We start from the raw sequence: 54,620 nt of genomic DNA, 5'->3' as shown, positions 1-54,620 counted from the left end.
CAATTTCTTAAAAGAGAGTTAAATCTAAGTTACAATCATGGCAGAATGTAACAAGCTCAAACTGCCTGTTAACATTATTAAGCGCACTCGGGAGGCAGAGGCAGGCGGATCTCTGTGAGTTCGAGACCAGCCTGGTCTACGAAGCTAGTTCCAGGACAGGCTCCAAAGCCATAGAGAAACCCTGTCTCAAAAAAACCAAAAAAAAAAAAAAAATTATTAAGCTGTAAAGTTTGATCTGTGGTAGATCTCAGGCGTCCTGGACTGTTCTAGGACCAGTTAAAGGGTCTTTTACACGTCTTCTTGTTAGTCCTCTAAGAGTCTAAGAATTACATAGCCTTATAGTTCTACCAGATCTGGGCACGAAACCAAATGACCCTGATAATAAGCAGTCTATTATGAACGAAGGCAGAGGAAACAGTTGAGAGTCTTTATATGTTAACCTTGTAATTTCAGTTTGGGATACAAAAGGCATGTGCCTTCCTAAAGAGTTAGGGAAGATACTAAAAGGAATCTTGGGTGCTGGAGTGATTAAGAGCACTGACTGTTCTTCCAGAGGACCTAGATTCACTGGATCTGATACCCTCTTCCGGCCCTTTCTAGCAGTAGACACATTTGACGTACACATGGAGATTCATACACATAAAAAATTTTAAAGATGTTTGTTTTTGCCGGGCGTTGGTGGCGCACGCCTTTAATCCCAACACTCGGGAGGCAGAGGCAGGCGAATCTCTGTGAGTTCAAGTCCAGCCTGGTCTACAAGAGCTAGTTCCAGGACAGGCTCCAAAACCACAGAGGAACCCTGTCTCGAAAAACCAAAAAAAAAAAAAAAAAAAAAAAAAGATGTTTGTTTTTATTGAGACAGGGTTTCTGCTATGGATTATTCCTTTACACTGTGAGAATATATGTCACTGTGATTGTTTAACAAAGAAACTGACTGGTAGGGGCTAGAGAGATGGCTCAGAGGTTAAGAGCATTGCCTACTTTTCCAAAGGTCCTGAGTTCAATTCCCAGCAACCACATGATGGCTCACAACCATCTGTAATGGGGTCTGGTGTCCTCTTCTGGCCTGCAGGCATACACACAGACAGAATATTCTATGCATTATATATATATATATATATATATATATATATATATATATATATATATATGTGAGAGAGAGAGGTGGGCTGCTCTTCCAAAGGTCTAACGATCTCTCTGGACTGTTTAGGCACTAGCACTCACATATCCACATACACACATACACAATTTTAAAATATAAATAATCTTTAAAAATGTTTTTAGCAGCCAGGCACAGTGGTGCACACCTTTAATCCCAATCTCAGGAGATAGAGGTAGGCAGATCTCTGTGAGTCCAAGGCCTACCTTATCTACAAAGTGAGTTCCAGGACAACCAGGGCTACACAGAGAAATACTGTCTCAAAAATAAACAAACAGACAAATAAATAAATAAAATAATAAAAGCATTCTCTTAAAAAATTGTTAGTGTGCCGGGCGATGGTGGCGCACGCCTTTAATCCCAGCACTCGGGAGGCAGAGGCAGGCGGATCTCTGTGAGTTCGAGACCAGCCTGGTCTACAGAGTGAGTTCCAGGACAGGCTCCAAAACCACAGAGAAACCCTGTCTCGAAAAACCAAAAAAAAAAAAAAAAAAAAAAAAATTGTTAGTGTAGAGTATATGCACATGAATGTAGGTGCCTTGGGTGGCCAGGTGTGTCCGATCCCCTGGAGCTGGAGTTACAGGCAGTTGTGAGCCACCTGATGTGAGTGCTGGGATTCCAGCTTGGGTCCCCTGCAACAGCAGAATCTCCTCTTAACCACCACATAACCCGCATCAGTCTCTCATCTCCCATCACCCCAAATTGAAGCCTAGCACCCTGCTCCTCCCTTCCCTGTTGCTGCTGCTGGCAATCGCCTTTTCTGCCTCTGTGAATTCTACTCCTGTAGACGACTCATACCAGACTTGTTTGCTTTTTCCCCCTTTTTGACAAAGGACTCACGTTTTCGTCCTGCTTTTCTAGGAGTACGCCTGTCTCAGTCCCTCTCTTCATGCTGTGAGTGTGCAACTTGTGTTTTGGAAATATGTGTTGCTTGTATTTTATTTCATTTAACGTATCTATTTATCTTTGCGGGGTTTTAAAAACATTTTTTTGTCGGCCGGGCGGTGGTGGCGCACACCTTTAATCCCAGCACTCGGGAGGCAGAGACAGGCGGATCTTTGTGAGTTCGAGGCCAGCCTGGTCTACAAGAGCTAGTTCCAGGACAGGCTCCGTAGCTACAGAGAAACCCTGTCTCGAAAACCAAAAAAACAAAAAACAAAAAAAACAAAAAAACAAACAAAAACAAAACATTTTTTGTCATATTCATTGTGTGTGCGCGCGCGCGTGTGTCCCTGTGTATTTATGTGGAAGCTGATCCTCTTCTTCTACCCTTTCCGTCCCCAGGATGGAACTCCGATGATCATGTTTGGCGGCAAACGCCTTTACACATCGAGCCATCTCCACAGACTTTCTTAGAGAAATTGTACAGGTGGCCTCTAGTTGGTCCCCTCTACTCTGAACTCACTTAATAAAAACTAACAAAAGCTTTTTGTTTGTTCGTTTTGTTTTTCAAGACAGGGTTTCTCTGTGCAGTTCTAACTGTCCTGGAACTCACTCTGTAGACCAGGCTGGCCTTGACTCACAGAGATCCGCCTGCCTCTGCCTCCCACGTGCTGGGATTAAAGGCATGCGCCACCACCGCCTGGCTACAAAAGCATTTTTTAACTCTTTTCTGCATTCAAGTGAAGAGAACAAAGGCAGACGTTAAGATCTGTCTTGAAAGTCATCTCAGCCGGGCGGTGGTGGCGCACGCCTTTAATCCCAGCACTCAAAAAAAAAAAAAAGTCATCTCAGAGCTGAGGTATAACTCAGTGGCACAGGGCTTGTTCACCACCTTCTAGGCCCTAAATCAGTGCTTTTTGCAGCCTGTGGGTTGTGATCCCTTTGACAAACTTCTGTCTCCAGAAACATTCTGCAGGGGCATTTCAATTGTATTCTAATAAATAAAGGTTGCCTGAAGATCAGAGAGTAAAACAGCCCCACTGATCAGCCTTACAGACCAGGCAGTGGTAGCACACACCCTTAATCCCAGAAGCCACACTAGTTTGCCCTAGAAACTGGGTGGTGCACGCCTTTAATTCCGGTGGTGCACGCCTTTGGTCCCAGCCCTAGAGAGGTTATAAAACAGGAGGAAACAGCTCTCAGCACACAGTCTCATTCTGAGATTCCTGGAGGCAAGACTGCCATTTTGGACCAACTTCAAGGTAAGAGCCAGTGGCTGGCTGCTTTGTGTTTCAGATCTTCAGGTTGAACCTCAATTTCTCTCTCTGAGTTTTTATTAATTATGCTTCAATATTTACATTATAATTCACAACAGAGGCAAATCTACAGTTATGGAGCCGCAACAAAAATAATTTTATGGTTGGGGTCATCACAACATGAGAAAGTGGATTAAATAAATGGTCACAGAATTAGGAAGGTTGAGAACCAACGCCCTAGTTTCTTTTTCTTTCTTTCTTTCTTTCTTTCTTTTTTTTTTTTTTTTTTTTGGTTTTTCAAGACAGGTTTCTCTGTAGCTTTGAGCCTGTCCTGGAACTAGCTCTTGTAGACCAGGCTGGCCTCGAACTCGCAGAGATCCACCTGCCTCTGCTCCCAAGTGCTGGCATTAAAGGCGTGCGCCTCCACCACCAGGCTCCACCACCCTAGTTTCAATCCTCACTTTTGTCCCGGATGGTCTCACCTTTTGTAGGGTTCTCTGATAATCCCAGAACTTGTGTGCACCCAGAACTCTGCTCCAAAGCTCAAGGTGCTAAAGAAGTAAACAGCTCCACTCTGAGTTGCAGACTCAGCCCCAGATCTGCCCCAGAAACGCTGCAGTTTCTTTTCTTTTTTTAAATAATTTATTTATTGGGGCTGGAGAGATAGCTCAACAGTTAAGAGCACTGACTGCTCTTCCAGAGGTCCTGAGTTCAATTCCCAGCAATCACATGGTGGCTCACAACCATCTGTAATGAGATCTGGTGCCTTCTTCTGGCCTACAGACATACATGCAGGCAGAACACTGTACATAATAATAAATCTTTTCTTTTCTTTTTTTTTTCTTTTTTTTTTTTTTTTTGGTTTTTTGAGACAGGGTTTCTCTGTGGTTTTGGAGCCTGTCCTGGAACTAGCTCTTGTAGACCAGGCTGGTCTCGAACTCACAAATATCTGCCTGCCTCTGCCTCCCAAGTGCTGGGATTAAAGGCGTGCGCCACCACCGCCCGGCAATAAATCTTTTCTTTAAAAAAAAAGGGGCGGGGGAGCCTTGTGGTGGTGGCACACACCTTTAATCCCAGCACTCAGGAGGCAGAGACAGGTGAATCTCTGAGTTCCAGGACAGACTCCAAAGCTACAGAGAAACCCTGTTTCAAGGAAAAACAAAACAAAACAACAAAAAAAAAAACCAAAAAACTTTTATTTTTTTATTTTTATATGCCTTGGTGTTTTGCCTGTGTGTGAGTGTCAGATTGAAGTTACAAACAGTTGTGAGCTACCACGTGGATGCTGGGAATTGAACCCTTGTCCTCTGAAGAGCAGCCAGTGCTCTTAACTGCTGAGCCATCTCAGCAGTTTCTAAGGGAAAATGAACAAGTTAAAATCTTGGTGTCCTGGAGGTATATGTGCCTATCTTATCTTTTAAAACAGGAAACCGTTGCTTCACACCAGTAACTTTTGTGCCCTAGGACCCTTAGAGGACAGAGGTAACAGCTCACCTGGTAAAACTGCTCAGACGGGTTTCCTGCTCAGAGGGGTTTCCTGCTCAGACGGGTTTCCTGCTCAGACGGGTTTCCTGCTCAGACGGGTTTCCTGCTCAGACGGGTTTCCCTCTTCCTCCAGGCTTTTCTAACTGCCACAAACTGCTTCTCTGTTGCTATTTTTAACCAGAAAGCAGCAGCTACCAAAAAAAAAAAAAAAAAAAAAAAAAAAAAAAAAAAAGAAGAAGAAAGGCTAGGCTGGTGCTGCCCCAGCCATCAGTGCTGGGAGCTGCAGGAGGCACTGGGAGCTGCAGGGTGCGCTGTGTTTTTTTTTTTTGTTTTTTTTTTTTTTTTTTTTGGTTTTTCGAGACAGGGTTTCTCTGTGGTTTTGGAGCCTGTCCTGGAACTAGCTCTGTAGACCAGGCTGGTCTCGAACTCACAGAGATCCGCCTGCCTCTGCCTCCCAAGTGCTGGGATTAAAGGCGTGCGCCACCACCGCCCGGCTGCGCTGTGTTTTTCAGAAGGCACTGGGAGCTGCAGGAGACACTGGGAGCTGCAGGAGGAGGTACAGGATGCCTTGTGAGTTGCAGGACGCCGTGTGAGCTGCAGGACACACTGAGATGCAGGAGGCACTGTGAGGAGCAGGCAGCCCTCTACAGCCCCACCAGTGCTGGGAAGTGGTTTTTTTTTTTTTTTCTTTTTTGGCTTTGGCATGATAGGAATAGAGTCCATCTAACCTTTCTAAGAGCTAAAGAAACCTCCCTGTGCTCCCTGAAGGTTCAGACACTGAGTCTGGAGACTGGAGAGACTGTTAAGCAATTACGATCACTGGCTTCTCTTCCAGAGGTTTTGAGTTCGGTTCCCAGTGGCTCATAGCTACCTGTAACTCCAGCTCCACGGGATCTGAGGTCTCTCCCTCAGACTTCTGCACTTTTGTGCACATGAAGACACAGACATGTATACACAATTTTTTAAAATATATATTTATTATGTATACAGTGTTCTGCCTTCATGTATGCCTGCAGGCCAGAAGAGGGCACCAGATCTCATGACAGATGGTTGTGAGCCACCATGTGGTTGCTGGGAATTGAACTCAAAACTTCTGGAAGAGCAGTCAGTGCTCTTACCCTCTGAGCCATCTCTCCAGCCCCATGTATACACAATTTAAAATAATAATAAATCTTTTTTTGGAAAAATTTAGTCTGAGGAAATAAAAGGATATATGGGTATGATGACTAATTCCTGTAACCCCAGCACTCAGGAAACTGAGGCAGGAAGGGCTACAAGGGCTATGCTTTTTTGTTTGTTGTTTTTAAAAGAGATGAGATCTTTAGCATAAAATTGGACATCCCAGTATATAGAACTATGAGATTTTTTTTTTTTTTTTTTTTTTTGAGACAGGGTTTCTCTGTGGTTTTGGAGCCTGTCCTGGAACTAGCTCTTATACACCAGGCTGGTCTCGAACTCACAGAGATCCGCCTGCGTCTGCCTCCCAAGTGCTGGGATTAAAGGCGTGAGCCACCACCATCCAGCCAGAAGTATGAGATTGTTTTTAAACAGTGTCTCACTATGTAGTCCTGTCTGACCTGAAACTAATTATGCTGTGGCTCAATGGTTTTCTTTCTTCCTTTCTTCCTTTCTTTCTTTCTCTCTCTCTCTCTCTCTCTCTCTCTCTCTCTCTCTCTCTCTCTCTCTTTCTTTCTTTTTTCTTTCTTTCAAGGGGAGGGTTCGTGAAAGGGTTTCTCTGTGCAATCCTGGCTGTCCTGAAACCTACTCAGTAGACCAGGTTGGTCTCAAAATCAGAGATCTGCCAGCTTATGCTACCTTTTGAGACACACACACACACACACACATATTTGTTGTTGTTGTTTTGTTTTTGTTTGTTTTTTTTTAAATATTTATTTATTTATTTTTATTATGTATACAATATTCTGTCTGTGTGTATGCCTACAGGCCAGAAGAGGGCACCAGACCCCATTACAGATGGTTGTCAGCCACCATGTGGTTGCTGGGAATTGAACTCAGGACCTTTGGAAGAGCAGGCAATGCTCTTAACCTCTGAGCCATCTCTCCAGCCCCTTGTTTTGTTTTTGTTTTGTGATACAAGGTTTCTCTGTATAACAGCCTCGATTGTCCTGGAACTCACAAAGATCTGCCTGCTTCTGCCTCCTGAGTGCTGGGATTAAAGGCATGTGCCACCATTGTCCAGCATATGTGTGTGTGTGTGTATGTATGTATGTATGTATGTATGTATGTATGTATGTATGTATGTGTGTGTATACATATATATTAAACAGCCTAATGTAGCTAAGGCTGGCCTTGATCCTCCTGTCTTGCCTTCAAGAACCTAGATTACAGGTATATGTTGCAATACCTTACTCTACAAATGGCCTAGTCTGTGTTACTGTGTTATTCTCTTACAGAGACAGAAAAGGAACTGAACAACAAGTCAGGAGTCAATAGTTCTTCCTGGTGTCTGTTTGTTGTGTTTTTGCATGTGTTCCTAGTTATATGTCCTCACGATATACCCTCACTCATGGAAGCATCATGTCAAGGATATTGGTGGCAGTTTGGAACGAGCTTAAAAGACAATTCTGCACAGAAGCGGAGGGATTCATGCTGCCTGATGCTCCTGCAGGCCTGTGTGGGATGGTCTTGTGGTGTAGGAGTTCTTCTGTTCATGTGAATAAAGAAACTGCTTTATAGGGCAGAACTTAGGCAGAGAAGACAGAACTGAATGCTGGGAAGAAGGGCAGAGTGGGAGATGCCATGGATCTCCTGCCTGAGACAGACACTGATTAGAATCTTGCCAGCAAGCCACAGTCACGTGGCCTTACACAGATGAATAGAAATGGGTTAAATTAAGATGTAAGAGTTAGTCAATAAGAAGCTAGAGCTAATGGCCAAGCATTAATGAATACAGTTTCTGTGTGCTTACTTTGGGGGCTAAGCTAGCAGGATGGCTGAGAAGAACCTTCCTCGTGCCTCAGTCCTGGCTTGTAGTGTGAATTCTTTTTTTTTTTTAATAATTTTTTAAGATTTGGCCAGGCAGTGGTGGCACACACTTTTTAATCCCAGCACTCGGGAGGCAGAGGCAGGCGGATCTCTGTGAGTTCGAGGCCAGCCTGGTCTACAAGAGCGAGTTCCAGGACAGGCTCCAAAGCCACAGAGAAACCCTGTCTCAAAAAACCAAAACCAAATAAGATAATTTTTTAAAATTTACTTATTTATTTATTATGTATACAATGTTGGCATCAGATCTCATTATAGATGGCCATGAGCCACCATGTGGTTACTGGGAATTGAACTCAGGTCCTCTACAGAGAAACCCATCTTGGAAAACCAACAACAAAATTTTTCAATAAAAAATATTTTTAATACTAAATTTATTTCTACTTATTTTCTGTGTGGCTGGGGACTGCATGCCACAGCACGCACATGGAGGTGAGAGGACAGCCTTTCCTTAGCTGCCCCTTGAATGTTCTCTGCCCTAGCAGCTCCTCCAAAGCACTTCCTATAGCGTGTGGGTTGAGTCCCTGTTCTGGCCTCTCTTAGGACAGTGTGCAGTTGGTAGGCTGGTGTTTATTTATTTATTTATTTATTTATTTGGTTTTTCGAGACAGGGTTTCTCTGTGGTTTTGGAGCCTGTCCTGGAACTAGCTCTTGTAGACCAGGCTGGTCTTGAACTCACAGAGATCCACCTGCCTCTGCCTTCCGAGTGCTGGGATTAAAGGCGTGCGCCACCACCGCCCGGCTAGGCTGGTGTTTAAACACAACAGAAGGGGACTTGCTTTCTGCACCTGGAAAGCGACATTTTTCCTCTGTGTGTACATCTATGCTCCCAGTTTGATTGATCACGTCACACAGCTGGGCGTCCTTCAGCTAGGTCCTGGTGAGTTTGTTTTGATCCTATCTGAGGTGAAGCAAGGCCTTTACAGAACTTTAAAACTGACTCTCCACTGAGTCATCAGCACCCAAACACTGTTCAGTTGCTGACTAAAAACCGGCACAGGAGGCCGGGAGGCTGCCTTCTCTCCCCTCCCCCTCCCCACATCTCTGAGTCACCGAAGAAGTCACCACATCTTTTGTTCCACCCTGATTCCAACAAAATCTGCTCAACTCATTACAGTGTGACCAGCCAACAAGGAGTTGTCCTTGTTGAGCCTGGTGGTCACCCGGATCATTTCCTGTATGTGTCGCAAACCCCGGGGACTAGCAATCACTCAATCACCTGCTTTCCCAGTGGTTTAACCTCCTGTTCCGGACTGGGATTCTTTTTTTTTTTTTTTTTTTTTTTTTTTTGGTTTTTCGAGACAGGGTTTCTCTGTGGTTTTGGAGCCTGTCCTGGAACTAGCTCTTGTAGACCAGGCTGGTCTCGAACTCACAGAGATCCGCCTGCCTCTGCCTCCCAAGTGCTGGGATTAAAGGCGTGCGCCACCACCGCCCGGCCGGACTGGGATTCTTTGTTTCGGAAGTGAAGTGACTTTTTACTTAAAAACCAAAAAGCAGCTCGTTAGGCCTCTGTAAAGAGTGAAGTTCCAGGACTGAACCCTGAGCTTTGATGTCAGCCACACGCTCTCCTGCATTATGTCGTCAGTCCGAGAAGGGGGTTACAAAATTCCAACTAACAGGCTGGAAGCACAGACACAGAGACAGTGTACTTGCCTAGCAAGGCTCTGAGTCTCATCCCCAGGACTGCAATAAAAAATGAAAATTAACACAGTTGATGATAGTGCACGCCTCTAATCCCAGCACTCAGTAGGCAGAAGCAGAAGGATCTCCGTGAGTTGGAGGCCAGCCTGGTCTACAGAGCGAGTTCCTGGACAGCCAATACTACACAGAGGAACTCTGTCTTAAAATGTACCTCCCACCCCCAAAAAGAGAAAAACTAAAAGCAGAAAGCAAGTAGGAGACACTACGCATTGCGTTGGTCGGATGCTTCAGAGTTGCAAGTCTGAAATGTGCTACTTGAGACTACTCGTGTCTCAGTGATGTGACCTGGGGGTGGGGGCTGGGGCATCTGCATTTTCCCTTGAGAAAGGACTTCCTTACTGATGGCAGGAGGTTGTCAAGTCTTCCTAGGCTGGGGCCTGTACACAGCTGAGAACTGCAGGGATAACTGGGAACAGATTGGAGGACTCCTTCCCCTATTAGACCAGGGTACTGTCAATGTCCATGTTGGGTGGGGTCTCATTTCCCTCCCACCCACCTGCCCCTTCTCCTCCGCCTCCCCATTACAACACCTTCATTTCAGTTTTTTTTTTTTCTGCTTTTTTTGTTTGTTTGTTTGTTTTTCGAGACAGGGTTTCTCTGTAGCTTTGGAGCCTGTCCTGGAACTCTTTTTTTTTTTTTTTTTTTTTGGTTTTTTTTTTTTTTGGTTTTTTGAGACAGGGTTTCTTTGTGGTTTTGGAGCCTGTCCTGGAACTAGCTCTTGTAGACCAGGCTGGTCTCAAACTCACAGAGATCCGCCTGTCTCTGCCTCCCGAGTGCTGGGATTAAAGGCGTGTGCCACCACCATCGCCCAGTGATTTTGGCTTCTTTTTACTTTTATGAGTGTTTTGTCTGCATGTATTTCTGCACACGGTGTATGTGTTTTGTGCTAATGGAAGCCAGGAGAGGGCATCAGATCCTCTGGAACTGGAGTTACAGACACTGGGAGTCAGCACAGCACATAGGTGCCAGGAACTGAACCCAAGTCCTCTGGAAGAGCAGCCAGTGCTCTTAAGTGCTGAACCCAGTCCCATGCTTTTTCTTATTTTTCCAAGATCCTAAGATGTGTCCTTATTTGCTGGAGACCATTCTGATATTTTGTTTTTAACTTATTATTATTGTGTGCTTGCATGATATTTATGAGAGAAAAGAGAGACCAAGAGAGAAGACCCTCACTGTAATAATTTCAAGAACCAATGAGAGCGAAGCAGCTTGGAGCATGTTTGTGCCGTGGTGAGTGTGAAGGTCCGGCAGCTGTGCAGAGTCATTTCTGTCTTTCCACTCTTAGCTGGGTGTCTGGGCTCAAACTCAGGCCTCTAGGGTTGTGGGCCAAGCATCTGATCCATCGAGCCATCTCACTGGCACTACTGCCAAGGTTTGTGCGTGTACAGACAACACTTGTTGTGACTACCCTAGCGTGGTCGCTCTCCTACCTTCGGACCCTAAGAAAATATGAAGAATATTAGATCTTCAAAGCTTCTGTATAGCATCCATAAAAGTTCATATCTAAAGGATATACTGGCATCTGTCCTTGACCAATCTTATTCAAACATTAGAAAGGTAAGTAGACATCAGTGTCTACTAGCCCCTAGAGACTGACTAGACAGGATAAAAACTAATCCGTATTAAACTACAAGCTCTCCCCTTGCTCATTAGACTCTTCCCGTTGATATTGTATGCATACTTTGTTCTCATTATCTCACCTGGTTGTGCACAGCTCAACTGCTTGTAAGTATTAAATATCCTTTGGTGGGGGGGCATCAGAAATCACATGTTGTATTTAAGTGACTTTAAGACAGACATTGTTCTCAGCCGGGTGGTGGTAGGACGTGCCTTTAATCCCAGCACTTGGGAGGCAGAGGTGGGCAGATCTCTGAGTTCGAGGTCAGCCTGGTTTACAAGAGCTAGTTCCAGGACAGGCTCCAAAGCTTTAGAGAAACCTTGTCTCGAAAAAAAACCAAAAAAAAAAAAAAAAAAAGACATTGTTCTCAAATAACATAGCTATAGTCAAGGCGCACATAGTGTTTCTGGAATGTTCCTTGCAATGGATAACTGCCACATTTAATATGCTGAGGGGCTGGAGAGATGGCCCAGTGGTTAAGAGCACTGACTGCTCTCCCAGAGGTCCTGAGTTCAATTTCCAGCAACCACATGGTGGCTCACAACCATCTGTAATGAGACCTGGTGCTCCCTTCTTGCTTACGGGCATACATGGAAGGAATGTTGTACACATAATAAATAAATAAATATTTTAAAAAATTAATATGCTGAATAACTTCAGAAGAATTAATCTGATTACATCTGAGCTGCTCCCACATTCAGTAGAGGGTATTGAGGGGGTGAGAAGTGAAGAAATCTCATTTTACCTGGGGAGTCGACCCAGAACAGCTCTAGGGTTGGCCTCACTCTAGCCTGGGATCCGAGTTCCTGGGGCTGAGTGGCAGTTGGTAGCAGTTAGAGCTGAGGTGATGTAAGTTTTGTTAAGGGATGGAGGAATGGCAGAAGACAAAAGATACAGATGATAAGGAAGAGAGTTGAGCTACTTAACACATTTTTTTAAAAAAAAATATTATTTTACTCTATGTGTGCGGGCATTTGGCTGCTTGTATGTCTGTGAGCCACATGGAGGCCAGGAACTGGGGTTACAGACAGTTGTGAGCTGTCGTGGGGGTGCTAGGAAATGAACCCAGGTCCCCTGGAAGAGCAGCCAGTGTTTACTGAGCTGTCTCTCCAGGTCCAGCACATTTGTGTCAGTCTGAGTTTTGACTAATGATTCTTTAAGAAAAATTTATATTAATTTTTTTTTCTCATTTGTTTGTATGTGTGGCACAAGCCAAGGTGCATGTGTGAAAGTCAGACATGTAATATTCTGTCCTGGCCCTTTAAGAGATAAGCCACGCCCACTCCCCCCAGCTGATTTTCAGCTTTGAGCCTGAATCATCTCTCTCTCTCTCTCTCTCTCTCTCTCTCTCTCTCTCTCTCTCTCTCTCTCTCTCTTTGGCAGCTTCTGTCTTTTTCCTTTCTTCCCACTTCTCCCTTTCATCCCCCCTTTCTCTTTTTTTTTTCTGTCTCTCTGCCTCTTTCTGCTCTTCTCCCTCCCCCCCCTTTTTTCTTCCTTTCCATAACCCACTAAATAAATACCCACTTTCTCTGCATGGTGTGTTTATCTGTCTTGGTCTCTCACCTGCCAGGCAGCTTCCTGCATGGGACCTGGCTGCCCTCGTGGCCTGCCGTGGCTCATGCCCACTGCCACGGCTCAGGGACCTGCAGCATTTTACTTAAACCATTACAGGACAACCTGCGGAGTTAGTTCTCTCTTTCCATCAAGCAGGCCCTGGAAGTACGCCCCTGTGCCAGCTGAGCGGCTCGCAGGCTCTGCACTGCTGTGTTGTGTTGAGTGTGCACTTGGCTGGGCACAGTGCCCCTGTGGAGCCAGAGGACAGCTTTTGGGAGTTGCCTCTTTCCTTTCTCTGAGTTCTAGGCCTTGAACTCTGACCTGAGAATACTTGAATCTGCTGAGCCATCTCCCCAGTCCCTAAGGAAGAGTTAAAAACCAAACCAAAACAAAACAAAATCCAGAAATCTACCAGAGGTGAACTTCAAGGTTCTAAACACAAACTAGAAAAGACTCTGCTTTGGGAAAGCCCCAGTCGCCTTGTGAAACGTTCCTCTGAGGAAAAAATAGTTCTTAGTTCTTGAAGAACTTTGCCTAGAGCAGAGTTGATGTTAACGAGAACGCTGGCATCCTCGGCTGTCTTAGGAGTCCCAACTAAAATCCTGCTTTGCTGGTAAGGAAGGGGAATGATCCAGTAGCAGGTACTCGAGGCTTTCATTTGCTGAGTCACTGGACTAAGGAGGATAAATAGTTGTTCTCCCTACTGCTAGGGACAGATTTCCCCCCTTTGGCTAACAGTACACCGGAGTGTGATTCTACAGAAGTTGCCAGGCAACAGTACAATTAGGAATAACACTGGGTGGGGAAAGAACTAGAAATTTGACTTCTTCAGGCTCAAGGCAAGTGGGTGGAACCCTTCCGTCTAGGTCAGCACAGACGGTACTTAGAGCGTGAAATTAAAAAAAAACCAGAATAGTCACCAAAAATTTCAGTTAGGATGTTGCAGTAATTAAACCATAACATCGTGCCTTGTGCTTCGCCGGAGGGAGTGGAGCCTGGGTGTCTTAGTCATTTGGGGATTTCTGTCACAAAGATAGTTTTCCTGGGTTTTCCTTCAATAACATCCAAGGATTAGAGGCAGGGCGGTGGTCAATGGAACTGTAGAAACAAAGCTTGGTTTAGCCCCGGGAAGAAGAGAAGAGAGACGATTGAACAAAATAAATGCTTGCAGTATATGTAGACAAAAGGGAAAGATCCCCTGGTCTCATATTCTCTTTTTAAAATTTTTGTTTGTTTGTTTGTTTGTTTGTTTTTTGGTTTTTCGAGACAGGGTTTCTCTGTAGACCAGGCTGGCCTCGAACTCACAGAGATCCGCCTGCCTCTGCCTCAACATTTATTTTTTTAAAGATAGACTCTTATATAACCCATGCTGGTCTCATATTCTCTTTTTTTAATTTTTTTTTTTTTTTTTTTTGCTTTTCGAGATAGGGTTTCTCTGTGTAAGAACCCTAACTGTCTGGGAACTAGCTCGCTTTCTGCTTTCTAGACCAGGCTGGCCTTGAACTCACAGAGATCCACCCCCTGCCTCTGCCTCCCGAGTACTGGCTGTAAAGGTACACACAGCACTACTGCCCAGCTTGTCTCCTGTTCTTTCTGTACGCTTTTGAACTTCTCTGATTCTCTTGCCTCCACCTCCAGGAGTGGGGTATACAGGTAGATGCCACCACATTCAGGGTACGGGTACCAGGGAGTAGATCCAAAGCGGCATACATGTTAAGCAAGCATTCCTGTAACTGAGTTACATCCCCAGTCTGTTGTTTTGGCCCAGGATGGCCTTGCGGTTATGAGGATCCTCTCCTCCCATTCCAGACTCCCAAGGGCTAGGATGACAGAGTCACCGAGTCTTGTTTTTCATTTTGCCCGAGAGCCAATGTGGGAAGTTACAGGACAACTTCTGTGAGCTGGTTCTTTTCTTCCACCATGTAGGCTCTGGGTATAGAACCAGATGGTTGGGCTTGACTGCCAGCCCCTGTAACTGCTGAACCATGTCACTGCCAGACAGGTAGGTTTTCTTAACTTCCACACTCTCATGCCATACAAGGTTTGGGAACTGACCTCTCCTGTTCTTCTTGAGGACCTGGGAATCCAAATCCTAGGTCTATGGACCAAGAGTTCTTTCTATTTGAAATCAATGTTCTTTGGGCCATCAAGCCTTGCTTTAAGGGTCTCCCAGCCTAGGGAAGTAAGCAGGTGGCAAAGTATGAAATCAAATCAAAACAGTATTAGCTTCAGGAAGGTAAATTGGGCTGGGAATGAAAGGGAGAGCTTGGAGATTTCTGAACCATTTAAAATTCTATTATTTGAAAGAAGGGGTGGGGGCCTATGGAAGAAGATAAATGGTATAATTGTTAGGAAAAAAAATCCTAACATGGGCGGCTCCACCGGCGCAGAGAAATCCAATTAGGTCTGATCAAACCGAATTAAAATGCCCATTGTTTTATTAAATGCGGCGCTGAGTGCATGGCGGGGAGACAGGAAAGAAGGGAGCAAATGCAAACCTGGAGCCACGTGTTCCTCCGCTGGGAGCCCACTTAAATACCCTGTGGGAGTGGTCCTTACCCCTCCTTGGCATGCTGGGATTTGGAGTCCAGAGCAATGCAACCCCAGGCCAGGGCGCTGGGATGGATGCCAGGAGTTGTGACTGCGCTCCAGACTTAACGATAATGTCTGTTATAGTAATCCTCTGTTCAAAATCCTAAATAGGCAAGTTTACTTGAAACAAGCCATCAAACATTTTAATTAAGGACTCTTTTATCAGTTAAAAGATAATGAACACCAAAGCCACAAGAGAACATTGCAGTAAACTAGATAGAGACCATTTAGTCCCTGAGGGTAGGGATAGTAACATGCAGAGGCTATAAAACAGTGTGCTACAAGCCGGGTGGCTTAAAACAACAGAAACTTCTGAGCCTGGACATGGAAAAAGAACAAGTCGGCAGGTTGGTTGCTTTGTAGAGTTCTAAGGGGAACTCTGTTCCCTGCTCTTTCCTGGTGCTGGGGGAGGCTGGCCGTCCCTGTGTCCTGTGTCCTCTAGTTCCAGTCCCTGCTTCTACCTGGATTCTGTGCGTGTCCCTGCGCCTTTGCCTGGTGTGAGTCAGCTCTCTGTAACTGTAAACAAAATAAAACAGAAAAAAAAAAAAACCACAACAGTATGCTATAGTCGAAGGTGGGGCTGTGAGTTTGCACAGCCAGCACAGCAGAGTTCTGTTCTGTTCTTTTCTTTCTTTCTTTTTTCTTTTTGTTATTTTGTTCCTCTCCCTAACTGAGGATGGAACCCAGGGCCTTGAGCTTGCTAGGCAAGTAGGTGCTCTGTCACCAGAGTTGAATCCCCAGCCCCTCATTTTTTTAAAGACAGGGTTTCCAGAACATTTAGTATTCATATATTTAAAATACATGGACCAGAGTGTACACGTGGAAGCCAGAGGACAACTTGTGGAGCTTGGTTCTCTCCTTCCAGCACATGGGTCCTGGGGACCAAACTCAGGTTCAGGGTGTCAGGTTGGTGGTAGGTGCCTCGGTTTACCAGTTGAGCCATTGCTGCCTGGGCACAAAACTCTTATACAGAAGGTGTTCAGAAGCTTCTGCTTAATTGCGAACAGGAAGTTAAGAAGCTTTAATGTTTCCCTTTACCTAAAAAGCACTATTTAAGATATAGCTCAAAGCTCAATTAAAAGCAGTTTCCTTTTTTTGTTTTTTTGAGACAGGGTTTCTCTGTAGCTTTGGAGCTTGTCCTAGAACTATTTATTCTAATAAAGTGTTCCTTATTCAGGGGTAGATTCACAGATCACAGGGGAACAGGAACCGAATTCAGCAGCACACAGAGAATGCGGCACGCTTTACCAGACCATGCCCAAGTGGGCTGGTATCTTAAAGGCTATTGGCTGAAGGAGTTCCCACGGCACACTTCTAAACAGGATTTGACTCCAACTCACTGAACAAATATTAGCATGTTTTTCTTTTTTTTTTAATATTTATTTATTTTATTATGTATATAGTATTCTGTCTGTGTGTATGCCTGCAGACCAGAAGAGGGCACCAGACCTCATTACAGATGGTTGTGAGCCACCATGTGGTTGCTGGGAATTGAACTCAGGACCTTTGGAAGAGCAGGCAATGCTCTTAACCGCTGAGGCATCTCTCCAGCCCTTAGCATGTTTTTCAATCAGAGGAAAAATGATATCACCATTTCAAGCATCAGTAGTCTAAATGACATACTCTTCTTAGCCGGGTGGTGATGGCACACGCCTTTAATCCCAGCACTCGGGAGGCAGAGGCAGGCAGATCTCTGTGAGTTAGAGGCCAGCCTGGTCTATAAGAGCTAGTTCCAGGACAGACACCAAAGCTACAGAGAAACCTTGTCTCAAAATAAATAAATAAATAAACAAATAAATAAATAAACTCTTATAAGCAAAAAAAACAAGAAAAAAACTAAAACAGATTTCTCTAAAGTGTCTACAATTTGAAATTTCTTTCTACACAGCTTTATTATTGCAATAGTAAATTAAGATTTTTTTTTATTGTTTTTATTGATCTATATATTTTTCTCCACTTCCCTCCTATCCTCTCCCATGGTTCTCATGCTCCCAATTTACTCAGGAGATCTTGTCTTTTTCTACTTCCCATGTAGATTAGATCTATGTATGTCTTTCTTAGGGGCCTCTTTGTTGTCTAGGTTCTCTGGGATTATGAACTGTAGGTTGATTTTTCCTTTGTTTTATGTCTGAAAGTCACTTATGAGTGAGTATATATGATATTTGTCTTTTTGTGTCTGGGTTACCTCACTCAATATAATGTTTTTTTTTTTTTTTTGTTTGTTTTTTTTTGGTTTTTCGAGACAGGGTTTCTCTGTGGTTTTGGAGCCTGTCCTGGAACTAGCTCTTGTAGACCAGGCTGGTCTCGAACTCACAGAGATCTGCCTGCCTCTGCCTCCCAAGTGCTGGGATTAAAGGCGTGCGCCACCACCGCCCGGCCTCAATATAATGTTTTATAGACCCATCCATGTGCTCACAAATTTCAAGAAGTCATTGTTTTTTTCTGCTGTGTAGTACTCCATTGTGTAAATGTACCACATTTTCCTTATCCGTTGTTTGGTCAAGGGGCATTTATGTTGTTTTCAGACTCTGGCTATGACAAACAATGCTGCTACAAACATAGTTGAGCACGTGTCCTTGTGACACGATGGTATTACTGGGTCTTGAGGAAGGTTGTTTCCTAATTCTCTGAGAAATCACCGTACTGACATCCAGAGGGGTTGTACAAGTTTGCATTCCCACCAGCAATGCAGGAGTGTTCCCTTTTCCCCACAACCTCTCCAGCATAAGTTGTCATCAGTGTTTTTGATCTTAGCCATTCTTACTATAAGATGGAATTTCAGTGTTGTTTTGATTTGTACTTCTCTGACTAAGGATGTTGAACATTTCCTTAAGTGTCTTTCAACCATTTTAGATTCTTCTGTTGAGAGTTCTCTGTTTAGGTCTGTACCCCATTTTTTATTGGATTATTTGTTCCTTTAATGGCCAATTTCTTGAGTTTTTTGTATATTTTGGATATCAGCCCTCTGTCCTATGTGGGTTCCCATTCCATAGGCTGCTGTTTTCTCTTGTTGACCATGTCTTTTGCTTTACAGAAACTTTTCAGTTTCAGGAGGTCCCATTTATTAATTGTTTCTCTAATCGTCTGTGCTGCTAGGATTATATTTAGGAAGTGGTCTCCTGTGCCAATGCATGGAACTAGTTCATATAGACCACGCTGGTCTTGAACTCACAGAGATCTGCCTACATCTGCCTCCTGAAGTGCTGGGATCAAAGGCGTGAGCCACCATTGTCCGGCCTAAAAGCAGTGTTCTAAAGTTACTTTTATTTATATACCACATATTGAGAAGCTGTCAGCTTCCATGGTGGTGATATTTTGTTTGTGCTGTCTGAAGATCAGGATGTGGAGCTAGCCACACTAGTCAGCCATAGAGGCCAGGGTGGCACACACCTTTAATCCCAGGACTAGGGAGACAGAGGCAGGTGAGTTCAAGACCATCCTGGGCTATGTGAAATTGAAATTGAATCAGTCTAAAAAAATAGCTCACACAAAGGTGATCCCAGGGGGCTGGAGAGATGGCTCAGTGGTTAGGAGCATTGCCTGCTCTTCCAAAGGTCCTGAGTTCAATTCCCGGCAACCATATGGTGGCTCACAACCATCTGTAATGAGGTCTGGTGCCCTCTTCTGGCCTGCAGGCATACACACCGACAGAACACTGTATACATAATAAGTAAATAAATAAATATTTAAAAAAAAAAAAAAAAAAAAGGTGATCCCAGCACTTGGGATCCCACACCTTTAATCCCAGCTCTCTGGAGGCGGTGACAGGAGAGATAAGGCTGGGTGGAGAGAGGAATAAAAGGCAGAGGAGACAGGAGCTCAGAGCATTCAGTCTGAGGATTCAAAGGGGAAGGACCGCCCTCCCCTCCCCGCCTGGGTCTGAGGATTCAATAGAGGTAAGAACTAGAGGCTGACTGCTCTGCTTCTCTGATCTTTCAGCTTTCACCCCTACATATGACTCAGGTTTTTTATTAAGTCCAATTAGAATTCATGCTACAATCCATGACAAAGAATAGAGGAAGGGAGGTAAGAAAAGGAGGGTGATGGAAATCCCCTCCTCGGCTCTGGCCATGGTAGATGGGAAAATTCCTCTCACTGAAACAGACCAGTGTAAAGTTCTTATTCTACGCAGAATTAAAGGTGTGTGATCCAGGTGTGGTGTACGCCATAATCCCAATACTCCATAGGCAGAGGCAGAAGGACAGGGACCACACTCTGCTATCACACACTGAGCAACCAGCTCAGTGTAATTACAGTTTGGGCTAGCATATGAAAAGACACATCAGACAGCTGTGGTTCACAGCACCAGCTGGGGATCTCAGGAAATCCTCCATGCTGGGTATTAGTTAAAATGGGCTGCTATTAAAAATTCAGCTTATCAGGGTTTGAGAGATGGCTCAGAGGGTGAAGGTCTTTGCAGTGTAAGCCTGACAAATCTGAATTTGTTCCCTGGAATTCATGTAAAGGTTGATGACCCTCATGTCCACACCACAGCACGCTTGCATGGTGGCATGTGTACAAACACACTGGAATTCATGCAAAGGTTCATGACCCACATGTCCACACCACAGCACGCTTGCATGTGCACATACACACTGATAATTCATTTCTGAGATGGGCTCTTACTGCATAGGTCCGGCTAGACTGGAATCACAGGGATCTGCCTGCCTCCACCTCCTAAGTGCTGGAATTAAAAGTGCATGCCACCCAACCTGCCAATAATAATAATTTAAAAATTTAGCTTGGAAGCTGGGCCTGGTGCCTCACACTTGTAATTGAAGGATTACAAAATGCCCCAAAAGCTTCACATAAGCTGAGATACTGCAGCAGAGGAGTTGACAAGATGATAAATTTTGCCCACAAGGTCAACATACCAACAACCTCCTTTGGTATTTACAACCTTGAGACAATTTAAGCGGAACAGATGTGCAGATGGAAACTTCCACGCAGAAATTCCTTTTTCTGTCCTAAGCAACCCCAAAATCCCCTGCTCCACGGTGCAGTCTCCACTCCTGAGGAGACTTGGCTGGCCTTCGTTGTTCTGAAGACAAGACAATCTGCTTCTATTGAGGTCGGTCTTTATTAATTTCAGATCACTTGATCAGTCCTGATCTAACAGAACTGATCTAGCCAGCACTTGGGAGTCAGATGGATTTCTGTGAGTTAGAGGCCAGGGCTACACAATGAAACTCTTATCTTGTAAAAAAATGGTCAGTCAACCAACCAACCAATCACCCTGGCCTGGCAGGGTGTGCTAGAATCCCAGCACTCTGGAGGTGGAAGTGGGGAGACTTGCCAGGAGTTCAATTAATCTGGGCTACATGGCAAAGTCCAGCTTCAAAAAAAAAAAAAAAAAAAAAAATTAAATCAGTTCGAGTTTTCAGCCTCTGAAGTGTTAAAACAGCATACACAATATCACAAAAGCTAATTCTCATTAACTGCAATAAAAGACAATAGAAATAAGTACGAACAGCTATTATCTAGACAGTGCAGGAAACATTAAATTTTCTACAGATATCCTCAGTTTTACTAGCTCTAATCACTAGTAAAAAAAAACTTTTCTGTAGGACAGTCTGCTCTTGATGATTCCCACTCCTGCAATGAATGGTAAAACAAAATAACAAAAGCCCTAAAATAAGTCATAATGAGAGCGTACAAATTAAGTACACACGTGTGTATGTGTATTTATACTAAGAGACAGATTAAATTACGGTTTGACAAGATAGTGGGAAATTTTATTTTTCCTGAATTTTTGTTTTGTTTTGATATAGGGTTTGTGTGTGTGTGTGTAACAGCCCCAGTTTTCCTGGAACTTGCTCTGTAGACCAGGCTGCCCTCCAACTAGCAGAGATCCACCTGTCTCTGCCTGCCCAGTGCTGGGATTAAAGGGGTGCGCCATCACTGCCCGGTATTTCCTGCAATTTTTTTTGTGACAGCACCATTACACAGCACAATGGCTTTGAACTCTGATCCTCCTGCCTCAGCTTCCAACCTGCTGAAATTACGGGTGAGTGCGTGCGAGCGGTAGTTTCCTTAGGTTTTGTTTGTTTTTTTCTCCTAGGGCCAATCAGTTAGGCCAGCACGTTCTCACGTGCTAGCGAATATAAACACCAGGGCAGCACGGTGGGGCCTGGGTCTGGTGGCCGGACCAATCACCACCGACACGTCTGGCTGTTCGGGACTCAGGGCTGAAGAGGCCACCTCAGAGGACGTCCAGAGCACGGCCACCGTTTCCGGCTCAGACCGCCACTCCGGAACGCCTAGAACGCCCCAGGGGTCGGGCCTCGGAACACGGGCTAGGGCCAGGCTTCTGGCCGTCCCTAAGGACTGCACGGTGCCCGGATGCTTCGGAACCCGGGAACACAGGCTGAGCCACGCCGACCACGCCCGGGTCGGAGACACGCTCCCACTGCCCTCCGCCCAGACCGCCTCCCGGCAGGCTCCGCTCCCCCCGGGCGGAGAACGCAGACGGGCGTCTGTGCAGTCCGGGCTCGCTGATTGGTCCGCGACGCCGCGACCCGCCCAGGACTGGCGGCGCGCCGCGGCTGCGGGGCGGGGCCAGCGATTTCGCGCCAAAATCGCGTAGCTGGGCCCGCCCCCGCGGGCTACGTCGCGCCTCCCCTGTTTTTTCAAACCCCGGGCTGGGCGGGGATTGGTGGGCTGGGCCGTCACGTGGTTAACGGTCGCGGGAAGCCGCGGAACGCGAACTTGCGGCCGAACTTGCGGAGACCTTCGCCTGCTCCCTGGACCGGTCAGTGTCCACTGGGCAGTCCGCGCCGCAGCCGTCGCCGTCGTGGCGTTGGGAGCTTGGAGCGCCTCGGAGCCGCCGCCCCGGGTACCGCCGCAGCCGCCGCGCAGGCCTGCTGCAGCCTGAGCCCGGCGCGCCGGATCGCACGTGGCGGACCCGCCCCCTGTGCCAGCCGCGACCTGGACACCGCCGGCCTGTGTTCGCCCGTCCTCCGCTCTCCCGTGCTCCGCCGGGACTGCAGCCGGGAGATGAGCTTCCTGAGCCGACAGCAGCCGCCGCCCACCCGCCGCGCCGCGGCCGCCTGCAGCCTGCGGCAGAAACTCATCTTCGCACCGGGCAGCGACTGTGAAGAGGAAGAGGAGGAGGAGGAGGAGGAGGAAGGCAGCGGCCATAGCACCGGGGAGGACTCGGCCTTCCAGGAACCCGATTCGCCGCTGCCCTCCGCGCGCAGCCCCGCCGAAGCCGAGGCCGAGCGCCGCCGCTCGCCCGGCGCCGAGCCCAGCAGCCCCGGGGAGCTGGAGGACGATCTGCTGCTGGGGGGCAGCGGCGGGGGCGCGGAGGCGGCGAGCGCCGGCACCGAGGGCGACTCCTGGGAGGAGGAGGGGTTCGGCTCGTCGTCCCCCGTCAAGTCACCGGCCACCGCCTACTTTCTGGGCACGTCGTTTTCGCCGGTGCACTGCGGCGGCCCGGGGGATGCGTCCCCGCGGGGCTGTGGGTCGCCGCGGGCCATGGATGGCCGCTGCTCGCCGCTGCCCGGCTATCCCAGCACCCCGCCGCACAAGACGTTCCGCAAACTACGACTGTTCGACACGCCGCACACGCCCAAGGTACGCGGGGACCCGGGACACCCGATTTCAGGGCCTTTAAAAAAAAAAAAAAACAAAACCGCGGCGCTGCAGCCGAGCGCGCCGCTGTCGGGGTTCGGTTACATAACCGCCTCGCCGCACCCCTCTCGTTGTCCTGCGCCGCCACCAAAAAAAAAAAAAAAAAAAAAAAAAAAAGTTGGCAGCCCCTCTTTTTGGCTCTGCCCAGAGGTTGTCGGTTAAGATTATGTAACTGAACAATGGGCCTGGGCTGTAACTTCTTCAGCTTACAAAGGGGCTGGTCCCGCCGTCCAGGTGGCTGAGGAGGTGGCCCCGGTGGCGCGGTGTGTGCTAGACTGCCGGTTTGGGGTGGGCCACCTGACTCTACGAGCCATATGGTGCCATTTAAACCCGGTGGTGGTCGGGCCTGTAATTTGGGGAGCCCGGGCAGAAGGAGTTAGGCTTATCAAAGGGGTTTTTCTCCTCCTGTACTTCTGGTTTCGTGTTGCCCTCTGGGAGTTCTCTGCGTTTACAGCCACAGAGTCATGAACACCTCAGGTAGCTTTTGATTAGCGAAGCTTTGTGTTTACCCTGGGGTTTGCTCTGAGGGTTTGTTGGCCTATGTGTTAAAATGAATGTGTCTTAGAGAAGTGTGTGGTCAGCACCCCTCCGGAATAGCCCGTGTACGTGTGCACTATCACTAGTAACACTTGAGAAGACACACACACACACACACACACACACAGAAATTAAGACATTTCCCCAAATTAAGACAAACATGCCACTTTAAGTTTAACACAGAAAGAAGTGTTAACACAGAAAGGGAGTCGGCGTTTACAGATTTCCACGCACCCTTAGTCATAACCCTCGATAATACGTGTGTTTTGGAGCGTTGCTATTTTTTATTAGCCGACTTGCCCAAGGCATGGTTCTTATAGTAGTGGGAGGAGTCCAGTGAGGCCGCCTTCCAAAGCCCTCTTGAGGTGGATGTGGGGACTTTTTCAGACCGATCGCTTTTATTTTTAGAATGTTGAAAGAGCTTGTTAATTTTTAGCCACTGATATGAAGTTAGTTTTAGTCGCTATAAATGTTCCTTTTAAGGACTTGGTTCCGGTTTTTACTTTGCTATCTTTTACAGATAGTGTGCAACCTGACCCCTAAGTCAGCCACTGTTTATTTTACTTGAAATGTACGAAAGGCTCGTATATTGCCCCTCCCTTGTTCTTTTTTTTCCCCAAGTCGGGTAGTGGGACCTGTCCTTCACTATGTGATGCTTTCGGCTACATCGGCCACCTAGAAAGGCCAGTTGAAGACTGTGTCCTGAAGATTGTTTTTCCTTTCATAGAGTTTGCTTTCCAAAGCTCGAGTAATTGATTCCAGCTCTGTTAAACTCCGGGGTAGTTCTCTATTCATGAACACAGAAAAATCAGGAAGAAGAGAATTCGACACCCGGCAAACTCCTCAAGTGAATATTAATCCTTTTACTCCGGATCCTGTATTGCTCCATTCCTCAGGACAGTGTCGTGGGAGAAAGAGAGCATATTTTAATGAGTAAGTCTTTACAGTTTGGGTCTTCTGTACACCTAAGCGGGGTTCCATTTACTGTTCAGTTTGTACTGACTGCGTGAGTGTCTGCTCTGAAAGGCTTCACTAATGAACATTAGCACCCAGCTCTCAGGAGAGGGATGGATGCAGGGAAGAAGTGGAGTAAGAAAGGAAAAGAATAGGAAACCTCGATTCCTGGGGAGATGGCTTAGCTGTTGAGAGCTCTTGCAGTTCTTGGGGTACAGTTCTCAGCACTGTAACTCTGCCTGCCAGGGGGTCCATTGCTCCTTCTGACTTCTTTAGGCCCTGGGCATGCATGCAATGCTCATACTTGCAAAAACTCTTATACACAAAAGGCCTAGACCAGGCATTGGTGGTGCATGCCTTTAGTCCAAGCTTTTCTGTAGAGGCAGGTGGATCTCTTAAGGACAAGGCCAGTCTGGTCTACAGTGCGATTTCCAAGACATCCACGACACAGAGCAACCCTGCCTTGAAAAAAAAAAAAACTAGAGTGTTAATTCATTAATTATTTTAATGTACATTGGTGTTTTGCCTGAATGTGTATGTATGAGGATGTTGGGTCCCCTGTAACTGGAGTTACAGACAGGTGGGTGCTGGGAATTGAATCTGGGTCCTCTGGAAGAACAGCCAGTGCTCTTAACCGATGAGTTGTCTCTAACCCCAAGCCTAGATTTCTTGTCAGACATCTAATTTCAAGTAATTTGAGAGAATTGTTATTATTACACCTATTTATTTTGTGTGTGTGGAGGTTGACTTTTGGGACTTGATTCTCCTTCCACTGTGTGGGTCCCCAGACTTGAACTCGGGTGTTAAGAGGTGACTAGAACCTTTACCCTCCGAGCCAGTGGTTCTCAACCTTACTAATGCTGCCATAAAATTATTTTCATTGCTATGTCATAACTAATTTTGCTACTGTTATGAATCTAATGTAAATGTAAGTATATAATGTGTATTTTACATTACCCCAAAGGGATCTCGAACCATAGGTTGAGAACTGCTGCTCTGAGCTATCTTGATGGCAGGGATTTGATTTCAGAAATGCTTTAATTTTGGTCTGTGTAGCAGTAGTCTAGTTAGTGAGCATATCTCAGTATGGATTTTTTCTTTTTGTTTCTTTTTTTGAGACAGGGTTTCTCTGTGTAACAGCTCTAACTGTTCCTGGAACTAGCTCTTGTAGACCAGGCTGGCCTTGAACTCACAGAGATCCACTTGCCTCTGCCTCCTGAGTGCAGGGATTAATGGCATGTATCACCACCGCCCAGCTGGTTTTTTTTTTTTTTTTTTTTATCAGATGAGTCAAATTTTAGGGTTACAAAATTAACTATATGCTTTCTTTTTTTGTAGTGATATATCATTTGTGTTTTAACAAATAAAGCTTGTCTGAAGATCAGAGAGTAAAACAGCTGCACTGATCATCCATACAGACCAGGCAGTGGTAGCACACCTTTAATCCCAGTAGCCACTGTAGTTTGCGATAGAAACTGGGCACTGGTGGTTGCATATCTTAAATCCCAGCACTAGAGAGGATAAATATAAGATGGGAGGACACAGGTTTCAGGCTCAGTCTCATTCTGAGCATTTCTGGAAGTAGGATTGTCATTTTTAAACTGAGGTAGAGGTAAGAGCCAGTGGCTGACTGCTTTGCTTTTCTGGTCTTCAAGTTGAACCCCAATATCTGTCTCTGGGTTTTTATTAATCATGCTACATTTTCTTTCTATCCATTAAAAAAATCTATTTCATTCTATAGTTATGTAAAGTTAGTCTTAAATTGATGTATGTTCTGATAACATTTAATTCTTTTTTTTAGTTCCTCTGAAGACATGGAAGCCAGTGATTATGAATTTGAAGATGAAACAAGACCTGCTAAAGTAAATAGCTTTTTATAATTTAGTTAATATATGTCTGCATGTCATGTAAATAGTAGAACCTAGAGTAGAATAATTTTTTAATTTTATATCTTTGTATTATAAATGGATATCCTTCTGTATTACAGAGAATTACAATTACTGAAAGCAATATGAAGTCGCGGTATGAAACTGAATTTCATGAGGTCGAGAAAATTGGTTCTGGAGAATTTGGTTCTGTGTTTAAATGTGTAAAGAGGCTAGATGGATGCATTTATGCCATTAAGCGATCAAAAAAACCATTGGCTGGCTCTGTTGATGAGTACGTATTAATCGTTTCTGTCTTTTGTATTTTGTCTCCTTTGTTATTGATAAACATTAAAGTTCTAGGTAACCAAATATGTAATGCTTTTATTAAGACTATATCTTATGTAGATTAGGCTAGCCTTGGTGAGCTCACTGTATGCTGATGATTTTAACTCCCCTTCTCCTGCCTCAATTTCCCTGATGGTTACAGTGTGTACTACTATGCCAGTTTCCATAATTCTTAGTTCTGTTAAATAAGACACCTTTTAGCATAATGATAGTTTTTTTTTTTTTCATAATGATAGTTTAAAAGGTCATATTTACTTTATGGTGCTTCAGGTGATTTGATTTAGTCCTGAGTAGAAATGGTTTAACGTTCTGTTAATATTTTTCTTCTAGGCAGAATGCTTTGAGAGAAGTATATGCTCATGCTGTGCTTGGGCAGCATTCCCATGTGGTTCGCTATTTCTCTGCGTGGGCAGAAGATGACCATATGCTTATACAAAATGAATATTGCAATGGTAAGTGATGTCATGTTCATTCATAAACTTTTGAGTTTAAAAAATAAACACCGCTAGGCAATAGTGGTGCACTCCAGGGAGGCAGAAACAGGCAGATCTCTGTGAATTTGAAGCCAGACTGGCCTACGGAGTGAGTTCCAGGACAGGCTTCACAGCTAAAGAGAAACCCTGTCTCGAAAACCAAAAAGAAAGAAAGAAGCACCATGGGAATATTTATTACGATCTTTCTGGTTCCCTTTCTCTTGTGTCTGTGTGTGAGATTTTTAAGATAGGATCTTATTATGTAACCCTAGCTGGCTTGGAACTCACAGAGATTCTCATGCTTCTCCATACCCAAAGTGGAGATTAAAGACATGCACTACCTTACCAGACTCCCTTTTTCATCTTTCTTTTTTTTTATTATGTATATTCTGTCTGTGTGTATGCCTGCAGACCAGAAGAGGGCACCAGACCCCATTACAGATGGTTGTGAGCCACCATGTGGTTGCTGGGAATTGAACTCAGGACCTTTGGTAGAGGAGGCAATGTCCTTAACCTCTGAGCCATCTCTCCAGCCCCCTTTTTTCATCTTTCATCCAGAAGAGTAACATGAATTTCAAGTTGGAAGCCTTAGCCCCTCTGTGACATCTGTTAACATACCTCAGTAGGAGAACTTGTTCTATTTATATGCTTGTTACTCAGTGCTGAGCTTCATGAGAAGACAGCATACTGGATTGCCTTGCCATACTATATATTTTGTTATTTCTGAGCACACAGCACACAGGAAAGATTATCTTAGTCTGTTCTCTTCGGCTGTACAAGAATAATACAGTGAGATGAGGTGATTATAATAAATTTGTTTCTCTGTTTTGGAGGAAGGGAAGTCTAAGAACATCTGAGGTGGTCCTTCATGCTGTATCTTTGCATGTAGAATATAGGGTTTCACTGTATATTCTTGGGTGAAGCTCTATATATGCAGACTAAACTGGCCTTTCTGGGTGCTGGGATTAAATGCATGTGCTACCACCCCTGGCCCTTTTATTTTTCAATGACAAATTTCATGACATCCTTTTCTTTGTGGTGCTAGGGTTTGACTGAGAGCTCCTCGACTGCTCTCCGTGCCCTGCCTCTGAGCTGTGTCGTCAGTTCTTTGTGTGCGTTGTGCTGTGACTGGTATCACTAAGCAGTTAGCTAGGACTCTAGCCAAGGCAGACCTTGATCTTAAGATATTCCAGGAGACTAGTACCACGAGACCAGACTTAATTTCACATTAATCCCTTCTTGAAGGTACAGCTCTCTATTTACTGTTTACTAGGGCCCAGAATTCAATACTTGAACTTTGGGATATACGTTCAAATAATAAAGTTGTTTTCAATGAATTTTCACTGCATTTAGCTTTTGTGTTTTGTGAGCTTCTAACATTGATGTTGATTTCTCATAAAAGGACAATGACTCATTCATCTAAATTTAGCCATTTCTTGAAGCCATTCTGAAATCCTGCTTTATCCACCATCTGTCCAGTCTAGTTTAAAGCTAGAATTCATTAATACATCTGTATTAAGTAAGTTATGTTCTTTCCTTTTCCTTTTTTTCTTTCTTTCTTTCTTTTTTTTTTTTTTTTTGAGGCAGGGTTTCTCTGTGTAGCCCAAGATGTCCTTGAACTCACAGAGGTCAGCCTTCCTCTGCCTCTCGGGTGCTGAGATCAAAGGTGTGCACCACCCGGCTGAGCCTACACTGTGGGTTGTTTCCATTTTTAAGTTGTTTCCATAAAGATTAAAGAAATGTGTTGTTTAGGGAGCTCCCAGAGAGGGCTCAGTGGGTGAGAGTGCTTGCTGTGCAATTACAAGCACTAGAGTACAAATTCCAGCATCTGCCGGGCGGTGGTGGCGCACGCCTTTAATCCCAGCACTCGGGAGGCAGAGGCAGGCGGATCTCTGGGAGTTCGAGACCAGCCTGGTCTACAGAGTGAGTTCCGGGACAGGCACCAAAGCTACAGAGAAACCCTGTCTCGAAAAAGCAAAAAAAAAAAAAAAAAAAAAAAATTCCAGCATCTACATAAAAGTTAGAATTGCTAAATTTGCCTCAGGACCCCTCCTCACCCAGCTCCCAGGGAGGCAGATAGAAGCATCACTGGGACTTACTGGTTTGTAGTGTAGCTGTGACAGTGAATCAGCGAGAGACTTGCTCAAATGTATGGGAAGTCACCAAGACCCTTTTCTACCTTCCAGATGTACACACATAAGAGCATTGACTTATATATACATATACACATATATATGTATACGCGTGTGTGTGTGTGTGTGTGTATAAATCTTTGTTTAAAAGACAAATGTAGGGGCTGGAGAGATGGCTCAGAGGTTAAGAGCACTGACTGCTCTTCCAAAGGTCCTGAGTTCAATTCCCAGCAACCACATGGTGGCTCACAACCATCTGTAATGGTGTCTGGTGCCCTCTTCTGGCTTGCAGACATACACGCAGACAGAATATTGTATACATAATAAAGAATTTAAAAAAAAAAAGACAAATGTAGCTGGGTGTGATAGTGCACACTTTTAATCTTGGCACTTGGGAGGCAGGAAGATCTCTGAGTTCAAGGCTAGCTTAGTCTATAAAGCAAGTTCCAGGACAGCCAAGGCTGTTGCACACATAAATCTTGTCTCAAAAAACCAAAAAGAACAAAGGAGATGTAGCTGAGTGTGGTGGTGGTATTCTAGTACTTGGGAGTCAGAGGCAGATGGATCTTTGAGTTTGTGGCCAACCAGGAAACCTGTCTTTTTAAAAAAAAAAAAAACAGAGAAATAGAAGTTTTAGGAACACTTGATGGTAAGGTTTATTCTTGTTCATCTTCATAAATAACTAGCAGTGTAGTAGTTTATGAATCACTAAGTCATATAGGTAGTAAAGACCTTTCCTGATTTAATCAGTTTCTTAGTTTATTTAGAGTTAGGTTCTCACTATATATCTCTGCCTATGTAACCTGCTGTGTAGACCAGGCTGGCCTCAAAATCACAGATATCTGCCTGCCCCTACCTCCAAAGTGCTAGGATTAAAGGTATGCGCCACCATCCCCTGCTCTTGTTCCACTCCAGAAGTTTCCCCCTCAGAAAGAGAAAGAAACTACTGGTTTACTCTGAGAAAGTGAACTGAATTGGTTGTTGAAGTCAATAAGTTAAAAGAAAGTTTAAATTTTTTTTCCCCTCGGCGCTGAGATTTAACCTAGGACCTATTCATGTTCATTAGGCATTGAATCCTGTCCTTTTACATTGGAGACTGTCTTACTGAGTTGCCATGGCTACCCTTAAGACACATTTTGTAGCCACAGCTGGCCTCAAACTCATGATCCTCCTGCCTTAGGTTCCCAGATAGCTGGTATTATGTTACTACATCTCCAGGCCTAGTGTTAAATTCTATTTTCTATGTTTGTTAGTGTATTTTATACTAAAACAATAAATAAAAGTTGATATCCCAAGCAAGTTGAAGAGGGGGATTCTATAAAATGTAATTTTCTTGGTGGAGAATTGCAGTTGTTCCATATAGAGAGAAGGGGAAAAAGTTTTTTTTTGTAAATAAGGGGAAAATGAAAAAAACGTTAATTTTTGCTGTCTTTGTTAGGTGGGAGTTTAGCTGATGCTATAAGTGAGAACTACAGAATCATGAGTTACTTTACCGAAGGAGAGCTGAAGGATCTGCTTTTGCAAGTTGGCCGGGGCTTGAGATACATACACTCAATGTCTTTGGTTCACATGGATATAAAACCTAGTAAGTATTCCAAATATTTGGCTGTGCTGTTTGGAACCTGGGTATTGGAAATAAATTACTTCATTGTAGCGATATGAAAATACTAGTATTGATTTATGATGGGAAGACTAGAAAACCCCCAGCCCCCAACAGGCCCAAATACTTCCTAGTTGATTTGTTTAAACTGGTAGATACCATACTGTGAGTCTGATTGTCATTTTCCCTTTTCAGGTTTTACTCTTCTTCTTTTTTTTCCTTTTTAATATATAATTTATTTTTATTTGCTGTTCATTGGTCTTTTGCCTGCGTGTATGCCTATGAGGGTCTCAGAAGCCCTGAACTGGATTTACAGACAGATGTAAGCTGCCATGTGGGTGCTAGGAATTGAACCTGGTTCCCTGGAAGAACTGTCAGTGCTTTTAACCTCTGAACCATTTCTCCAGCCCCTCTACTTCAAAATGATAGGCTTAAAGCCGGGCGGTGGTGGCGCACGCCTTTAATCCCAGCACTTGGGAGGCAGAGGCAGGCGGATCTCTGTGAGTTCGAGACCAGTCTGGTCTACAAGAGCTAGTTCCAGGACAGGCTCCAAAACCACAGAGAAACCCTGTCTCGAAAAACCAAAAAAAAAAAAAAAAAAAAAAAAAAAAAATAGGCTTAACCCTACAGATAAACTTCTCTGTTTAACCAATTGCTTTCTTACATTTTTAGTTTCTATCTTTCTTATAGTTACTGTAAATTGGAAATTAGAAGGACTGATGAATTCAAACTAATTATTGCAGGCAAGGTGCTTTTCTTATATAGCAACAACAAAAACCAACTAGTTAGCTGGTATGGTGCACACCTTTAATCCCAGCACTCAGGAAGCAGAGGCAGGCGGATCTCTGTGAGTTTGAAGCCAGCCTGGTCTACACAGCAAGTTGCAGGACTGTCAGGGCTGTTACACAAACCCTGTCTGGGCGGGGTGGGCAACTAATTTTTAATTTAGTTTAAATTTAAATTAGTCTCGAAGGCTAGACAAGCATGTTGAATAACCTGGAACTGAGGCATTTGTGAGCCACTTTGTAGGTGCTAGCACCAAATCCCAGTTATCTACAATATATCAGTAAATAAAAACTATTGGTTTTTCAAACAAGGTTTCTCTCTGTAATTGCCCTGGTTGTCCTGGAACTATCTCTGTAGAGCAAGCTGGCCTCGAACTCACTGAGATCTCTTTACCTCTGCTTCGCGAGTCCTGAATTAAAGGCAAGCACGACTGCCTGGTACAGTAAGGACTCTTAACCATTGATCCATCTCTATATCCTGACAAGTTCCTTTAATTTGGATTTTACAGATTAAAAATTTTGTTTTTATTAAACATGTTGGTTTGGTAAAATTTAAGTAGCTTTATACAACTTGTGAGTTACAGTTAAATTATTTTCACCTGACTAAAGTTATTTTTTAAAGGAGTTAAAAAAACAAGTATAGTGTACACACTTTTTATACCAGCACTTTGGAGGCAGAGGCAGGAGAATCTCTGGGATTTGGAAGCCAAGCTTGGTTTATATAGTCCAGGCTAGCCACGACTGAACAAGTAAACCCCTATCTCAAAAAAAAAAAAAAAGGAAGGAAGGAAGAAATGTTGGGATATAGGTATGAGATCAGACTATAAGGTTAGGCAGTACTGCTGTATCTTCTATTAAGCAGCAAATACAATGAATCTTTGTATAACAAGGTTCAAAGGCTAGAAATACTAAGGGACATAAAGGATTTTTGGTACTGAGGTTGAAAAAATTCAAAATTACAAATATCACCATGAATATATTGTCCTATAAAGTGAAACTTCACAGATGAGTAATAATTATGATATACTAAAATCAATGTAATATTGATAAATCTATTACAATGAAACACACTGGTCTGGAGAAATGGTTCAGTGGGTAAAAAGTGCTTGCTGTGCAATCATGAGGACCAAAGTTCAGATCTTTAACACCTGTGTAAAAGCTGAGTGCAGAAGTTTGCATCTGTAACCCCACATGGAGTGAGATGAGGACAGAGACTGGTGGGTTCTGGGAACTCGATGGCCAGCCAGTATAGCCAAAACTAAGTTCCAGGTTCAGTGAGAGACCTTATCTCATAAAGTAAGATGAAAAGTATGGATGAAGACTTGACATTAATCTCTAGCCCACATACCCATATATCATACACACACATACCAAAAAACAAATATGCCATTCAGACTTAAGTCAGTTATGAGGTGATTTTTAAGAAAAAGAAGTATTGTTTGTAGTAGGAAATAAGCCATAAACAGTATTGGGATGTAGGTACTGGATGGTAGCTAAATGACCCATTCTTCTTTTCCAGCCTGATAACATCAGATTAAAATTAAGTTTGGCTGGAGAGAGATCCTTTGGCAGTTTAAGAGCTCTTGTTCTTGGAAAGAACCTAGCACCCACCTGGTGGTTCACAACCGTCCATAACTCCATTTGCACAGGAAGCAATCAATGTCTTGTTTTGACCTCCATGGTCAATGACCACACATGGTACATATACATACATGCTGGCAAAAATAATCATGCATAAAATAAAATGAGTAAATCTAAAATATAAGATTAGTGGGTCCTTTTTTTTTCAGCATTGAATTACTGTTAGTTTTTATATTATTTCTAAGTTAATAGAATACTGAAGATTAATATATAAGCAAAAAGGGTCTTGGCAGTGACTCCCAAATGTTTAGAGGTCATTGCTAAATTAAAAAAAAATATATTTCCTACTGTGTGGTCATGACATATATTTTTAATGCCCAGCAGATGTCTGAGTTCATAGCAAGCCCCAGAGTGAGTTCTAGGTCAGGCTTCAAAGTTACACAGGAAAGCCTGTCTCTGTAAACCAAAACATATACATATACATATGCACACACACATTACCCAGGCATAGAGCCTCATCTTTATCCCTTGAGATTGTTATTTTCACTAAGATTGGGTTGGAAAAAAAAATGCATTTTTAAGATTTTCCGCATGATTTTTTTTCTGTGATTTTTTTTTTTTTCCCCCCTCCTTGCACCATGTGGTTTCTGAGGATTGAACTCAGGTTGTCAGGTAGCAAGTACCCACTGAGCCATCTCACCAACTTTATGGATTTTAATTTTTTTTAAATCTTGTGTGTAGGGGCTGGAGAGATGGCTCAGAGGTTAGGAGCACTGCCTGTTCTTCCAAAGGTCCTGAGTTCAATTCCCAGCAACCACATGGTGGCTTACAACCATCTGTAATGAGATCTGGTGCAGAATACAGTATATATAATAAATAAATTAAAAAAAAATCGTGTGTGTGTGTGTGTGTGTGTGTGGTGTTTCTTTACGAGATAGTATTTCCTCTGTGTAATGGACCTGTCTGTCCTGGGACTTGATTTGTAGACTAGGCTTGGCCTCGAACTCTCTGAGATCCACCGCCTCTGCCTCCTGAGTTCTGGGATTAAAGATGTATACCACCATGCCTGGCTTTATTGATAGTTTTTATATTTGGCCTTGTTTGTTAATATTGTTATTCAACAGGTAATATTTTCATATCTCGAACCTCAATCCCGAATGCTGTCTCTGAAGAAGGAGATGAAGATGACTGGATATCCAACAAAGTTATGTTTAAAATAGGTAAAACTTTCGTTAACTGTTGTGATAACTGTTTTGAGTTAAGAGGGGTTGGTGGGGGGTTGGTTGTGTGTGTAAGTGTAGTATGGACATGGTGGGCATGCATGTGCAACAGAGCACGTATGAATGTTAGATGACAGGCTTAGGTGTTAGTCTGCGTGTTCCATCTTGTTTCATGTTGGGGTCTTTTGTTTGTTGTACCCTGTTTTGGATTCCGGACTAGCTGGCCTGTGAGTTCCTGGGATTTTCTTGTCTCGGCTTCCCATCTCAAGGTAGTTCTGGGTTTGCAGACATGTGCTCCTGTGTTGGCTTTTACGTGGGTTCTGGGAATCTGAACTCTGCTCCTTACTCTTGATAAGTACCTTCTCCACTGAGCCATCTCCATAATCCTTTTTTTGAGTGTTTGCCTTAATATAAGTGCATCATGTATATGCTTAGTGCCCAAGGAGGTCAGAAGAAGCATTCCAGAGACTCAAGTAACAAGTAGTTTTGAGCTACTATGTGCATGCTGGGAACTGAATGTTGGTTCTTGACAAGAGCAAGTGCTCTCATCTGGTGAGCTATCATCTCTCCAGTCCATATTTATATACTTTGAAACAGCATTACATGCATCTCAGTATGCTTTCTTGAACTCGCTGTGTAGCCTGGATAGCATCTACCCTGAGTCCTAGGATTACAGGCATGTGTTACCATGCCTGGTTTGCGTGGTTATAGATACCAAGCCAGGGCCTTGTGCATGCTGGGTGAGTGCTCTGCTAACTGAGCTATTGTACTTTTCTAAACCGTCTAGGTGATCTTGGGCATGTGACAAGAATCTCTAGTCCACAAGTTGAAGAAGGTGATAGTCGTTTTCTAGCAAATGAAGTTTTACAAGAGGTAATTATTTTTCCTTGGTTTACAGTACTTGCTTTGTCCCACTTAAGCAGTTGTCAGAAGAATGATTATGTTGTATTTACTGAGGAAATGAAAGGTAGATTATGACATATTGTGCCACATGACGTCTAATTGTTTAGTCTCCTTGCTCTTCTCTCCATACACATTGTCTGCATATGCATCTCCAGCGGGCAGGAGCATGTCATTGGGCACCTGATAAAGCAGCATCTATTTTTAGATATGTACTTAACCCCTACCCCAGTTTATTATTTGTAATTTAAAAAAAATTCAGCATCCTCCTAAATTTAGTAGCTTATTTTCTGAATAGATGCTTAAATGTGGCATTGAAGGTTTTTAATGTGATTTTACCTAGACCATCATTGTGTACAATATTTTATTTTGACTACTAATTTTTTTTCTTCTAAATTTTACAGAACTATAGCCATCTACCGAAAGCAGATATTTTTGCTCTTGCTCTCACAGTTGTATGTGCTGCTGGTGCTGAACCCCTACCCCGAAATGGAGACCAGTGGCATGAAATCAGGCAGGGCCGATTACCCAGGATTCCACAAGTGCTTTCCCAGGAGTTGACAGAGTTGCTAAAAGTGAGTATTGTAGCCAGACGTTTCCTGTCCCTACCACCAGGGACTCAGAGGCTTACTATTTCTCAAATTCTCTATTAGTAGCTCAGGCTTGTTACTAGCTAACTCTTACATTTAAATTAACCCATTTCTATTAATCTGTGTATTGCCGTGTGACTCATGACTTTACCTGTCCTCTACATGTGTCTTGCTTCCTGGACTGCCACTAGCATCTCTCCTTCTTTCCATCATTCTCAGTTTAGCTTTCCCGCCTAACTTCCTGCCCAGCTACCAGCCTGTTAGCTTTTTACTAACCAATGAGAGTAATACATGTTCATAGTATAGAAAAGGATTGTTCTAAGTAGTAGTCTTTCTTGTTTGGTTGGGTTTTTTAGAGACAGGGTGTCTGTAGCTCGTCCTGGGAACTATATAGACCAGGCTAGCCTCAAACTCAGGTCTGTTTGCCTCTGCTTGCTGAGTGCTGGGACCTAAGGTCATGCCCCTGGCCATAAGTAGTAGATTTATTTTTTTGTTTTGTTTTCCAAGACAGAGTTTCTCATTTCTCTGTGTTGCCATGGCTGTCCTGCAACTCTGTAGACTAGGCTGGCCTTGAACTCAGATACACCTGCCTCTGCCTCCCGGTGCTAGGATTAAAGGCGTGCGCCTCCATGATCAGCTATAAGTAGTAGTTTTTAACCACAATTTTGCTTTTGTTTCTCAGGTTATGATTCATCCTGATCCAGAGAAAAGGCCTTCAGCGATGGTGCTGGTGAAGCATTCAGCGTTGCTGTCTGCATCTAGAAAGAGCGCAGAGCAATTACGAATAGAATTGAATGCTGAGAAATTCAAAAATTCTCTTTTGCAGAAGTAAGTAGATTTTTTTTGTTACTGTTTTTTTTTAATTTAAAAAAATTTTTAAATTTAATTATCATTGATTCTCAAATTCTGAGAGATTCTTTAGGGTTTTTGTAACTTTGCAGTTATGTACTTTAAGTGGGGTTTGGGCATTATGGCTCAGTTGGTAAGGTTTTCCCACATAAACATAAGAACCTGAGATTGTAAAAAGTTTGTTACCAACCCATTTGTAAAAAGCTGGGCACAGAGGCTTGTGTCTGTAATCTCAGCACTGAAGAGGCAGAAACAGGTTGGTCCTTAACCAGCCCAGCTGAACCATCAAACTCTAGATTCAGTGAAAGAGGGCTGGAGAGATAGATGACTCATCAATTAAGAGTACTGACTGTCCTTCCATAGGACTGAGGTTCAATTCCCATCACCACGTTGGAGACTTCACAGGTGTTTGTGATTTCAGTCCCAGGGGACCCATTGCCCTCTCCTGGTCTCCTTGGCGCACACATGAGTCATGGACATACATGCATATGAAACAATCACCCATACACATAAATAATTTTTTAAGAAAAGCTTTATGTTGCAAACATTAAAGATTTTGGATGTCAGTTGAGGAAGACATCTGATGTTGACCTCTGGCCTCTGTATGCACTTGCACAAGTGTGTACCTGTACAACTAGACACATGATGAATATTAAGGCTAAGTCAGGTGTGGTGACATAGACATAGACATGTGATCCCAGCTGTGTGGAGGCAGAGGCAGCAGGATCTCAAGTTCAAATTTTTCAACAGTGTTGAGCCTCAGCCTGGGCAAGTTGGTGAGAACCTGTCTCAAAAAGTAAAGGATCAGTGAGTGGTGGGACACACTTTAATCCCAGCACTTGGGAGGCAGGGGCAGAGGCTGGAAGAGCTCTGTGAGTTAGAGGCCAGGCTAATCTACAGAGGGAGGTCACAGTCAGCAAGGATTGCAAAATGAGACCCTGTCTGAAAAGGTGGGGACTTAGCCAGCCAGTGCATGACTTAAATCCCAGCACTTGGGAGGCAGAGGCAGGCAAATCTTGTGAGTTCGAGGCCAGCCTGATCTACAAAGTGAGTTCCAGATATTCTATATCTATATTCTATATTCAGTTTTCATGCTTTCGTGTAAGTGGTCATTTTCTCAAAGCTCTAAATCATGGTAGAAGCTGAATCAACCTGTAAGATATTTCTCCCAGACTCTTACCAACATTAATGTTTTCCTACAGCATTTTCTTCAGCCTGTTGATGAAACTGTGAAATTAATGTCAATTATGTTGCTACACTTTTTTTAATTGAGTTGAGGCCAGCCTGGTCTATACAGGGAGTTCCAGGACAGCCAGGGCTACACAGAGAATTCCTGTCTTGATGAAGAGTAAGGTCTGGCCTCAACTCAGAGGTCTACCTGCTTCTGCCTCTCTCTGCCTCTGCAATTAAATGCATGCATGCATCACTATAAAAGACTTAATTTTTGAAATAGGGTCTAGGCTGTCTGGGCAATCAGGATTCTCCTGTCTGCCTCACAGTTCTGAGATTACAGGCATGTGCAATCACACCTATACTGCTTCTCACCCCCATAGCTGAGGCTCTACCACTGAGCTAAATCTTCAGTCTTACCCTGCTTTCTGTGTGGGTGCTGGGGGTCCTCATCCTTATTTTTTTTAAATTACATTTCATTATTTTGTGTATGCACATACGCATGACATGTATTGATCTTTCCACCATGTGGATTCTGGTGATCAAAACTCAGGTGTCAGACCTGGTGGCAGGTATCCTCACCACTGAGCCTCATCACCAGCCCAGATGTGTCATACCATATAAAGACATCTGCACATCAGGGCTAGAGATTGAACACAAGCCTTTGCCTATGTTAGGCAAATTCTGTAGCATTAAGCTATACCCCTTGTCCTCTTTATTTTTTGAGGTAGTAATTCATCATATAGTCTTATAGTCCAGGCTAGTCTCAAACTCAGTATGTAGCCAAGGTTAGCCTTGAACTCCTCATCCTCTTCCCTCTATACCCCCAACCTCACCCCTTAGTGCTGGGATTGTAGGCATGTGCCTCCATGTTCAACTTGTTTCTTTTTTGAAATGGAACTCATATGTCCCTAACTTACCTCAAAGTTACTATAGAAGAGGCTGACCTTGAACACTTTCTAATTCAATTTGCTATTGTTTTGATTTTTAACTTGAAGAGGTTTTATGTTAAATAAGAATTTTATACTTAGATTCTAAAATTAAATTTTGTCCTTTGATATAAATTGAAGTGTAATTTGAAATTATTTAAGACCCAAAATTCTTGCTTATGTCTTTATAGTTTAATGCTAAAAGCACAAGTCATAAATTTGAGTATATAAGCTAAAGCTCTGTTATATTTTTGTTTCTCAAGTGCATCTCAGAATAATTGATAATATATGACAATTGTCCTGGTTAGCATTGCTATTACTATGATGAAGCACCATGACCAAAACAACTTGGGAAGGAAAGGGTTTGTTTGACTTACATATCCATTGTTCATTGAGGGAAGCCAAGCAGGAACTCAAAATGGCAGGAGTATTGCTTTCTGGTTTGCTTCTCATGGCTTACTAAGTCTGCTTTTTTTGTTTATTTTATTTTTTTCAAGTCAAGGTTTCTCTGTCTAACAGTCCTGTCCTGGAAATTGTTTTGTAGACCAGGCTGGCTTTGAACTCACACATAGACACTTGCTTCTGCCTCTGAAGTGCTAGGGTTAAGAGTGTGTGCTGCCACCCCACTAGCCCAAGGAAGCATCACTCACAACAGGCTGGGTCTTTCCACACCAATCACTAATTAAGAAACAGGCTTGCCTACAGCCTGATCTTGTAGAAGCATTTTCTCACTTGAGGCTCCCTTCTGTCTGACCCTAGCTTATGTCAGGTTGTCATAAAACTGGCCAGCACAACAATTCAGTTTGTATTTGGCCTCTTAGACTCTTTGTATAAGATTAATACAGTAGGTAAATTAAATGTATTGCTTCCTTTTTTATTTTTTTTTAGAGAACTCAAGAAAGCCCAGATGGCAGCCAAAGTTGCAGCTGAGGAACGAGCACTCTTCACGGATCGGATGGCCACTAGGTCCACCACCCAGAGTAATAGAGCTTCTCGACTTATTGGAAAGAAAATGAACCGCTCTGTCAGCCTTACTATATACTGAACTGCTCAAACCCCCCACTGCCCCCTCCAAAAAAAACTGTGACAAGAGGAAGCTAGGTTAAATCACTGCTAGAATCTGCTTTGCAATTTACTTTGTCCATTGGTATCAGTAACTTTCCTGAAATGCCTTTTAGGACTTATGTGAATTACAGTTGAGAGCTATATTCTGACTTGGCTATGTCAGGCTTTTGTCTCATCTTCCCGTCTGTTTCATGTAGGATTTCAGTCACTGTTGGATGTTCCACCAGCCTTTGCAGGGTTAACCACTGTGGTGGGTGCTGCGTATCATTCACTATTGCAGTGTGATGGAAGGTATCTTTCCTTGCTGGGACCCTTAGAAAGGACTCAAGGCCCTTACTACGAACATCCTCTCCCTTAGAAAAGGGAACTGCTCAGAGACTCAGTACTACTACTCAGCCTCCGATGTACCTGTGTCAGTCTTACGTTTCTTTTTTCTATTGTGAATTATACTTGTATATCCAACTGGGAGCACTTTAGGCATTGTGTGTACATGGGATGGTCATTCTGTGGAAGCCTTGCCTTGTGAATTTGCTGCTATTTTAGTTTCCTCTTGCTGTAAGACTAGCATTAAACAATCATTGTTGTTAATAGGCTCTCTTTCAAACGATTATGTGAAATGTGGAGCTGCTCTTCCTGAAGAGCAGCTTGCCTTTTGTTCTTTGGACTTTCAAGCTAGTGCACTGAAAAAGTGCACCTATCCCTCCATGTTTGAACGCTGTATTAATGTAGTATAATTGTTACTGGTTTTGTAATTTTTTTCTTATAATGTCCTTCTCTTTAAAACGTCTTGTACTTGGTTGTATAGTTAGCCTATTTTTAAATGTTTCGCCCAGCTTCTCTTCAATGTTTGTGTATATAAACTGATCTTGGTAATACTGTACATAGCTGTTTGAAATGCCAGAATGACTTCTGATTATTCCAAGTTTTACACAAAATACATTTTACATGTGGTTAGCCATTTGACTAACAAGGTTTGGCTAATATTAGATGTTGCCCTCCAAAAAGAAAAAAAATGTCTCATTTGTTTTCCTATTAACTTTGGTCTGAAAAATATTTGCACTTGTCTGTTTGACTTGTGTTTTATTAATATTGACTGGTGTATTAAAAGTCACTCTGTGCTTACCGTACTTGTCTAAATCTTCCTGGTGCCTGTTTTCTATTTTATATCCCCTCACTGCTGCATTGCAAAATATAGGATATAATGTGTAAAGTGCTAAGAAGAGAGTTTGCTTTGCTCCTAGTTGCTGGCTCTTTGAAATAGGTTCTCACCTTGTAACCCACGGTGGCCTGAAACTTAACTCCCTCTCACCTCCATCCCAGTGCTGAACTTAAAATTCATAATTCTTAATTTGATAGGATGTGGAGCTTACTGACTCTTTAATGGTGTGCTTTAGTGCATAGTTATATCTTGAGATTTCATAAAAGTTTTGAGTGTTTATTAGTATAATAATGTATTTAAGCATATTGTATATCTTTGCATGTGACACTAGAAATGAGGTATAATTTAGAAAGGTTAAGTAGATAAAATACATATAATTCATAGCTTTTTAACTAGACTGAGGAAAGCTGATAGTTTTAAGAGGCTGGCTTGTGTGTGTGTTTGCACGCAAGACAACCCAGGGCCACCTTTCCCTTGCTAATCACTCCTAAACACCCAATGCCACTTATTTTAAAGATTTTATTTGTATGCATGTTTTGTCTGTGTGTATGTATACCAGATTAGAAGGGGGCGTCAGATCCAACAGGTGATTGTAAGCTACCTAATGTTGGTGCTGGGAATGGAACATGGTCCTGTGCAAGTGCAGCAAATGCTCTTAACTGCTCAGCCATCTCTCCAGCTGTTCTTGATATTTTTACAAATACTTATTGTGGCTGGGCGGTGGTGGTGCACACCTTTAATCCCAGCATTTGGGAGTCAGAGGCAGGTGGATCTCTGAGCTCAAGGCTAGTCTGGTCTACAGAGTAAGATCCAGGACAGCCAGGATTGTACAGAGATACCTGGCTGGGGGAAAAAAAAACAAAACCTTATTTTGTGTCAGAGTGTTGAGGTGAATGCATGCTATGGCACATGTGAAGTGCAGATTCTTCCGCTGATTCGCCGAGCCACCTCCCTGTCCCTAACGATGTGATTTGTTTGGTTTTGGTTCTTTTAGACAGGGCTTTTTTGTCATTCAGACTGTCCTTAAACTCTTTTCTTAGCCTCAGTGCTGAGTTAGCAGTATTTGTTACTGTGCTGGCCTTATGGCATCCTAAACTAAATTCAGAGCTGGATGTGGTAGTTTAGGCGAGGAACTCTCTGAGAGTTCCTCTCAGGAGTTGGTAAGGGGGGAAGACTGCCTTTAGTTCAAGGCCTGCTTGGGTTCCACAGTGAGCTCCATGCTAATCTGCAAGAAAGTAAGCAAACAGCTGTGAGAGATAGATGGCCTGGAAAGACAGGAAGCAGAGGAGATGGCTCGGCCTAGAACAGAAGCCCTTGAAGGCTGAAGCAATAGGATTGCTATAAGTTGCGAGGCAGACTGGCTATTTATTTAGCAAGACTTGGTCTCAACAGAAGAAAAAATGGATAGGCCAGGCATAGTGTCACAACTCCTTTAAACCCAAAACAGGCAGAGGCAGGTGGGTCTTCGTGAGTTTGACACCAGCCTGGTCTATATAGTGACTTCTATGCCAGCCAGGACTACACAGAGACTGTCTCAGAGCAAAGAAAAGTGGATATTTGGTATCTGTTTTGGTTGTTTTTAAGTTTCTAAGGTACATTTTTCTAGTGCACTAGCTTTAAAGAAATATTTGAGTTTTTCATTAAGATTTGTGGTAATATTTCACATTCTTTTAACAGTGTTAGCTTAAGTATTAAACAATCTGATATTTGCTGTACAAAGGGAAATCTTAAACCATCTGAAAGTTGCCAAAAGTTGTGCTTAGATTCAGCATAAGGCTTTTTTTTTTTTTTTTTTTTTTTTGTCACTTAAAAGATAGACCTAAAACCAGTAAAAAAAAAATAGTTTGGGACCTGGCAGGATGATTTACCCTGAGCTTGGTGATGTTAATAATCCCTCAGGTCTACATGGTAGAAGAGAATCCACTCAGTTGTCCTGTAACCTTCACCTGCATGGCCTGTCACACGTGTATGGGCACATACATCAATAGATGAGTGTAATTTTTTTAATTTAAATATGTGGTTGGAGATGGTTCAACAGTTAAGTGCACTTATTGCTCTTACAGAGGACTAGAGTTCATTTCTTAGCACTCACATGGCAGCTCTCAACCTATAATTCCAGATCCAGGGCATCCAATGCCCTCTTCAAATCTGGCGACCAAGTGCAAATACACTCATTAATAAAGTTATTTTATGTGATTATTTTTCCTGCATGTATGTATGTGCACCATATGCATGCTTGATGCCTGTGGAAATCAAAAGAGGATATCAGATCCCTGGAATCCGAGTTATAGATGGTTGTGAACTGCCATGTGGGTTCTGGGAATTAAACCTGGTCCTCTACAAGAGCAATAAATGCTCTTGATCACTGAGCCATGTCTCCAACCCCCTAAAAAAAATAGTGTTTGCTTACTAGGGACTCAGGAAAGTTAAAGGAGATTCATGGATACGCATAATAGCAATGAAATGTGCTAAGAGTTGGGTAAGGTATCTTGAGTAATGATTCAAAAAATGTAGATTGAGCCGGGCGGTGGTGGCGCACGCCTTTAATCCCAGCACTCGGGAGGCAGAGGCAGGCGGATCTCTGGGAGTTCGAGACCAGCCTGGTCTACAAGAGCTAGTTCCAGGCCAGGCTCCAAAGCTACAGAGAAACCCTGTCTCGAAAAACCAAAAAAAAAAAAAAAAATGTAGATTATCCAAAAATAGTAAGATGCAAAGTTCTGTTGCTGTTTAAGGAAGATATTTTCCATTGATAAACTTTTGAAGACTGACTTTAATAAAAATCAAAAGTTAGGAGGAGGAATCAATATAATGGACTGCAGCCGGGCGGTGGGGGGCGCACGCCATTAATCCCAGCACTCGGGAAGCTGAGGCAGGGGGATCTCTGTGAGTTCAAGGCCAGCCTGGACTACAAAAGCTAGTTCCAGGACAGACTCTAAAACTAGAGTGAAACTCTGTCTCGAAAAATCAGTATATATATATATATATATATATATATATATATATATATATATATATATATTTCACTGCAATATTAAAACTTGCTTTATCAGAAAAAATAATGTTATGCTAAAATATGAGCAGTTCCCCTTTAATTAATGAGCTAATGTTTTTATTTTGTGTGTGATACTTGTTTGCGGGATGGGTAGTGCTCATGTACTTGGATGTGCCTGTGGAGGTCAGAGGACATCTTGCAGGATTCGGCATGTTTTCTCTATCATGTGGGTCATGGGGACTGCTCTCAGGTCTCCGTGCTTGGCAGTGAGCACCTTTACCAGCCCAGGAAGGACGGTTTTCAAGCTTTGATTTTTTTTTTCCTAGCTGTATACCAGAGGTCAAGAAATTACAGAATTAACAAAGTTCCCAGGTTGTGTAGAGGACCTGAGTTCAATCACAGCACTCATATAAAAAAGCATCGTGGTATGAGCTTGGGTCTTGCTGGCCAGCTACCCTAAGCTACTTGAAAAGCTCCACACCAGTGAGAAAACATCATCTCCAAAATTATGGTGACGGTTACCAAAGAAATGACAGCTCAAGTTGCCCCTCAGCGTGCACGTGTGCACACACATACACACACACCCTAAACTAAGGGGCTCAAGAAATGTCCCAGTGGTTAAGTTCATCTGCTGGACTTGCAGAGGACCTGGGTTCAATTCCAGCACCCGGATCAAGTAGTTCACAACTGCCTGTAACTCCAGTGCTCCAGACCCCCTCTTCTGCCCTCTGGGTAACAGAAATACGTGTAGTGTTTATAGAAACATATAGGTAGCTCTCTTTCCCTTCTCTCCTGCACGCAATAAACCTTACCCGCTGAAAAAAAAAAAAAAAAAAAGAAACATATAGGTAAAACAAAAAAAAATATATGTGTATATATATACATATATACCCAAAAAACAATCACACCCTAAACTAAAACTACAGTTCCTAACATGATCTTATGTGCTTGTGTCTGCGTGGATATGTGAGGGATCCTGCACACTGGTGGGAGGTGGGAGGGAGTGTCCATACCTGCACACTGGAGTTTGGAGCGGTTGGGAGTCACCTGATGTGGGTGCGCTGTTGGGAGCTGAACTCCTCCACAAGAACAAGATGTGTTTTGTTTTGAGGTTTGTTTGTTGTTTATTTATTTATGTACATTGGGTTTTTGCCTTGGATGTATGCCTGTGTGAGGATGTCAGATCCTCTTGGAACTGGAGTTAAGGACAGTGGATTACTGCCGTGTGGGTGCTGGCAATTGAACCCAGGTCCTTTGGAAGAGCAACCAGTGCTCTTAACCGCTGAGCCATCTCTCTAATCCCCAGGATGTGTTCTTAATCTTTTAAGCATCTCCCTGGTCCATTTTTGGACTTCAAAAGCGATTTCTGAACTATTATTTGCAATTTATGAAGAGGAAGATGCATGAAAAGGGTTGGGTTTGGAAGGGTTTTGGATATTGTGAAAGTATTTGTTTGTTTGTTTTTATTTATTTATTGAGGCACGGTTTCTCTGTCACACAGTCCTGGGTGTCCTGGAACTTGCTCTGTAGCCCTGGCTGGTCTCAAACTCACAGAGATGCGCCTGCCTCTGCCTCCCGAGTGTTAGGATTAATGGTGTGCGCCACCACTGCCTGGCTGGATATTGTGAAACTCTTAAGCGAAGCTTGAGAATAACATCATAGAAACTGATTTGCAGAATGTGTGGGTCTTTCCCCCTCAAACCTGGTTGTTAGAAGTTTCTCTAAAACAGTCTATTTTTATAAAAGTGGAAAAATAAGATATTGAAACTGTTCTCCCAACATTTAGCATTCAAGAAACTTTTGAGACGCACTCATCTGAACATCTTTGAACTTCTTTTTCTTTGTGGCAGATGTCCCTAATTTTCAGTGCAGTTCAAATGTCTGTGGAGTAAAGAGAAATATCTGTGTATGCTCTAGGAAGATTTACCAGGAAAAGATGACATGTTCTGTCAAAACTTCATTAAGCTAAGAGTCTGGGAAACCTCAGCCATTCCAGCCTTTCAAGAAAAATACCTTGAAGAAACAGAACTCATATTGTTTAGTTTTATACAGCTAATAAATATTTTGAAGAGCATATATTTGTTTTGAGTGCTGACATCCTTATGGCATAAAATGGGTTCAAGGTACAGTAAATTTGGATGATTTCCAGCAGGGGTCACCTCTGTGAAGGCAAAAGTTTAGTCTGGAGAGACGGCTCATCAGTTAAGAAGACTCAGCACTGGGCAGCTGATGGCCTCCTGTTAATTCTTGCTCCAGGGGATCTGTTGGCCTCTTCCGGCTCCTATGCATATATGGTGCATATGCAGACAAGCAGACAAAGACACACATAAATAAAAAATTAAATATATGGAGATTTGTTGTGGAATATTAAAGAGGTGTTACATTTGTTTATGCTGTGGAGTATTAATGATGCAAAGATGTGTTGTATTCTTTTATGTTGCATTTGTTTAACTCTAAAGCTGTGTAACTTTGCCTGCCTAAAACATCTGATTGGTCCAACAAAGAACTGACCGACCAGTAACTAGGCAGGAGAGAGGGATAGGTGGGGCTGCCAGGCAGAGAGAATAAATAGGAGAGGAATCTAGGCTAAGAAGAGGAGAGGGAGGAGAGAAAAGGAGGAGAGGAGGATGCTAGGGGTCAGCCACCCAGCCAAAAAACTAGACATGGAGTAAGAAGAAAGGTATATGGAAGAAAAGGTAAAAGCCCAGAGGCAAAAGGTAAATGGAATAATTTAAGAAAAGTTGGCTAGAAACAGGCCAAGCTAAGCTTGAGTATTCATAAGTAAGAATAAGACTCTATTTATTTGGGAGCTGGGTAGCAGGACCCCAAAGAGTAAAAACAAAACTACAGAGATTCAAACAGGAATAGGAACTAAGTAAGAATAGAGAATTCCAGCTCTGACCTCATTGCAAAGTATTGTGCTTTCTCTGGGTGTGTGAATGTGAAAATGAAGAATTAGGAAAATTTAGTGTTGCAGACAATAAAAATTGGAAGGAGAAATTATTAATACAAAGATGATTCAGAAATGACCCAAAAGACCAAGAAATTATCTAAAGTTCATTTAGATCTTTGATGAGCCAACACTGCTGGCAGCGGGGTGGGTCTAAGAGAAGATAATGGGATAGAGGTAAAAGGTCTCTAGTGGCTGGCTGCACTGCTTCTCTGATCTCTCAGCTTTCATCCCCTAGTATCTGCCTCTGGGTTTTTACTATTAAGACCAATTAGAATTCGTGCTACAACAAAGGTCACACAGCTGTAGTGTCAGGATTCAAACCTAAAATGTTGGGTTGACCACTCATCATAATTTAGAGCAAACGCTGTCTGTGAGCAGGGATTCCTGTGGAAAACAATCTTGGAAGTGTTCTGTGGAATGCAGGAAGTCAGAGAGGAATTCCAACCCAAAGGTTTCTCTGAAGCTGGAATTGAGTCTCATCAACCGGAGGAGCTACCACAGGTACTGAGGATGACGTTCGCGGAGGCAATGCTGCGTGCAAACAATGCTGTAAACCGCGGTGGTGAAGCCCGCCTTTCGTTCCAGTACTCAGGAGGCGGAGGCAGACTGATCTCTGTGAGTTCAAGGCCAGCCTGGTCTACGGAGTGAGCGAGTTCCAGGACAGCCAGGGCTACACAAAACAAATGAAACAATGCTGCCTGGAAAAAGTGCTGCATAGTTCCGCTGCCTCCGCTGGAAAGGGTGCCGCACGGTTCTGCTGCCTCTGCTGGAAAGGGCGCTGCACGGTTCCGCTGCCTCCGGGGCTCCGCTGGAAAGGGTGCTGCACAGTTCTGCTGCCTCTGCTCCTTCTCAACGGAGTAGTTGAAAATTTTTCTGGATACACTACATAATCTGTTTAAGGAGTTACTTTTTAAATTCTCCATGAGAATTCCACACAATGCATTTTGATCATATTTAACTCCTTTTTTTTTTTTTTTTTGGTTTTATTTTTTGAGACAGGGTTTCTCTAGCTTTGGAGCCTGTCCTGGAACTAGCTCTTGTAGACCAGGCTATTCTTAAACTCACAGAGATCTGCCTGCCTCTGCCTCTGAGTGCTGGGATTAAAGGTGTGCTCCACCCCTGCCCGGCCATGCCCCCCCTCCCCCGCCCCTTTAAGGTTTATGTATTGAAGTGTGTGTCTTCATGCTCATCAGAAGAGGGCATCAGATCTCATTACAGATGGCTGTGAGCCACCATATGGTTGCTGGGAGTTTAACTCAGGACCTCTGGAAGAACACTCAAGTACTTTTTAATCACTGAGCCATATGGCAGCCTCCCCCCCTTCCACCCCCTCCCCCAGCCACTTATTTTTGAGACAGTCTTTTTTTGTATTCCTGGCTGTCCTGGAATTCACTTTGTAGACCAGGGTGTGAGCCACCATCTCCTGGCTTTTTGTTTGTTTGTTTTAAATAACCCCTCGTGATCAATCTTCTCTACCCACCTACTCCTGGGTGTGGGAGCATCCACTGGAGCATGGTTGGCATTCCAGGGACCACACTTGGACTGACTGAAGGCTGGAAAGATGGCGCAGTGGTTAGAGCACGTATTGGGGGCCTAAGTTCATTTGGTGGTTCAGAAACTGCCCAGCTCTAAGAGGATCCAATGCCTCTGGCATCCATGGGCACCTGTACTCATGCTCAGTACGCACATACAGACACACATAGTGAAAATTTTAATTAAAAAAAAAGAGAGAGAGAGAGAGAGAGAAAACCAACTCTCTCTCAACAGCTATCACCGGTTTGTCAGCTGAATGGGAGACTCTGTGATGATCTACATCCTCTGTGCTGGGGTTTGCACAGGTGTGTGTGCTGTCTCAACCACTGTGAGTTCATGTGTGCCACTGCCCTGTTGTGTTTGGAGAACGTTATTTCGTGGTAGTCACCTACCGCCTCCCCATTTTTCCCTCAATGGTCCCTGAGCCTTGGGAAGAAGGGCTGGGATGTAGATATGGTCCATTTAGTGACAAGCACTCTGCAGTCTCTTTTCCTTTTCACGCCAGTCAGTTGTGGGTCTCTGTGATAATCTTCATCCACTGCAGAAACCAGCTCCTCTGCTGAAGAGTGGGCGATGCCCTAATCTATGTAATGATAAGTCTTTAGGAGCTGTTTAATATTACCTATATTTAGCAAAAGAATAGTGTTTTCCCTAGGCTCTATGACTTACTTAGCTATAGGTTCTTGATGCTGAAATTGTGTCAGGCATGGATTCTGTCTTGTGAAGGGGGCCTTAAATCCAATTAGAAAGTGGTTAGTCAGTCCATAACACTTATAGTACTATTGCACAGGCCAAATGTCTTGCCAAGACAATATTCCTAAAAATATAATTTATTTTTATTTTATGTGCATTGTTGTTTTGCCTATATGTATGTCTGTGTGAGAATATTAGATCTTGGAGTTACAAACAGTTGTGAGATGCCACATGGGTGCTGAGAATTAAGCCCAGGTCCTCTGAAAGAGCAGTTAGTGCTCTTAACCACTGAGCCTTCTCTTCAACCTCAGGAAACTATTAGTGAAACTTACAATGTTCACAACTGGGTAAGACTGATGCTTCCTTTTCTATTCTGGTAGTGTGCATGGCACCTTTCAGCACTGACAGCTAACCAGCAGGGATGAAGCTTCCAGGTTAGTACTGTGACAGCTAACTAGCAGGGATGAGGATTCCAGGTTAGTACTGTGACAGCTAACCAGCAGGGATGAGGCTTCCAGGTTAGGACTGTGACAGCTAACCAGCAGGGATGAAGCTTCCAGGTTAGTACTATGACAGCTAACCAGCAGGGATGAGGCTGGTATCTCAGCGGCTATTGGCTGAAGGAGCGGAAGGAGTTCCCGCAACAGTAGAGTCTATGGGATCTCATTAGCCAATGACTCAAAACATCCCTGGCCCTGGCCAGTGGCTTTGGCATAAAGTCATCATTATTTGATATCCTATGGGGTCAGGGAAATGGTGCAAATATTGGTTTCAAGCACTAAGGCTACCCCCACACAATTGGCTCCAATTAATCTCAGCGGTCCTAGAAAATGGACCTCAGCCGCTTTGAAAGTGTTGTTGGAGAGAAGAGGCAAAAATTTTAGAGTAGAGGAAAGCAAAAGGATTTAAGACTTCCCAAGATCAAATTCTTGGTGAGGGTCATGATGAAGGCGTAAATCACAAACAATCCCACACCAGTTTGGAATTATGATGAATAGGATGGTATTTATTTAAAGGGGAAAAAAACTTACAGATCACCATCCCAGACAACAGCAACTCTGCGCAATCAGGAAGGAGTCTAGTCACCGGAAATGGAGCCGGAAGCAAGAGAGGGAGAGGAGGGAAGTGGCCGCTTTTTTTAAAAAGAGAGACCACGCCCCAATGGGCTGGTATCTCAGCAGCTATTGGCTGAAGGAGCGGAAGGACCTCCCGCAACAGGGCCATTACGCTGGTCCTCAGGAACAGGCTCGCTATGACGAATGCATCTTGTCCCTATGTAACAAAGCAGCTTTAAATGCTTGGGACAGGATTCAGGAACTAGGAAAGGGGACCGAGTCATATATAGGCTTAAACAGGGCCAGAGAGAACCCTTTACTGACTTCTTACAAAGATTAACTAGGGCTATACAATTAGGAGTAACGGACCCTGAAGTTAGACGTGTACTAATTGAATCCTTGGCTTTTGAAAATGCCAACTTAGAATGTAAGAAGATCCTTGGGCCTTTAAAAGTTATATCAGCACCCATAGATGAATGGATCTTGCATACAATGAATGTTGAAACATTTGACTATAGTACTGAAGCTTGGGCAGGAGAAGCAATTTCCAATGGCATGAAGAGACACCAAAATGCCAAATGTTTTAATTGTGGAAAAAATAGGACATCTAAGAAAGGACTGTAGACAAGGAATTCCTAGGAATAATGTCTCCTATAGGAATGGCAAGGATAGGAGGACTCAACCTTCTGGTATATGTAGAAGGTGTGGCAAAGGCCGACATTGGACTAATAAATATAGGTCAAAAAGAGACAGACAATGCAATCTGATGCCACTGGGAAACTCCTTGGGGGGCCTCTCTCAGGCCCCAATGTCAAACAAGGCCCAGTCATTCCCAGTCACTGTGGAGAACATGTGTCACAGGAAAATTAAACAATCCAATGCCTACTGTAAAAATAAAAACATACTGTTCTGATGATGGGATAGACCTGAAGGATGAGTCAAAAACTCCAATAGGAAATAGGAAACGTATATTTTGGCAGACTTCTATAAATGATCAAAAACCAAAGCTAAGAATGCATATAAATGACATTGTAATTGAGGGATTACTAGACACAGGTGTGGATGTGACTATCATTACTCCATGATCTTGGCATCCAGATCTTCAAGAGGCAGATATTCAATTCCTAGGAATTAGAACCCTATCTCAAGAAAAACAAAGCACAAGATGGGTTGAATGCATAGGGCCAGAAGGACAGAAAGGAAGGCTGAGGCCATAAGTAGCTAATATTGCAGTGAATTTATGGGGCCATGACCTATTGCAGCAATGGAATACCCAGGTTAACATTCCTGCAGTCCCAAAAACTCATGTTTCTGGGAAGGGTATCATATTATAAACAAAGGTCATCATCCATTTAGGCTGTACAAGAACACAAAGCAACTAGCAAACCTTCAGAGGTACTAACAGCCTTGCCTTTAAAGTTGTTAACTGAGAATATGGGCTAAATAATGACCTTTCACAGAAGACAAACTGCAGGCTTTAGAACAGCTGATTCAAGAGCAACTCAATGCTTGACATATTGAAGAATCAACCAGTCCTTGGAATTCTCCTGCATTTGTTGTTAAAAAAGAAATCTGGAAAATGGAGAATGGTGACAGATCTAAGAGATGTCAACAAGGTAATTTAACGTATGGACCCTCTACAATCTGGAATTCCTCTGCCTTCTCTGTTACCAAAGGGATGGACTCTTATGGTTATTGATATGAAAGATTATTTGTTCACTATACCTTTACAAGAAAAGGACAGAGAAAAATTTGCCTTCACAGTGCTTACTTATAATAATTCTCATCCTACTAGGAGATATCAGTGGACTATCCTCCCGCAAGGAATGCTCAATAGCCCCACCTTGTACCAATACTTTGTACGGAAGCCATTGGAAATAATATGCAAGCAATTTCCTAAGTCTATAATTTACCATTACATGGATGACATTTTGTTATTTGTCTCAAATGCAGATACTTTAGAAAGAATGTTTGAAGAAGTAAAAAAAGTTTTGCCAGTCAGGCAGTGGTGGCGCATACCTTTAATCCCAGCACTTAGGAGGCAGAGACAGGTAGATCTCTGTGAGTTCGAGACCAGCCTGGTCTACAAGAGCTAGTTCCAGGACAGGAACCAAAGCCACAGAGAAACCCTGTCTCAACCCCCCCCCAAAAAAAAAGGAAAGAAAGAAAAAATTTTGCCTAAATGAGGATTACAAATTGCTCCTGAAAAAAGTACACAGAGGAGATTCTGTCAATTGCCTAGGTTACAAAATAGGTTTACAGAAAATTAGAACACAAAAGGCACAAATTAAGAGAGACTGATTGTGGACTCTCAATGACTTTCAAAAGATTACTAGGAGATATTTCCAGTCTATGACCAGCTGTTGGGATAATACCTGACCTAATAGTTTACTTAAACAAAACTGTAGATGATGACAAAGACTTAAATAGTTCCAGAGAATTAACAGCTGAAGAGGAAAAAGACTTGATGGTCATTGAAGAAAAATTACAGGAGGCACATGTAGATAGAATGAGTACAAATCTTAATTGTCTTCTACTCACATTGCCTTCCAGAATTTCCCTTACAGGAATTTTAATGCGGAGGAAAGACATTATCTTAGAATTGATCTTTTTACCACATAAACCAAGTACAAAATTAACAACTTATATGGAAAAAGTCTCTGAATTAATTATAAAAGGCAAGTTGAGACTTCGTCAATTAGCAGGTATAGGCCCAGCAGAGATTATAATACATTTTACTGCTGATGAAATTAAAAATTATAGGAAGACAATAAACCATGCAAAGAGCTTGTGCTAATTTTTTTGGGAGAAATTAATAGCAGTTATCCAAAAATTTATAGAATTAACCTTATAAAGAGAACGACTTGGATTTTTCCCTGAATTGTACTTGATGCACCAATAACTGGAACCCATACATTTTATACTGATGCAAATAAATAAGGAAAGGCAGGTTACAAATCAGAAGAATTAAGTAAGATGGAACAAAGCCCTTATAATTCTGTCCAAAAGGCAGAATTATATGCTATTCTCATGGTACTAAGGGATTTTAAAGATTCTCTTAATATAGTTACTGATTTGCAATATGCAGAAAGAGTTGTCTTGCATATTAAGACTGCTGAATTTATACCAAATGATACAGAATTGACTTCATTATTCATACAGGTTCAAGATATAATCAGGAATAGGCTTTGCCCCATACACATAGCACACATCCAATTCCATATGGCTCTGTCAGGTCCTCTAGCACAAGGTAATGCAGAAATTGATTGATTATTGATCAGAAGTGTGTTGCAGGCCTCAGAATTTTATAAGAACCATTATGTCAATAGCAAGGTTTAAAGAAAGAGTTTTCTATTACATAGAAACAAGCTAAGGAAATCATAGAGAGATGTCCTACTTGCTCTTTCTATAACCAAACGCCATTACCAGCAAGGAGTAACCCAAAGGGTACTCAAAGGAATGAGATATGGTAGATGCATGTGTTCCACTTTATAGAATTTGGAAAAAAAATTAAAATACGTACACCACACCATTGACACTAATTCAGGTTTTCAATGGGCAACTGCCTTGAGCTCAGAAAAGCCTGATTCAGTTATCAGCCATCATAGAAGCTATGGCCATCGTGGGTACACCTGCACAAATAAAGACAGACAATGGTCCAGCATATGTGTCTAAGAAAATGAAACAGTTTTTCTTTTTGCTTATTATCATATAAAGCATATTACAGGTATACCAAACAACCCTACAGGTCAGGCAGTTACAGAAAGATCAAATAAAACTATAAAGGGGGGCTGGAGAGATGGCTCAGAGGTTAAGAGCATTGCCTGCTCTTCCAAAGGTCCTGAGTTCAATTCCCAGCAACCACATGGTGGCTCATAACCATCTGTAATGGGGTCTGGTGCCCTCTTCTGGCCAGCGGGCATATACACAGATAGAATATTGTATACATAATAAATAAATAAATAAATATTAAAAAAATTATAAAGGGTATGCATGGTAAAATTTGATTATTTGGACACATATACATCTCTACTTAAAAATAAGAACTGGCTTTGGAGTTGGACAATGGCTATCCTGCTCTAAATCCAAGCATGTTGTTAAAAGAAAAACTCAGAATTTTTGTCTCATGTCAGGAGCCATCTGGCATGGGACAGAAAGAAGACAGATTTTAAGGAAATACTTTACTTTTCTCCATGTCCATTTTGTTTATATCATATCTTTCATTGAATATGTCTATATGAATAATGCTTAAGTTGTCCACAATGAACAGTAGATTTTCCTGCTGTAATCTTTGAAGCTTCCAGCAAGAGGATGGGGCCCCACAACAATGACTCCACCTGGTTGATATGATGTCA

At 43.1% G+C, this 54,620-nt stretch overlaps 1 protein-coding gene across 1 annotated transcript; it reads left to right on the top strand.

Moving 5' to 3' along the window:
- Nucleotides 1-21,792: 21,792 nt before the first annotated feature.
- On the top strand, nt 21,793-41,000 carry Wee1 (WEE1 G2 checkpoint kinase). Its single transcript, XM_057779779.1, has 11 exons — nt 21,793-22,825; nt 24,147-24,352; nt 26,175-26,235; nt 26,361-26,533; nt 26,917-27,038; nt 30,630-30,776; nt 34,282-34,377; nt 35,165-35,250; nt 35,682-35,852; nt 36,550-36,695; nt 39,704-41,000. Exons 1-11 carry the CDS (start codon nt 22,247-22,249, stop codon nt 39,858-39,860), a joined length of 1,944 nt encoding a protein of 647 aa, XP_057635762.1. The 5' UTR covers nt 21,793-22,246; the 3' UTR covers nt 39,861-41,000.
- Nucleotides 41,001-54,620: the final 13,620 nt, after the last annotated feature.

This window comes from Chionomys nivalis, chromosome 8 (assembly GCF_950005125.1).
Source record: "Chionomys nivalis chromosome 8, mChiNiv1.1, whole genome shotgun sequence".
Taxonomy (NCBI): domain Eukaryota; kingdom Metazoa; phylum Chordata; class Mammalia; order Rodentia; family Cricetidae; genus Chionomys; species Chionomys nivalis.
The sequence above is the reverse complement of the archived record's forward strand: the minus strand, read 5'-3'. Positions and strand labels throughout refer to the sequence as shown.

Coding starts and splice junctions, on each gene's coding strand:
- Wee1 (XM_057779779.1), top strand. CDS start 22,247: ATGAGCTTCCTGAGCCGACAGCAGCCGCCGCCCACCCGCCGCGCCGCG. Junction 35,251..35,681: donor CAAATGAAGTTTTACAAGAG/GTAATTATTTTT, acceptor TAAATTTTACAG/AACTATAGCCATCTACCGAA. Junction 36,696..39,703: donor AAAAATTCTCTTTTGCAGAA/GTAAGTAGATTT, acceptor ATTTTTTTTTAG/AGAACTCAAGAAAGCCCAGA.